This window comes from Teleopsis dalmanni, chromosome 1 (genome assembly GCF_002237135.1).
Source record: "Teleopsis dalmanni isolate 2A chromosome 1, ASM223713v2, whole genome shotgun sequence".
Lineage (NCBI taxonomy): Eukaryota > Metazoa > Arthropoda > Insecta > Diptera > Diopsidae > Teleopsis > Teleopsis dalmanni.
Genome location: NC_051846.1, coordinates 163,701,346 through 163,754,459, shown reverse-complemented (window position 1 = coordinate 163,754,459; position 53,114 = coordinate 163,701,346). Strand labels below are relative to the sequence as shown.

General features: G+C 28.8%; 6 protein-coding genes across 10 annotated transcripts; 3 read left to right on the top strand and 3 right to left on the bottom strand.

Annotated features, from left to right (window-relative positions):
- The first annotated feature begins 19,988 nt into the window (after positions 1-19,988).
- LOC119669807 lies at positions 19,989-22,178 on the top strand. Its single transcript, XM_038079834.1, has 3 exons — positions 19,989-20,073; positions 20,152-20,422; positions 20,480-22,178. The coding sequence occupies exons 1-3, from the start codon at positions 20,059-20,061 to the stop codon at positions 21,043-21,045; spliced, it is 852 nt and encodes a 283-aa protein (XP_037935762.1). The 5' UTR covers positions 19,989-20,058; the 3' UTR covers positions 21,046-22,178.
- Positions 22,179-22,613: 435 nt separating this feature from the next.
- On the bottom strand, positions 22,614-27,728 carry LOC119669806. 3 transcript variants are annotated; one of them, XM_038079833.1, is made up of 5 exons: positions 27,708-27,728; positions 26,348-26,513; positions 25,413-26,291; positions 24,955-25,337; positions 22,614-22,920 (listed from the first exon to the last, which is right to left on the bottom strand). In XM_038079833.1, exons 2-5 carry the CDS (start codon positions 26,502-26,504, stop codon positions 22,669-22,671), a joined length of 1,671 nt encoding a protein of 556 aa, XP_037935761.1. In that variant the 5' UTR covers positions 26,505-26,513; positions 27,708-27,728; the 3' UTR covers positions 22,614-22,668. The 3 variants fall into 3 exon arrangements, with proteins under 3 accessions (XP_037935761.1, XP_037935760.1, XP_037935759.1); XM_038079832.1 differs by lacking the exon at positions 27,708-27,728 and adding an exon at positions 26,811-26,944; XM_038079831.1 differs by lacking the exon at positions 27,708-27,728 and adding an exon at positions 26,719-26,755.
- On the top strand, positions 27,417-31,606 carry LOC119669808 (protein quiver). 2 transcript variants are annotated; one of them, XM_038079835.1, is made up of 4 exons: positions 27,417-27,565; positions 28,096-28,269; positions 31,022-31,135; positions 31,202-31,606. In XM_038079835.1, the coding sequence occupies exons 1-4, from the start codon at positions 27,499-27,501 to the stop codon at positions 31,303-31,305; spliced, it is 459 nt and encodes a 152-aa protein (XP_037935763.1). In that variant the 5' UTR covers positions 27,417-27,498; the 3' UTR covers positions 31,306-31,606. The 2 variants fall into 2 exon arrangements, with proteins under 2 accessions (XP_037935763.1, XP_037935764.1); XM_038079836.1 differs by lacking the exon at positions 27,417-27,565 and adding an exon at positions 27,718-27,810.
- Positions 31,607-31,743: 137 nt separating this feature from the next.
- On the bottom strand, positions 31,744-40,631 carry LOC119669804. 2 transcript variants are annotated; one of them, XM_038079828.1, is made up of 6 exons: positions 40,016-40,631; positions 39,839-39,874; positions 34,330-35,514; positions 34,070-34,253; positions 32,062-32,223; positions 31,744-31,957 (listed from the first exon to the last, which is right to left on the bottom strand). In XM_038079828.1, the coding sequence occupies exons 1-6, from the start codon at positions 40,124-40,126 to the stop codon at positions 31,803-31,805; spliced, it is 1,833 nt and encodes a 610-aa protein (XP_037935756.1). In that variant the 5' UTR covers positions 40,127-40,631; the 3' UTR covers positions 31,744-31,802. The 2 variants fall into 2 exon arrangements, with proteins under 2 accessions (XP_037935756.1, XP_037935757.1); XM_038079829.1 differs by lacking the exons at positions 39,839-39,874; positions 40,016-40,631 and adding an exon at positions 36,868-37,027.
- A 262-nt stretch (positions 40,632-40,893) lies between these two features.
- On the top strand, positions 40,894-45,466 carry LOC119669805 (ATP synthase subunit delta, mitochondrial). The gene is made up of 4 exons (XM_038079830.1): positions 40,894-41,017; positions 41,223-41,427; positions 44,954-45,165; positions 45,230-45,466. The coding sequence occupies exons 2-4, from the start codon at positions 41,229-41,231 to the stop codon at positions 45,290-45,292; spliced, it is 474 nt and encodes a 157-aa protein (XP_037935758.1). The 5' UTR covers positions 40,894-41,017; positions 41,223-41,228; the 3' UTR covers positions 45,293-45,466.
- A 2,343-nt stretch (positions 45,467-47,809) lies between these two features.
- LOC119666622 (glycine-rich cell wall structural protein-like) lies at positions 47,810-49,562 on the bottom strand. The gene is made up of 2 exons (XM_038075903.1): positions 49,557-49,562; positions 47,810-49,489 (listed from the first exon to the last, which is right to left on the bottom strand). Exons 1-2 carry the CDS (start codon positions 49,560-49,562, stop codon positions 47,879-47,881), a joined length of 1,617 nt encoding a protein of 538 aa, XP_037931831.1. The 3' UTR covers positions 47,810-47,878.
- Positions 49,563-53,114: the final 3,552 nt, after the last annotated feature.

The following is a 53,114-nucleotide window of genomic DNA, read 5'->3' as shown; positions in this document are numbered from 1 at the left end:
CTTCACACTGTTACACATAGCATTCACGCTTGTGTGTGTGCGCGCACTTTTTGTTAAGTTGTTGTTTTGCCGTTTATGCATACTTTTTGTTGTTGTATTGGTAATTCGTTTGTATGTGTGTTGTTGGTGTCAGTTAAGTAAAATGGCTTTATTATTTGCTTTTAATTTCTGTCTACAAATTTACTTGAAATGAGAAATCAGTTTTTTTTCTTTTTAATTAAAAACACATGTTGCTCTTAACTTCATTATATTTTTTTTATTTTTTATTTAATTTTTACGTTTCTCAATGTTAATGACATTTAGTATGAAGGGAAAATAATTCTTAAAAAAGAGCGTCTTTGTTGTTGTCATTTTTTACCATTGAAAATATTTGAGAGTGAGTTACCTAATGGAGTTTAATTTCTTATTATTCATATTCGTATTTATTATCATTATTTTTTCTTTTTACAACACTAGCCTCTGTTGTTTTAAGCATCAAGCATACATACAGTGCAATGGAGTTATTATGGCCATTAGAAAAATATGGTCTGTTGTTATTGTTGTGTAATAACGATTGTGTATGCGTATATGCGCAAGTACTTAAGTAAGTAAATATACAGTTGCTTAAAGTTAACTTTTTCTCAAAATTCAGTTAAGTTCTCAAATTAATTAAATTTTTTTTCAACTTTTCGCCAGTTTAATTTATTGTATTCATTTTCAAAGGCAGAAATTGTTATAGCTAATTAAAATGAGACGAGGAATGAGACATTTACGTAACATATACGTAAAAGGTAAAGATAGTTCCAGCTTTAAACAAGTTACGCTGAATTTTGTTCAAGATAAATTGACCATAGTTAATCTGATAATTTCATTTGTTGTATATATATATACGAGGGCGGTTTGATAAGTCAGTGAATTTTTGAATTTCCCGCAGTTACTCCGAATGCAACCGTGCTGCCGTCAGCTGTAATCTACCAGTGGTTAACTTTCTAATTTTGAGCAAGCTACGATGTTCAGTTGGTGTTTGATAGTCGTTCAAAGCAGACAACCTCGTGAATTTTTACGAAAATGGAAAAAAGTGAATTTCGTGTGCTAATGAAGCCAAAATCCTCGAATTGGGATACGAACTGCTACCCCATCCAGCATATTCTCCAGATTTAGCCCCCTGCGACTATTTTCTGTTTCCAAACCTAAAGAAATGGCTGGACGGTAAGAGATTTGAGTCGAATGAAAAAGTTTACCAAAAGAAAAGCGTATTTTGAGAGCTTTAAGAAAACCTATTATTTGGAGGGAATAAGAAAATTAGAAAAACGCTGGACTAAATGTATCAAACTAAAAGGTGATTATGTAGAAAAATAAAATGTTTATTTGCCGAAAAATATTTGTTTTATTCAAAAAGTCACTGACTTATCAAACCGCCCTCGTACTATGGCCTTTAGCATATTATTGCCATTTATATGCCATAAATGCTCGTTTAAAGTTAGTGAACATCACTGTGAAGAATTTCGTAAGTATTTGTAAGAGTGGTTAATGGTTAATCGAATTAATGTGATCTATCTTAATCGACCTCTATCTATGTGATTTAAATTTCTGTTGATATATTGACATATTCTATTGATACGTACATTTACTACGCCTAAAAATATGAAAAGGCCTATGTAATTTTTATTTATTAAATTGCTCGGAATAATTAGATAATTCAGAGACTTTCTGAACTTTTCCCGTAATAATGCAATACTGTTAATGAAAATTCAGCCAGTCATGACCCCCCTGAGGACGTGCCTGATGTACTGTTTCTCCAAAATTAATATACCTTCCTATTTATTTTCAATGAATAGACAAGTATTACCTTTTAGAATGAAGCTATGGCGTGGTTCTCTCATAGATTGTGAAGCATTTTTTTTGAAATATTTGAAACCTGTCCCTTTATTTTGTCGATTTCTATCTTTGGAACAAATACTGAATGCCTTATTTGTGATATACAGCTTTTATAAGGAGACAACAACTTATTTAGTGACCATACAAATCAACTGCCGATAATGGAGTCATATTTTTATATATCACAGACTATTTTTACAAGAGGAGCATCTAACCGAATCCTGTAGAGCTAAGGAAATGTTTATAACATACAATCCACACCGAAACACTAGAAAGTTAAAAACAATTAGTAATAATGTAATTATCAGAATCACTGTCGAAAAATATACAGTTCAAAAACTCTATTCGGCATATAGGGTTTATTATTAATAATGTTAATAAAACATCTGGGCAAATGGTAATGTTTGTAATGTCAAGGACCCATAAACATACTGCTGTAGATATCCGCACTGTGAATCAAAGTGTATATAAAAACTAAGAACAATCTGAATCTGGTTCTCTGACAAAACTTAAAAAATCGACGTTTGAATTAATTCGAATATGAAATATGTTATTCTCCGAGATATCAAGACAAAAGTTCAAAAATTAATGTTTGAAAATTTATGAAAATTTTTTTAATTTGTGAAAAGAGATAATTTACGTGATTTCATCGAACATTCTATAAATAAATATATCAGCATTTTAACATTATACATAATCTCCCAATTTTTCTTCTTCCCTTTCTTCCCTCTCAAAAGGACAGATATTTCAAATAATTCTTTAAATCTTCCTGTAGATAATAAGTCTATTTTTGAGGCTTATGAATAATACCTCTTTTTAATAGGAAAAGTGAACATATTGGAAAATATAGCTAAGATATATGTATTATTTTATTTATTTGCAGCAAGTTTACTAAAGTCAACTGATTGGTATCTCTTATAATGAAAAAAAAATATTAATCCTTTACAACCTAACTTTTAGTGGTTATTGCCAAAGACAGGGTGTAATTATGTCTCGAAGAAGAGCAGGTTATAAATTTGAGTTCAGCAGCTTCAAATTACCCTAACCCGTTGAAAAATCAAAAATGAGCTAACCACAATCGCTACTTATCAAACTATTGCTTAGTTTCCACATCAAATCATTGTTATATTTTTTAAAAATAATTTATTTTATTTTTAATTTTTAAAGAAAAAGAACTAGAAATTCCCTAATTTACACATCGTGCCAAACACTCCGTCATATTTAAATTAATCTTAAAAAGCTCCACAATTCTTGGTGCTTGTGAGTTGCTCGGTCAGTAACCGCAGTTTACGATGCATAACAATTTTAGGTCATTAGTCCAAGGTGCGTATCCACTAAATTTGTAACATTTTACCAACTTTATGATTTCATTAAGTTGACATTTTTGTTGGTCGTAATTTTTGCTTATCACAAAATAAGTTGACAATTATTACGTTTCGTTAAATTTTATGAGCTTTCGAAATATTCGAGTGTAGCATAAAAATAAAATTTTAAATAAACAAAATTTTTATAAATGTGTTTATGTATTTACATATTTGCATAATTAATAGCATTTTCGTTCGAAATTAATATTCAAATCCTACCTTCTTAGCGCTCAAGAGCGCCTGGCGTTACACTTTTGCTTAATTAACGATTCAAAGGCGACGCTTCGTGCATTTAAAGCAACTTAAACACTTTCCTTTGATTGGCGAGGTATCCTGAATATAAGGACACTTAACATATTTATGAATACACTAAAATATGGAGTAGGGAAAACTTTCTAAATGGTTCGCACCCTTCTAAAATCTACACAATAATTTGATATATTTTATTAATATACAAAATCTGCAAAACAAAAAAGTAAGTAGTCTCATTCCCCTGCTTTATTAGATACCTTTTTTAAAGATTTTATATCTTTTTAATATCGAATTTAGAATTCATTTTGATTACTTTCATATTATTTAAAAAAATTTGGCAGGACCCGAGTTCGAATGCTGGGACTTGCACTCTCAAAAATAATTATTTACGAATAATTGAATACAAGAATTACTTCTAAGACCACTGATGATGGGTATTTGGCAATACTCGAAAGAGCTGTATGGTCGGAAAAAAATTCAATTAATTAAAATAATATAAAAAATAAAATTTTTGTTGTTGTAGCTCACTACTGTTCGAAAAGACCTCTTTAAAAAAATTTAAATAAAATAAGAAAATTAAGATTTGGCTTTGTTGAACCTTCCTTCTTCCTTTATTCCAAATTACTTACTATTGGTTTGGGCAAAAAGTACTAACCGTTTTTTGGTTTGCTTGTCTTTAAAATGGAATAATTTAGCAATAATCATTGTAGCTAGAAATAATTTTTTTCTTTTATAGAATAGAATAATCATTAAGTCCCTCATAAATAGTCTCTTTCCACAACTTATGTTAGATACTTTTTTTAAGAGATTTAATTTCTTTTTAATATCGAATTTAGTATTCGTTTTCAATACATTCTTATTATGCAAGAAGAATTAAACAAAAGAAAAATTAAACTTTAAGTTTAACACAGATACTTTGAACACAAATTATTTATCCTTGTTTACTTGTCTTTAAAATGGAATGAATTGGAAATGATTCATTGCATCCCGAAACTCTTCTTTTCTTTTATAGAATAGAATAACTAGATTGATTATTGGAGAATATTTAATTGGAACTGTTATTTTTGTTTGGACACAGGAATTTAAAACAATTTTAGTATTTATAGTGGAAATACTCTAGCGCAATATCTGGGTTTAGTTTTGAATATCTAATTATGGTGACTGTATTCGCAGTGAGTTGAAGGTTGAAAAGTTTTGAAAGCAACACTTATTAACTAGTAGATAATTTAAAATTTATACGCAATGCTGACATTTCATCTTTTATCTGAACACACTCTTTTTTTTACAGGCCATTTAAAGCTGACATATGATGATTTTATCACAATGGAGAAAACTGAATCTTGCGCACTGAAACCTTTTTTTTTAAAAGGTTTATCAGTTACAAAAATTGTTACAAACATGGTGAGACATTCACCATTTCCTCCATTTCCAACTATGCATCGATGTGTTTTAGAGTTTAAACATGGACGTACAAACATTGAAGATGAACCACGTAGCGGGCGTCTAAAAAGTGTAACAGCACCAGAAATCATTGAGAAAGTGTACAACATTGTTCGTAGAGATCCAAGTTTGTCTAAGCACAAAATTGCTGATACCACAGCCATTACACGCGAACGAGTAATCTACTATATATTTTAAAAGAAGAATTACGTGTGAAGAAGGTATTCGGAAAGATAGTGTCTCATTTTTTAGCAATTCAACAAAAACTGAATCGAAAACAAATTTTTCAGCGTAACGTACAACGTTTTGAGGTGAAGAAAACAGATTTTCTTCGTCGTTTAATAACTGTGGGTGAGACCTGAATTTACCATCGTGATCCTAAACTGAAACAAGAATGTTTCAGTGGAATAAAGTTAATTGTTCAGCTCCAAAACTGGTGAACTCAGAAAGATCGGCAAAAAAGGTTACAGCATCAATTTTCTGAGATGCGAAAGAAATTTTATTGATTGATTATCATGCAAAAGGCAAAACAAATAATTCTAAATAGTATTGCAACCTTTTAGACCAGTTAGATAAAAGAATATTTACAAAAAAAGACCCGGCTTACAGAAAAAATAACTCATTTTCATCAGAACAATACAGGGATTCACACAAGTGTTTTGACGATGGCGAAATTGAACGAATTAAAGTGCGAATTACTTGAACACCCGCCGTAGTATCCAGATCTGGCTCTGATTTATACATCTTCAGAAATTCCTTCGTGGAAAGCCTTTTCCGTCGAATGCAGAAGTCGTGTAACAGTATTTTGCAAAACTTCTAGAAAATCATTAAAGAGATGGTTCAAAATTATTGAAGAATCGTTGGTATAAATGTATTAAAGTTGCGAGAAATTATTTTGAATAAAACTTTTAAATCAACCTTTACATAAAGACTGGCTCTAGAAGACCGTCGCAGTTACTGGAACACTTTCTGGAATAACTGTAATATTTCAATGATATTTTTCATGATAAGCAATGATCTATTGTGATTACAATAGTACCCAAAATCGTAAGTAAATACTTCAATGCTGGATAATTAGTAAAATCATTATAATCTAAAGATTTCAACACCTCATATAGATGCATCAATCGTTGAAATTCTTCCCAACTGCAATATATAATCGATGTTCAATGTAAACAAAGACATTTTATATTGACGTATTCATACACCGGGTTATTTCGGAGTGATATTCATTACCTGTCCCCGGTTACATGCCTGTACTAAACTATTATAAATTGTAATTTGCCAAATACTAATTTATACATTGTAGGAATACATTATTATCAGTAGAAAAAAAATACCAATATAAAATTTAGACAATACAAAATGATGTGACATGATCTGCTCAATATTAAAAATATTAAGAGAAAACAAATTTGTTTCCATAAACCTTTTCATATTTTTTAATTTTTAATCATTCTGCTGACATTTTAATATTAAACATTTCAGCGAAAATAAGATTAAGTCACCTTAACTCATTTGGCGTGTGTCCTCCATCAAACAAATGTTCTTAATGAGTTCCAATTGCTTTATAATATCAAAAAATATTAATGCAATTTTAGAACTTTTGTGAAATGTGACTTTGTGAGTTTTAAGTGACTTTGTTATAGATTGGTAGGTTATAAGGTAGAAGGAGTGGAACGCCCAATCCTTAATTACTACAAAAAAATTTTATAATCACGGTTTCTCATATGAAAAAAGGTATGGATTAACATAAGTATTCCAAAATGACACAGACGCTTGCATAAACATTAGTACTCGAGCAGTATATAAACATTAGACCGCTTCTCTTCATTGATTTCTCGCGTTCTTGAATTAGAAACTAATAAAGTACATTGTGCAATGAAAACATCCTGACTTCTTTCATTACTCAGGCACATTGAAGATTTTATTTACTTCAGATAAATACTAGTTTCTATCTCAGCAGCTATGCTCTATCTTTTTTAAACACCAACGCACGTCTGCTATACGGCGGTATCACCGTAAATATCGTAAATATAGGCGTATAGGCCTCCATTTTATTGCAAATATTTTATTTGATATCACATGTCATTTTGAAATAAATTAAAATCAAGTTGTAGAGAAATGTAACGAGAGTATGTCCTTGTTGATCCCAGAGATAGCTTCGAAAATGTGCATTAGCTTTCCTTGTATACCTTTTGTATTATTTCGGGTTATTCCTACTAATCTCACTATCTTCTTTGAAATGTATTTTTAAGAGAGAAAAATCAATCTTTATTATTTTTTCGATGATATCGAATACTTGTTGTATAAATTAATCGATAAATAAAGTATACGTTTTAAATTCATATAAATTCGAAGATTTTTTATGATATAATTTTCGGATTTACGCTCAAACCTTAATATCGATATCGCTTGTTCTATAAATTAATCGATAAATAAGGAGTAAATGTATATCTCAAATTCATACAGTTTGGAATGCTTTATTCAATAAAAGAAAGACTTTTTTTAATGAAAGAAAAATCAATCTTTGTTCAACCGATGACGATTATTATTGGGTAAGGTAATGGATATTAATATCACTTGTTGGATAAATTAATCGAAAAATGAGGAATAGATATATGTTTCAAATTCATATAATTTGAAATGCTTTATTCAATAAAAGAAAGACGACCGAAGGCGATTATTGTTGGATACGGTGATGCATATTGATATCACCTATAAGATAAATTAATCGATGAATATGTATGTATAAAATTCATATAATCGAGTATATTTTTTTTTAATGACAAAGATCAATCTTTGTTCGACCGATGAGGAAGCTTGTTAGATAAGGTAATCGATATATAAATACATTGCAATAATTTATTAATAAAAGAAAGACCAATCTCTGTCAAATTGATGCTATTAAAAGCTTGTAAGAAGTCGATAATTCAGAAGTGAATATTAAAATTGATATCATTTGGAATACTTTTTTATGGCAGAAAATTTAATCTTTATTCCATTCATATTATCGAAAAGTACTTTGAAATTGATAAATAATGTGTAAATATCTGTTTCGAATTCATAGTTTTCCAAAAATATCACAAAATGAAAAGCATTGGTCAATTACTGATCTGTTTGAACGAAAACTTCACTAGTAATCACCAAGGACATGTTCTGTAAATACCTCCGTACGCTGGAAGAATCCAACTACACTTAACCAAATTAAATATGATGGAACATCTGCTGTCACATTTCAAAAGTGATATATCATTAAAAGCATTCAAAAACGTTAAAATAAATTTCAATTTTCGACGCCAAAGAGACGTTCATGATTTCGTAACATTTCATTCATGATTTTATTTCATTCATAAAATTTTACGTGAATAGTTTTTTCCGTGTTTACATCACGTCATGTCAATTCATCTGAAAGTCAAGCCGCAAATCTTAAGTTATTATGAATTCTTCTCCCTTCGTCGTGATTTTCAGTGTCTCAAAGTTTCTTAATCACGCAATTCAGCGATCGTTTTGTCGGCACGTTTGGACTCTCGATCAGAAATGCCGTAAACATTATTTTCTTAGGATTAATCTTGTGCCTTTGTTTTAATTTTGTTATCTTTTTTGTTTTAATATTTTAATATTTATTTAATTTTTCTCTTTTCATGTTGACCCTCATTAGGGATTTGCTCAGATCATTTTAAATATTTATTAATTGGTCTGAGAAAGACTCGCGCGAATGTGCAATACAAATTATAAGGCGATTATGAAGATACAAATGGGGACCTTAATAGGAGGATGTGGTTTTATTGGCTAAAAACTTTGCATGATTTATTTAAATATACATTTATAAATCTGAAATGAGTTCAAATCAAAACAAAAAATGTATGATATATAATAAATATGAGCATGTTTTCACATTTACAATTATTGACAAGTCAAAACAACGCCCTGATTTTTTTTATCTTTTTATTTTTTATATATATTAAATTGATATTTTATATATTATTTATTTTTAAAAAATAATTTGTCGCATTTAACATAAATAATAGGATTTATGTTTTTTGTAGCTTTTCACGACTATTGAGCATAACATATTTTTACAGAACATAGTAGAGATTATTTCTTTCGGACAATAATATCGCCTTCGTAATGACATAAAAATGTGTCTCCTACGACAAAACTAGCTGTAAAATCTTGTATTGTTCTTTGTTTTAATCTCTTCGTATTTTTGTTAGTCATAATTTTGTTATATCTCTTAAAAAGAATGTTGTAAATTACTTAGTCCCTAGAATAAAGCCCAAAATTGTATCTATACGTGCTCTGTTAAACAATTTATTTATAAGAGCTTAATTTCTTATAGACAAAAACAAAATAACTTAATAAACAAACAAAAAAGAGACATGAAAGAGTTAGGAAAGGGACCAAATAGAAACAAGTGACAGCAAGTAAGAAACAAGTGAAAGACACGAACGAGATAAAAAAATGACAAAAGAGAGTCAACAGAAAGACAATAAAGAGACGAAAAAGAAACAAGAAAGAGGAAACATAGAGGCAAGAAAAAAGCAAGAAAAAGACAAAAGAATGACAACAGATAGACAAGAGAGAGTAACAAATGATTAAAAATAGAAACACAATAGATGGACAAGAGAGAGAGAGAAAGACAAGACATAAACAAGAGAGAGACAAAAGATATACAAAAGAGAGACACGAGATAGACAAAAGAGAGTCAAGATATATAAAAAACCGACAAGAGAATAACAAGTGAGACACAAAAGAGAAGGAAAAAAGATATAAGAGAGAGACAAAAGTAAGAGAAGAACAATATAAAAGAGAAACAAAAGACAAAAAAGAAAAACAAAAGCGAGACAAGAGCGAAACAAAAAAAAATTAAAGGAGAAACAAAAGAGCTAACAGAGATAGAAAAGAGAATGCAACAAAAAGACAAAGAAAATTCAAGGAAGACAAAAAAAAGAGTCATAAACAAAAGAGAAACGAGTGAGAGGCAAGTAACACAAATAAAAGACAAGAATAAAATAAAAGAGAAACAAAGAGGACACAAGAAAGACACAAGGGAGATACAGAAAGAGACACAACAAAGAGACAAGAGAGAGACACCACATGGGCAAGAAAGAGAGACGAGAGAAACAAGAGAGAAACACAAGATTTACAACAGGGAAACAAGATATAGACAAAAGATTGACAAAGATAAGAGAGCGACAAGAGAAAGACAAGAAACAAAAAGACAAAAGAGAGGAAAGAAAGATACAAGAGAGAAACAAGAAAGAAACGAAAGAAAAACAAAAGAGAAAGTAGAAAAAATGAAGAGAAACACAACAAAAAAGACAAGAGAAAAACAAGTAGAACTATTTATTAAAATGTAATGGGTACTAGTAATGTTGTTAACAAAAGGTTATATTATTAGTGTGATCTGACAAATACACTTAAGCCTATTAGGCTATTGTGTTATCATACAAAATTCAAAGGCTTTGATACTATTATTAATTTCGAATGAAACCGAAGATACTTTTCAATCTTTTTACTATACATTTTAAATTATTTTTTAAATATTATGCCGAATACGTTTTATGAAATTAACTATTAAATGCCATACAATCTGACACATTAAATACTTTGTTTTTCAATACTTCAATACTCAATTAAGATACAAAATACAACAATGTTGCCATAAACTGTCTACGACAATTGAAACATGCAATGGTAAATTTCAATTAAATTAATTGAAATATCTTGTTTTTAACACTGAACGAGTCGATAATAAATCTATTTTTTCATTTCATTTCAGTTCTAAACATTCACTTTATTTGAGGTACATTTTAACTCCTATTTCCTCCTTCTCCTTGTCTATAACAATGTACATTAAGCTATTGAGGTGACACTACATTTTTAATGCAAACATATTTTGTATGTCATGTTTCGCCAGGACTCAATTCTTTGATTTAAATTTGATTTAAATTCTACAAACGTTTTCTAATAAAAATTTAAACATAAAAACCTATGCGAGATTTATATTTCATAACAAAAATTTCTAGACTTCTGCTGCCAACAATCGCTAGAAATTAGATCTTGGGACCTGTAGGGTAAGTGGAGAAGTATAATTTAAACCCTAATTTATTTTATTTAATTATTATTTTTTTCAACTTAGCTTTCGTGGCATAGACTTCTATAGAAACTTACGAATACAAATGTTTCTAAACTTTAGGGACAGGATTTAACCATACTACCTTTGAACAAATACCTAATTTTCACACAAGGGTGTGTACATGGACTCATAGACTAAGTCATCACTTGAACCAACTAGCAATTCTCGCAAAAAACGGACAAAGCGCATTTCTGATTCTTTAAATTTCTATATTTTGCCAACAGCTCTCAGAGAAGCTTTTGACGGAGGAAAAACGAAGAAGGATTCGTTTTTCTTTTTTTAATAAACTTTTTTTTAAAATATTATCTTCATTGTCTACTTGGCATTACTACTCATGGAACTTATTTCATTGGCAAAAGTACAAAAAATCCCTATGTCCTTTCCAAAACTTTTTTGTATACAATTAGACGCGTAGATAGCGGAGATTAAGGAAGGAGTGAAGTCCCACACGTAAAAATCGAACAATGTTATTTGTAGATATCTAAATTCATTGTAGATGCATTATGTTTATTACGATAAAAAATTTTTAAATTACTCTAATTAACTAAATACACTCTCTAATGCACTCTCTTCTCCTCCAAGAATATTACTGACTACCAGCCTGAGAACGTTGACTTACGTTTCTTCAACTTTTTTTTTTATCAAAAACTTCAAACAAGGGATCGCAGATTCAGCTCAATAGGAACGTTAAAGTATATACTTTACTATAATAACTCATGCGCAACCAGTTTTCCCATGTCCATCATATCTGGTCGGGTATAAGCTTTCACAGAATGAAATTGATCCGGTGTTTTGAAAAAAGACCTCTTTGTGATGGCATTAATTACGAAACACGGACATAATTTCTTAGTTTATAACTCTTCCAAAATTACCAACATAGTCTAATACTACACATCATTAATAAATAAGAGATAAATAAGAATCTTTTAACGAATCTGTAATTCTGCAGTGTTGCAAAAACCACCTTACGAGCTTACAGAGCAACAATTACGACAATCAAAGGGTTAATTTATAATCATTTCTATCAACTAAAACTATCAGAAGAGTTATTCATGTATAAAGAATGATCTTAGTTTAAAGTATAGATTTAAAAACTTGTAAATTTACTGTTAGTCGATCTACTGAATAAAATGTAGTAAATCATAATAAAATTAAGCGAAATAAGTATACACATATGTGTATATTATGAATTAAACTATATAATTAAATTATTATCAATAAAATTTTTAATTTTTACCAGGCTAAGGTCGTTCATATTAAAACGATAATATAATATTTAAGATTATTAAAAAGAATTATTGCCAAGATCACTGATGATGGATATTTGGCAATACTCAAAACTGTATGGTCAGCCCAAAATTAAATTAATTAAAATAATATAAAATGAATTTTTGTTGTTGTAGTTCACCACTCTTCGAAAAAAACCTCCATATGATGTGTTAAATAAATGACCTAAACCCGTTGAAAATCTTATTGATAAAATTAAAATCGATAAGATTAAAATCGTATTAACAAATATTATATTATAACATTTAAATAAATTAATAAAATTTAAAATCCAAATCTTCGTTAACTATTTATTAACATTTAATTCATGGCAACGTAGAGTTTTTAACATTTAAACAATATATAAATAACATTGCCCCTGTTAATTTCATGTTAAAATGACATTTATCTTTTTACATTTAAACACACTGTAAAAAATTACGCATTTTAAATAACAGAAATAAATACGTTTAAATAACAAACGTATGTTAAAAGCTCAGCAACAATAAGTTAAATGTATTATTTTTCATTAATTTTCTTATAATTTGCTTTAAATGATTTATATATATATTAACCGCATTAACAATATTAATATTTTGTGCAACAAGCAATGCATTCATTTCATTGTTGCATTTTATTAACATTATGTTAAGAATAATAAATATTTAACATTCTGTTATAAATTATATGTGTTACACATTTACTTATTTTTGCATACTCGTACGAGTGCATACATACATGCAATTGCCTTAAAGATAGAACTCTAACAATTCGCTTTGGCAATTATTTTCAAAAAATAACAATAAATAATGTTCAAATAAATTTAAATAAAAAATATTATATGTTCAACAAAAAGTTATATATAAATTGTAAATTTATAATTTTTAATAGTTAGAAAAAATTTAATATAAATAGAGAATGAAAATCGTTTTTCAAAACTTACCTATCAAAAGCAATCGTCTGTTAACAACTTGAGCGGCTCCAGAGTAAACAAAAAAAAAAACTTTAAAATCGCATGTGCTTTGACATATTTTTTTTTCACTTATGAAATTGTATTACTTTGACAGCAACTATTAAATTATTATTTATTATATTAAATGATTATTAAATCAATTATTTTTATCACAATTCAAATAAGTTAAATATTTATAAACAAATAAAAAAAACTTTAAAAAACACAACACAGAATTTTTTAACGAAAATCTACGCGGCGATTGAATAAACACAATTTCAGTACTGTTTGTGACGACAAAGCTTTGGTTTTTTTTTAAGTTTTATGCTGAGTTTCAAAACAAGTAACGTTAATAACGGCTTTTACATAAAAAAAATTGAAAAATTAGTCATGAATAGGAGTTCAATAACGCAGGGTTGCATTTTTGGAAATCTAAAAATTAATTTATTTAAATCATTAAAAATGTAATTGGCAACTAGTAAAATTTTGATAATAATCATAATAATAATCATAATAATAATATATTAAAATATATATTCGTTTTCTATTTCTAAGGAATAAAATAAAAAAAAATATATATTAAGTTATTGATCATTATTTTCATTATTATGAAAATTGATCATTATTATTAAGTTATTGATCAAAAAATTATTTTCTTATTAATATTTTTTATGTGAACAATTTGAGCAGCTCCAAAGTAAACAAATTTAAGCTGACAGCCCAGGAAATTTCATTCAAATTTACATAATTAATTATAGATATATAGAATTATTATTATATACTATTATTATATATTATTATTATGTATTATTATTATATATTATAATTATATATTATTATTATATATTATTATATATTATTATTATATATTATTATATATTATTATTATATATTATAATTATATATTATTTTAATACATTGTTATTATATATTATAATTATATATTATTTTAATACATTGTTATTATATATTTTAATTATATATTATTTTAATACATTATTATTATACATTATTATTATATATTATTATTATATATTATTATTATATATTATTATTATATATTATTATTATATATTATTGTTGTATATTATTATTATATATTATAATCATATATTATTTTAATACATTATTATTACATATAATTATGTATTATTATCATATATTATTATCATATATATTATTATTATTTAATTATTATTCTTACATTAAAATTAATATATAGTTAATTATAAATATATTATTCGATAAAATCATTATTATATATTATTATTATATATTATTATTATATATTATTATTATATATTATTATATATTTTTATTATATAATTAATTATAAATTTATTCTACATATTATATATATTCTTCTTATAATTGTTTTTATTATTGTTACTATAAATTAGTTTTACAACATTAATAATAATTATTACAATTTATTATTATGTTCTCTGAAACTGATGTAATTAAATGAATTTTAATAAATATTGTGTACAAAAACTATCAATTAATAATATAATTGACTTTTCATCAGTTATACATATATGCATATTTTTCATGACAACAATGATATGAATTTCCAAAAGTGAGCAAATAAATATATCAAATAAATAGATTTTTAAACAAAAATATTCAGTAAACGTTGGGAATAAAGTTTTAAAAACGATTTCCATTAAAATTATTTATTAAATAATTAGTCAATTCTCTGACACACAGCAAACATTTTTTTGTCTATTTCGATTTTACCTGAAATTCTAAAATTCAATAATTATTCGGTTCTAAGATTTTTACAGATTTATGGCCAACCATCGATTAAGTAAACAGTCGCTTGCTACAAAAGCTGACAACTCTTACTGCAGTTCATTTATTTTCAAGACACTATCCAACTTCTATTGCTCAGTGATGTGTGTGCTATTGAAATTGATTTGCTGAACTACATTTTTAATATTCCTAACTATTATACTCTACATCTGTCAATTTATGTTAAAGACCGCAGTCGGTTCCAATGTCTTAAATATGTCATGCAACTAAGTAACAAGTTTACATGTTGCCTAATGGTATTAGCAGATGAGAATGCGCCACTAAAAACGTCTTTGTTCTATAGGACATGAATTTCAAAAACGAAACCTATAATTTATATGATGATAGGACTGCATTTGTGTAGCTTCTCAAATCCAATAACTCATACTCATTCAGTTTCAGTTCGACCATTCTATTGCCACTTCCATAATATATTCCATATTTTTTCCTTATCTTCCAGTTATAACAAATTCAAATTTAATATCTTATAAAGCACCATATTCTACGCATTAAATCTGGACCTTACTGCATACTGAAATCGATTGTCTGGGACAAACCAATATTGAATAACTAAGGCTAATATATAATCAATCAACACAGCTGCAACAGATCGTTTTACTATAGACTTTCTAATGAAGGTGATTTATGTGAGAAGAAATATAGCAAAAATAATAAATAAACGATAGCTATCAGATTTACAATTTGTGCAATCATCATCCATAGTTATATAGTCCATGTAGGTCCTAAGCTTGCTATACGACATTCCTCCATTCCACCTTCTCTATTTTTAGCTTTTATCTTTCAGTTAATGATCTTCATATCTCTCATATCTTACCTAACACTATCACTCCATGTCTTTCTCGGCCTTCGTTTTCTTCTCGTTGTTTGAATTTCACTCTCGAAGATTTGTGTCCTATCCACTTCATTATATATATAAATATATATATATACCTTACATATTTTATATATATATATATATAATTAGATTGAATAAATTTTAACTATTTATTTTATTTGTATAATTGTATACATATAATCTTCGGTTTCGTTAAAATATTTTCAAACCCTCAACCCTCTCGGGCTATGTGCCTGGGGTAGTTGGGATTACCAGTTGGTTTTTTTGATAGAATGATACGATTCATATATTTTTCTAACAATATTTTTATTGAAACAAATGAGTGAATGATTTGACATCCACGAGGACTCAAAGAGTGTCCTTATGCAATATTTACTTTACATATTAATTTAATCACGTTACAAATTTATTTCCAAATAAACAGAAAAAATCAGAATAAATAAAAATGAAGAGAGAATTACTGTGAAATCCATTCGCATGTAAATTGTAATTGAGTCAAAATGAAATGAAAAATTTTATATGCAAAATTTTGCAATGGGAAGAAGAAGCATTGGAAATGAAATGCAACCAAACGGAAAAGAAAATATGAAATCTCAGTTGAGCGCCGCACAAGCACAAATTCACACGTAGATTGGTTGGATGCGATGGTGAGCATCCGGAATGGGTAATTGCGCCGGCATTCGTTTGGTCTAAGTATTGGGTTGACAGAAAATAGCTTATAGTTCAACTCATTCATCCAATCTGATTTAAGTCAACCGTGCAGTAAATTATCAAATGAAAGAAGTGTTGAAGCATGGAGGTGTTGAGATGTTGAGATGTTGAGCTGTTGAGGTACCGAAGTGTTGGAATGTTGAAGTGTTGAAGCGTTGGAGTGTTAGAGTGTGCTACCATTTCCAACACCCAATTGTCATGCAGATACTAGTACGTCCTTATACTCGAACTCATCTATTCAGATTCGCATGTAAATTGTAAAATTTGTTTTTCGTTTGTTTGTTTAAATTCCTCGCATTATGATTTGCTTGATTCCTTTTCTAATTCTCACTGCTGATTTATATTCATGGGTTGGGACTTACAACGCAAAGGTTGAGTTATTTTTTCAGAATTTTTTCATTTTTTTTTTCTTTAATATTTTTTGTGCAAATTACATTGAAAATTTGATTTACATTCGAAACTAATTTGGTCGAAAATTACAATTTTTGAGTGCATGAAATTTGTAAATCACATTCTCAGCTATTTTAATTCAATGAAAGTTAGTAAACAAGATATATCATTTTTTATGCATAATATAAAAATAATTTGAATTTATATATGCAATAATAAAAATCTACATAAAGATAATCGAAGACTACAACCTTCTACAAAGAACATAGAAATTTCTATGTTTTTACTCTTTCATCAAAATATGATATATGAGTTTTACAAGTTCTTACAGAAATAAATTTGGTACAAATATAAGTATTTAAATATGGTATATAATGCACATAACAAGGATATTGCATTAGGAGTCGTCGTAAGCACGTCGGTCCTCAGGACTTCCTGGGAAAGTATTGGAAAGTATTAAAAAAGATGAACGACAGTCTACCTCGGGTGTGGACTTTAGATTCACTTTTACAATTGGAATTGTAAAACACGTGAGTCCTTTTTCATTGCTGTGTTAGTTATTTCCGTTGAAGTCAACATCCCATTTAAGTTGCATCACACATCTAATAAGAATACTGTGTGGGATCTTTCACATTTGACTAGACTGGAGTATTACTCTTTGTTACTTTGCAGTCCGAATTCACATGCAAGTTGTATTCAGGTCTATGTATAACTCTACAAGTGATCCATTTACTGGAACTCATAGTTGAGGATGATATATGGGTTGTACAGTTATTAAGAATATATTAGTTTAAAAATCTCATGAGAGATTAATAAAAACTCTTGAACAGTTAATTACTAAGAGTTTATTTTGTAAAAATGAGATACAAATTCTACATAGATTAAAGTTGCATCAGCAGACAACTTATTGATCGAAGCGAAGTTCAATATAAATTGCTAAAGTGTTATAATAGTTATATACTCGATCCTTATGCACGTGGAAATGAATTATGTTAGAAAAGTGGTTTGTGGGACTAAATTATAAATTATAATAATCCATTTATTTGAGTATATCGTATATAGAAAGCTAGCTAAATTTGATTACGTTGTAAAATTTAGAAAATCTAGAGTTGCACTTGTATTTAAAGGGGATATTAGTAATAGTTTAATGAATGAGAGTTATATTCAACGATAGAAATCACAGATCGCATAATGTCAGGATAGATAACTAACTATAAATCATGTAACTTAAATTTAAATTAAACATATAAGAATATTGAATTTAAAAGTAATATAATTGAAAATTACTTTCCATGGATAGTAACATACATAACATATAATTCAATAGCGCCATTATTTTGGGGAAAGATTACAAACTTGAACTCCAATAAGAAGATATTGAAATTGATAAAGAGAGAGAAACCGAAATTGATAAAGAGAGAGAGGAAAAAAAAAGAAAAAAGTTCGAAAGAAAAAAAGATCAAGAGAAAGAACCAAAGAAGAGATAGAAAAACCGCAAGGAAAAGAAATAGAAAAACCGAGATAAAGAGAAAAAAAATCGAAAGAGAGAGACCAAAAAAGAGATATAAAAAACGAAAGAGAGAGATTAAAAACAAAACACAGAGAAAAAGACCGAAAGAGTAAGAGAAAGGTCGAAAGAAGCAGAGAGAAACCGAAATTGATAAAGAGAGAAATACCGATTAAAAAAGAGAGAAAAGATTTTAAGGGAGAGAAATACCGAGAGGGATATAAAGAGAGAGAGTAAAAGAAGACCGAAAGAAAAATGTCTGAAAGAAAAAAAACCGAAAAAAGAGAGAAAAACCGATAGAAAGAGAAAGAAAAAAAACCGAAAAAAGAGAGAAAAACCGATAGAAAGAGAAAGAAATAGAAACACCAAGAGAGAGACCAAGAGAGAAAGAGAAAAAAGACCGAGAGAGAAAGAAAGACCGAGAAAGAGTTATAAAGAACGAAATAGTGAGAGAAAGACCGAAAGAGAGAGGAAAAGACCAAGAGACAAAAAGACTAAGAGAGGGACAAAGACCAAAAGAAAGACTAAGAGAGAAAAAAAGACTAAAAGAGAAATTTTATTATTATTATTTTTAAATTATATTATTATTTTTTTATTATATTAAAATTTTAATATTATATTATTATTTTTATATTTTGTAATATTGTCAATGAGAATCTAATACACTGTTCTTTTTACTATATATAAAAATCATATTAATATTGGTAATGCTGATAATGCAACTTAAATTTTTATATGTTATATTTTATATATAATTTATATATTATTTATTATTTATGTATATTTTTATTAGTCTTTTACACTAACACTTTCAATTAGAATCAATTTGTTTTTTTTTAATAAAAATTATGCTATTGTTTTATGGTAGATCAAGTTTGTATAATATATTATTATATTATTATATTATTATTTTTATAATATATTATTATTTTTATATTACATTATTATTATACTAGTTTTAACTATTTTATCAGACTTCCACATTAATATTTTCAGTGAGAATCTAGTATTGTTATTTAAATTATAATAATGTAAATGTTTTTGACAGCTTAAATTTTTATAATATGCTATATATATTGTATCATTACATATTAATATTATATTATTGCTTTTATATTATATCATTAATTTTGTATTACATTATTATTTTTACATTATATTATTATTATATGATTACTATTTTAATCTTATATTATTATTATTATATTATATTATTAATAATAAAAATAAAAAATAATGTATTATAAAATTTATTTTATTCACTTTTTGTACTTAAATCAACCACTGTGCGTCTGGTCGTAGTATTTTTATCACAAGTTACCAGATGGTATTTGTTTTTGTTATTGCCTGCATTCAGCTGTATGAAGGCGAATGTTGGTAAATTAACAATATCGTGTTTTTTAAATGTGGTAATGTTGTAATTTATACCAGCTGTTTACATAATTTATTTACTATTTTATAAATTTATTTATATGAATTAGAATTTGTTATAATAAAAGAAATTATCGAAGGAATCGTGCAAGTGCGATGTCGAGCGAGAAAGTAAACATGAATTTATTAATTTATTAGTATTTATTATGAAGAGGAAATATTATTTATATATACCACTTTCATTTTCAGATTAAACGAACTCGAGTACGGAAGGAACCATATAAAAGGTGGACGGATTATGAGCACAAACTGCTCATTGAATTCTTAAATGAAAATAAACCGATAGAGAAGCCAACAGCACAAATTTACTACACAAGATTTGCCAAAAAAAATCAAATCGAAGTTGATTGGGGGAATATACGCTGTAAGGTACGGAATCTACGAGATGTATATAAGAAGGCTCTAAACTTACCAAATCCAACGGAAGATGGACTTTGGCAAGACGAAAACACAATTCAAGGTAAAAATTTATACTTATTTTTAATTAAAATGTATTATCAAGTGTTTCTTTTTGCAGGTCAAAGACTTAAAATATGTCCCTTGTTTAACGATTTAAGAGTAGTGTTTGGAAACTTAACAACTAGTCAGCAAAGGCCTGTTAATACAACACTAATAGAAAGAGACGATGACACTATAATATCGATACAAAACTATCAATCAAATGAAGACATCTCTATAAATGTAAAATTAGAAGACGACTATCTGGAAAGCATTTCTCCATCGCCGTCACACAATGCTAGCAAGCGAATATACTCCTACACGCCATTGTCGGAAACATTAGATATGCAAGCAAATATGAATGAGCTTAGGGACAACAATATGTTAGATTTAGAGGTACGTAGGAGGAAACATAGTCTTACGGAACAACAGTTTGCTCTTGAGCATGAAAGATTTTTGCTGGAAAAGGAAATTAAACAAAGGGAAATATATTTAAAAGAGAAGGAGCTGGAGAGTAAGGAAAAAATTCAAATACTAGAGTTAGAAATGAAAGAGAGAATAGCATTAAAAGAGATTGAGTCTAAAGAAAAGTTAGCTTTAGAGGAATTGAATATGCGTTATGGAAATTTAGAAACTATAAATTGATTATTATGAATAGTATATTAATATCAGAAACAATAATTTTATTTTCTGTATAAGTCGTCATGTTGAACTATGACAAGCTGATATTGTTATGATCCATGCATGGTCCTGATAAACAGAATCGTATGCATGTATAATTACAATATAATTACAATGCAATACATTAAATGATATGAAAAGGGTTGTGCTAATTTATATTTAAGTTAGGTTAGGTTATGCCGGTGACCCCAAAGGATCCACTCAGGCCTATAGGCCCATTTTATTATCGCATAATTAGATAATTTGTATTTAAAGGAACAGAAATATAGGAAGAAATCTTGCTAAATATAGAAAGAAATATGAAATATGAAATCTAATAGGCAGTAGGTGAACTAAATTTGACAGCAACATTTTAAACTTCAAAAGTTTTTCTTCCCCTTTTTTAATTTTTTTTTCTTACACCAATTTGGAAATCTAATCTGGTGCAAGCTTCTAATCAAACCAAGTTCAATTCCTGATAAAATTCAAAAATGTATACGAACTATTAGACTAGCAAATATTTCCAAAGACAACTGATAATGAATATTCGACATTCAACTGATAATGAATATATTAGCAGCTATATGATCAGCCGAAAAATGTACTTATTTAAAAACAAATTTTTGTTAAACATACATATTACGTTAATAAATTTTTCTAGTTAATATTATTCCCCACTATGTGATCCATAATTAAATTATTAGATTTTAAAAGAGTGTGTTAGTACTCCACAGACAAATTATTAAAAATAATATTGAAATTAATTTCAAAATAGAAACTATACATACTACTAACAGATTAATGGTTGATGGTAGAGACATTAATGAGCAGAATTTCTAAAAACTCTCGGAAATATTCTTAAGTTCATACCACTTAAACTTATATCATGTGTTATGGTGTTGCTAATACTAATCTTTATGCTATATTAAACACTTAAAAATTTACAAAAAGATATCTATATACTTTGAAATAAAAATTTCATTATTATTTCTACATTCTCCCATAATCTAAGTAGTAGACTAAATAGTAGCACTCTCTCCAACTAGTAGACCCTAACAAATACTATTCGTTATATATTATTTAAGGTAATACTTAAGATTTATTTATTTATGCATTAGTAATTGTACAAACTATGTTAATTAATTTAAAATATTAATAAAAATAAATGTTTAACAATAGCTTCTGTAAGTACTCTTTACATATGCAGAGATATTGATTTGTTTATTAATCATACTAGAGTATACAAAATATATACATTTTTTCTTTATTTTGATTACAAAAATAGAGTTTTTTGCATTTCTTAACAAATCTCACATTTTTGTTATTCATTATTATTTTAAAACAATGTTTCAATTATAAGTTGTGTCTATAAAATTAGCACAATAACAAACGATATAAAAGAATATCGAACGTTCCCGTATTAACATTTCAGCATTTCAAAGTATTGAAATAAAGGGATTACATTTCACCTGCATACTTGCAGGTAAAAAAATATTTAAAAAAATATTAAATGATTGAAAAAAAATAAAATATTAAAAAATTTTGAATTTCAGCGAATTAAAATTAAAATAAGGAATTTGAAAATGTTATTGAAATAATAAAAATTAATTATTTAAATTGTTGAGCATCTTTAATTGTGTAAACGGACATTTCACCTTCTTGAACCTCCAGACCGACTAAAGTAGAATCATTTTGATGTGGAACTTCCTTCTTTGCATCTTTTGGAAATGCATCCAACAAACCAGGTGGAATTTTAGTTTTACCCTCATGCCGAACAACAGCTGGTAACGTAGCGGAATCTAAGAATTTATGGATCTTTGGTCCACCGGGTATTTTGACTGGTTGTCGCTCATCAAAAAACTGAGAGAATTTAAACGTTTATTTAAATTTGTGGTACTAAGTATGACATAGTATATATTTTAATTAAATTATTTTTAAATAAAGATCTTGAGTGTTTAAATTTTTATTTAAATTTGTGGTACTAAGTATGAAATATATTTTTTTTTATTAATTAATTTTTAAAAAACAAATTTTAAAACAATGGCGTTACATTATTTTTAGTTAAAATATTGACAAAATAAATTATTAGTTTTTATTAAAGCAATGGAAGATATCAAAATAATAAGCATATTAAAAGTAAATTCTGTTTAAAAAAAAATAAATAAATGTGATATTAACAGAAAATAAACCACGATTACTAAGCAGTAAAATAATTCTAGGCAGTATCAGATTAAGGTAAATAAATATCAAAGATAATACATTTTTCTACGCCAGCTTACAAATTAATAACAAATCCAAAATAAAGAAAAGTTCACATTTCCATATCCAACAATATAAATATCAAGCAAATCGCAAGGAGCTGAACACGTTTCAGTATATAACTATAGTAAACACCTGCTCTACACATAATCACACTACTGCGAAATTTAATATATAACAGGATAATAAAGGTCCAATCTGTTTCACATATTCTCCCACACATTCACATCTGTTTCATTCACTATTCTCCCATAATCCCCTACACTATTCTTCCAATACACACACCCCATCACAAGTAAAGCATTTGTCTTATAGCATAATAATATTCTGTAGGTCTATTCACGCTACTACAGATTATATCAAAAGCATATAATTATCATTCTACCATAACAGATCCTTGTCAACGTTAGTCTGCATTGGAATTTTACTTTTTTTTCAAAATACTCATGTTAGCCATTTTGAATTTAGTTGAAATCGAAAAAAAGATTGTGAATGCCCATATAGTATTCGGAACACTTTTCTTGTATTTTAGGTATGGTAAATTGTCGAAAGAGCAAATTAAAGACTACAATAATAACGCATGTGTCTTTTTATTATTGTTGTTGTGCTAACCCACGGAGATCTATTGAGCATATAACATAAAACTAATTACAAATATATACGTATAAATCGATGTGCATAAATGATGATAGTAAGGGAGGAGCGAATTGTTTAGGAGTAAGAATGTATTGGAGGTGGGCGGAATTTAGATTAAATTCAACCTGTGTCAAAACGGAGAAACCTAGCCACTTCAATGGGACGGAGCTAAAGATGGAATATATGTCTAGTAGTTGGTACAGATCCTTGAGACGGAACAATAATATCGAAATTCTACTCGTTTGGTATGCTATCATCTACCTAAATCGTTCAAATATTTTATATGTTGAACACCTATCAAGACTTGGTACAAATCTTAAGTTCTAAAATATAAAGATTTAAAGGCTCATTAAATATTAGAAACTATTTTGAGAGAACCCCTATTAAAATTATGTGTTAGCTTGAAGAAGTAGCCTTGTTAGGTACAAGACCACTTAAGCTCAAATGATGGCTCATTGTAGTACCATAGGATTAACGTTTGTATATACGCCGACTAGAGTTCAGCGTACAAGCAACGCGGAAAGGCACGACTCCCCCATTGAGTAGATATGAATCAACCTAACAATTCTATAAAGTGGGCGAAGTTCCTAGTTTTGCAGGATGACAGCTTTGAAAGGAGACGGATGAAGGACAAAGATTTGAAATCTGATTTACAAGTATAAAATGTTTAAATAAAAAATCTCGTCATCTTTTATAAAAATATGGAAAGAGGAAATAATGTTTTATATACTGTGTGATATTTGATATATAATATGTAATATTTGATATTATAAATAATATTTGATATTATAAGTAATATATATAAGTAATACATATACAATATTACTAACCCTATATGAAGGGTTAGTAATATTGTATTTCATATATTAAGAAAGCTACAGTAGCCTAATGCCTCGCCTCTACGCAACAAGCAAAGTCATTTTAATATAAACTGTTATTTTTTACGTTTCATATACCACAAAACTTATTGCTAATATTTTTGAATATCTAAAAACTTACATTTTTACATTCGGAAGATATATATGCCTTTTTCGGTAATTTTGTTGGTACATTTGGTATTAGATCTCTCTCATCGTAGGTCGACATTTTACCAACATTATGTGACATGAAATCCAATTTCTTGAAAACAGGCGAATCATTGATGTTTGATGTTGTGCTAATAGGCTTAAATCTGGTCATGAGTGGTGTGGTTGAAGTTTTGTGAATGTACGCTCTAATTGGACTGACAACATTATTGAATTCATTGTTAGTTTTCTTTACTGGTGTTTTTATATTTTGAAATAAATCAAGTTTAGGCATATTCATGTTGAAAGCATAACGATTCTCCTTATTCTCACCGCGTTCATATAAACGTTTAGTTGTTCCTAAAGGTTCTTCAAATACTAGAAAATTGAATATTAAGAAACAAAAAAATAGTATAAAGAAATAAATAAAAAATAAAGAAAAATCAAACAAACCTTTTCCTGGAGTTTTTTCTTCATGGACTAAATCAATTGTTTCAGTAACTTTTGCTGCTTCTGCTTCTGCTTCTTTCATTTTAATTGCATTGTTAGCAATTTTAGCATTTGTTTGAGCCATGTACTTATTAATTAGATAATCAACCTCTTCCATTGTGTCGTCAAAATTCAATGACTGTTTACTAACATCAATTTCATTTTTAGATTGTCGACTGGACTCAGTTTCTTGTTTGATAGCATTCAAAGACATAGTAGATTTAATCATTTCTTCTATTTCATCCTGATCATATGTATTGTCCTCATCCGAAACTAAATCAATTATGGAATCATCACATTCCAAATCAATGTGGGTAATATTTTTGTCATCCACATCAAAGCACAATTTTGAAATATCTGCATTTTTACTGCCCGATGTTATTTTTAACATATTTTCATTTTTATTATCTGGTGATAAACATATCAAATCACTATTGTTTGAATGAGTATCTCCAACATCTGCTCCGACAAAAGCTTGTTTTGCTTTATCTGGCAAGTCATACTTAAAAAGATTGCAATAATCGTATGCTGTACTATAGGAACTAGTGGTTATTTCACTGCTGGAATCTTTTTTAGCTGTGTGATAACTTATGCGTGACACTTCGGACTCATTATTCTCTTCCATGATAGTGGACGGACGCATTAAACCGACCATTTTGACTGGTGATATTTCTGGTTCTACTAAATCTAAAAAGGTATTTTCCCACAAACGTGTTGGAGGCTCAATATCATCTAGTTGTGTCATATCACCGCAAGATATATTCTTAAATTCTTTTGTTTGATCAATATGCATTTTCTGCAAATTCGAAACCAAGTTACGTTCATCAGGTTTATTCATACCATCTAAATTGATAAAGGATTATACAAAATATTGAAATATATTTTATATATTACTTTACCTTGCACTTCCCCGTCTTTTAGATCACCATATAAATATTTGTGCAGTGTGCTATCTGGATCAGATGCTGTTTTGTCGCACATCTTTTCCAGAGTCTCGAAACTATCATTGAAACTCTCATCGTATTGATCATCACTGGCAAAACATTTGCGAAACATTTTTGTTTACTAAAAGAATATTAAGTTTAAAAGTATTTGTATTTGAATAATAAAAAATATTAACAAGCTTTGACGATTTTTATTTGTATTATTTGACACTTTAAATCAAAAAATATTTTGAAAATGTGTAACTTGACGCAACTTTGTTTGGACAAAACCTGTTGCTAACACAAATGCATAGTGGCGTCTTGCCAATATTATAAATTATACATACCAATTTCAGTGTATTTTTTAGTAAAATACTTTAAAATATTATTAGAAAAATGTTCTGTGATGTATACAATATTTATTAAATATATTTAATACCGTTTGCAAAGAAACTGTGTTTTCTACGTAGCACCAATTTGAATGCAATGGCAGCCGCTGCCGATTACGGAGTAACAACAACAATAATAAATGTCAATTTGCGTGCTGTCATAAATCTTGCAGTATTGCCAATTCAAATAAACGCGTATCAAAAAAAATTTATTTTAATATTGTATTATTTCAAAAAATTAAGAAACTAAAACGTGAAAGAGCACTACAGACTACATTATTATTATAATTATAATAATAATTATTACAAATTATTATTCTACAAACGCCATATACAATATTAATAATTTATATGAACGACTAAAGTATAACTTTTCTATTTGCAGAAAAAATTTTAAATGATGTTTAAGTATATATTTCTATATTTATTTAAGATTTATTAATTAATATTCAACAAATCAGTTTTAATATAATTTTTTGAACAACGTAAAGCGCCATCTATAAGTCAACTAAAAGTGCTTAAAATTTTCACAGCAGTGTGGCGCTGTTGCTTTTTCTGTGAGAGCGTAATCACGAAGAGAGCATACATTTACGGTAAATAAAGTATTTGCTGCTGTCCACATATTTGTTATTGCATTATTCGAGAAATGAATTCGTTCTGCACAAAATAAGTTATAGTTTTTTATTTTGTTTATAAGGTTTTTTGTTAAAAATAGTAAATATTATATATTAAATAAATATGAAAAAAATATTTTTACTTGTTGCTGTGATAATAACACTGTTGGGTTGTGTCAATATTTCGCAGGGTAAATTTAAAAACTGTATCTGCCTTAAGTCTTTTGTTTTGTGACAATATGGATACTTTCTTTCAACATTAATTGATTAAAACATAATACGTGAGAGTTTATTGTCATTAAAAAACTTAATATTTTTTATGTTTGCATTTACCTTTAAATAACGTACTTTGGTCCAACTTTTAATTTCTAAATCAGCAATTAAATATCAATTAAAGAATATAAAATGCCAGTTATGGAGAATGTGCAATTTCAAGGTCTTTCTTTAATGACTCAAGCCTCTAAAATGTTATTTAATGTAAAATTTATTTAAATATTAACCTTTAAAAATTTTACCATTAAAAAATTAATTTGTTTATTTGTTAAATACAAGCATAGAGTGACTGTGATTAGCTAATAGTCAATGAAAAAAAAAAAGAAGAGAAAGATAAAAAATTTTTCTTAAGATCCACTTTTTTCTTAATTTTAATATATCATAAATCATCGATAATTACAAACCTAATGAATAAAATATTTAAAAATTTCATATCTTTCATTTTAAGGTTTACTGCGGCGTTGCTATCAATGTCGATCGCGAGGTGAGTTGGGAAGTTGCAAGGATCCATTTTCATTTAATGCAACCGACGTAGAGAATGAGCCGGGACTATCAGCAATACCCTGTGCATCAGGTTGGTGTGGGAAAGTAATTGAAGGCGGTGGTACCTATGCAGTGGACGGTAAGTCTATCTTTTTAATAATAAAAAGAAGTACAAATATTATAATTTTAAAATTTTTACAAATAAATTATACTCAACTGGACTTAATAAATAAATAAAATATATAAAATAATAGAATTGGAATTAAAAAATCTTTAGCACTTTTTCTTAAAGTGCGTATTCAATACCAACAAAATTATCACAATCCTTTCTCTTCAGATGTAGAATCTTATAGTTAGTTTATTTTTCAGAACACATCCAAAAGACACCGGCGAATGTTCTCAAAAGTTATTATGAAGACCCTTATTGCTACTGTGAGCTTATTAATTATATTGTAATTAAATTCTTAAGTAACACATCATCTATGTTTCCGTCTTGTTTTCCACATGCATAATCAAAAGATATGAACGTATATTCTCAAAACCCAGTTTATATATAAGATTTGTATTCAGTTAAAATCAAGTCGAAAAGTAAAAACAAACACTTCTTGTTTGGTTTTACTTTTTCAACCACAACCCTTTTATAACTCAAAACGCCATTATTTTTATAAACAGTTATTATAGGCGGCTTTTCTATTCTATTATACCTAAAGGCAATTTCGCCAACTGTAAATAGACGTTGTCTTACGTAACTGTATGCTTTCACCCTTTGTTTTCACAACACAGTAAAAATTACATATATTAGTTTGCACTAGATGGCGTGTGTAGTTTATTATAGAACAATCAATGTAAAACATTTACTACTTTGAACCTCAATATCTGAAGAAGCAAGCTAAATCTGCATATTTATTTATTTATTATTAAGAGTAGATGTGGCGAAGCGACCATCTTCCCTTCTTAGAGATTTACTCTAAACCCTAGGGACTTTCTAACCTCTACAACCTAATAACAGAGTTTTATTACTTCTATCATAAGGATATACATACCCATATATTCTGTGTGTGCATTAGCGCAGGGCATTCTAAAAGCACATGTGTACCTAACTCCTTATTCTCTTCGCAGAATCTACAGTTTGATCTGTATATATGACCATACTCGCAAGGTGGTATTTTAGTTTACAACGTCTTGTTAAGATTCTTAGGTATGATGTTCTAAGTTTTTCCAAGTTTGATACTTTCATACAAATCTGGTATCTCCTATTGTCATAGGTACCAATAAATGGTTTGAATTAACTGGTAGATTATCACAGTATTTGTGTTTGTTCTGCTTTATTTCGGCATATAGTATTTATTATTTTTTTCTTAATTTGTTTTAATTTTGAAATCAATACAATTAAAAGCGTATATATTATGTTGAAGCTGTTTTGAGCTAGTGCACTTAAGCACTTATACTCTTTTTTAACTCGAGGTTTCTTCAAAACCCCTCCCTACACCTTGAATATATTATTGTTTATCACTTCATCAGACTAAGCAATAATTGACCTCAGATCTGCATACCTCTCCGAGGAGCCTGTAACCATTCTGAGATTCGATAACGCGGTGTTAGTATTCGATATACTGTAACGTTGATCTTGTCTAGTGCAAAAGATATTAAGCACTTTTTTTCTTCCTTATATATAGAATACTGGTAACCAATGGAGTACTGGAACCTGTCGCTAATTAAACAGTATAACAGTCTGCTATTCCAATACAGGTCAAAATGTCAGTTGTTAAAGAAATCTAAAAATTAGACAGAACATTCGAACATTAGGGACATTCGACACAGTAATCTTCTCGAAGACCAAATCAAAGACGGACCTAAATGTAATTAATAGTCTTATCCGTCGCTAGACAAAATCGATATTTTCTTTTTGATAGCGCTATCCTGTTAAGATGATAACCTTACGACCTATCAGATAATCTGTCAATAACTTCAGTTCTGTTCTTTATCCGGCGGTTATCAGGATTTTCGCTTCAGTACCTCAGCTACATTGCCAACAACCTTAGTTCTATAAAACCTATGAGGGGCGCCCGACTATAGTTGTAAAGACGAACCAACTTGGGGTTACTAGAATGACACTCCAGGTAACCGAATTTTTTGGGTTATAAACCATTTTTCTATCAGTGACCTCAACTTATTCCACAATCAGGTTGACATAATTTATAGGGTTGGGCTTTGCTGGGCTTACCTTATCTAGCTTTGTTTTATAAACAATATTTATAATAATTATTGTTAATTCACAATGAGTAAAAATATCCTTCTAAAATATCCTTTTATCCTTCTAATCTTGTGTTTAACTATTTTATTCACAGGTTTTTTAGATATTCCAAATATGTTCATAAGCCAAACTGTTCGGTCATCTTATGTAACCAGCCATAAGCTGGTCATAGTCTACTGCCATTTAGTGACAGTCATAACCACACATCCGGTCAGATAACGCATAGCCACAGTTTTATGACCACAAACGCGGTATTAGATTTTTAGTTTTAAAACAACTACGTTACAAAAAATGCTTGATGTTTCTGTCTGTCTTCCTGCATAACTTAAATGCATAAAAGTCTCTACCACAAAAATCTACATAGACATTTAATTCGTAACTGTTATCTCTAGAGATTAATAGGTCTATGAGTGGTTAACAGACAGCCATCTTAACTTAACCTAACCTTACCTTAAGAGTCATTACTTAGTAGATTGCCATTGCGTGTGTAATGTCTTAATCTTATTAGGCCTGGGCATTTGCAAGGGATTTGTTTTAGTTGTCATATAACTAGCTCCTACTCATGGCTATTGTCTGTGGCTGCACAATAAAAATAATTAATTGACTCATAATTAATTCTATTTTTATTTCATTTAAGATTACGACCAAGCTATACAACGAATGTGTGTACAACGTGGACCAAACGATAACCAAGATCGTTGCGCGAATACAATTTACAATTATAAAAAAGTCTATATGTGCTTTTGTCAAGGTAAAAATTAAAAAAAAAAACAATTAATTTTATTTCATCATGATTTATTTTAATTATTATTTTTAGGTGATCTTTGTAATTCCAGTAACAATTTACAGAATACGAAAAATATTATAAATATAAGCATCGTATTGGTTGTAATTCAGACAATATTTAATTTTAATTTTTAATTTTTCTTAGATTCATTATTTACAAAGCGTTAGATACTGTGTGTGTTCAACTAAATAATTATTATAAAAATTATAATATCTCACAGTCAATTTTTTTATATATAATTTCTATAGTAAATTTATGTTTTTATGTAGCAAATCATGAAATGTACTGTTAATAGGCTTAATTATTACTAACTACTAATTATAAATTAAAGTGGCAATCAATAAACGTATGTATGTAATTAACGTAAAAGCATTGAAGAAAATTAAATAATTCAAGAAAAAATACGTACGTACATACTTAAAGTATATAATTCAAAAGCAATTCAAAATGCAAAGAAATATATAAACATATCAATATCTCTTAAAAACCGATTATTATAGTATATATATTAAATAAATAAATTAATTATTTAATATAATTAATATATGTTTTAAAAAAAATTTTTTTTGTTGTTTTTTTTGTAAATATTATACATAGTTTTTTAGTTTCTTTTTCATGCTGAATTTTCCTTTCAAATTTTGTGGGTTCTAACAACATTAACGATATTAAACAATTCACGCATTTGTGACTTAAATTCGGTTGACACCTTTTCTAGACTATAACGACGGTTAAGCTCCTGTTCGGCTTTTAATTGAAACTTCTGCCTTAAATTAACAAACTCAACCCCTATTTTCAAAGAAGTTTTAAATTGTTTAAAGTTTGCAACTCATGTGCTTTATATTCAAAAACGCTTATTTAAATAAATTAATAGATTGATAATTACTTATTACCTTTTTCGAGTTCTTCACTCATAGCACGTTTGCATCGAGGGCAACGTTTGATATTATCTATTTCGTAACTATCTTTATCAGGTAAAATTTTTTCAATATCGTCTTCGTGATGGCAGGAATCATGATAATATAATTGACATTCGGCACATTGATCTAGACAACCTAAAATATTTATAAAAATAAGTAATTAGTATTATCTTACTTGCAAATAATGTATATTATTATCTAACGCCATTATTAAATGGCGTTTAAATAAATAATATGGAATGAAAATAATTATAATACTAAATATATGATTCTATATATATTATATATATTTCTATGTATATTATATATATTTCTATAGGTATTATATATTATTATGTTGAGGTTAGTTGAGTCAGTGCACTTGAGTACTTGTACACTCTATTAACTGCGAGGTTTCTTCATAACCCTTCTCTATGCCTTGACTGGATTAGTGTTTATCACTTCATCATATAAAGCAATAATTGACCTCAGATATATATGCGTCTATCTAAGTCAGCTTTATTATTACCTATTATAAGAGAATAATATTACGGATACTAATATACGGCTTAGTTCTACTGAACAATAGGGTCTTGTCAAATCCCTTAAATAATTAATTGAATTAAGCTCGTTAAACTCAACATAAACCACTTTTGACATATTAGAGAAGAATAGAATAATTCTATTAGGGAAGAATTCTAGAAATTCTTTTAATGCCACTGAACGACGGGTCTTTCAAAAACAGGTTAGAATTCATAAGCTCGATAATGACAGAATATTATCGAGCTTATTAAGCCTCTGCTTAATATTTTTAGGAAAGAAACATGCCTTCTATATGCAGCAACAACTGCTCCAGCCCAGTTGAGATCTATGTATAGCTAAATAGTTACTTGATGCATATGAATTTCAGTTCTTAACTACACCCTAACTATAGCTCTACTCCCTGTTTTCATGTCCCATACACACATTTGTGCCCTATTGATCTTTAGTTCCGACCAATTCAAATGGCCTACCCACTCTACCCGGGCTACTTTCAATTCAATTCTATCCACATACGCAGTCTACGCTTAACAACACTCTGTCTTTCTACCCTAATAAATCCTAACCCATGTGTTTGTAATTCTTTTTTGTAGATCCTCAAAGTATACAACAAAGTATACTACTTCTCCACGCATTTAATCATCTTGTATATTCTTTCATGTTATCTGTTTACAGGTCCTAGCGGGTTTACCACAACAACAAGTGGTAAAATTCTTGTTAAAAGTGTCGTTCAAGAGCGCTCATCTATATCCAATTTTTGCTCCCATTTCTCAATATTACTATTTTAGCACACTTCATCCTAACTGATGGTTTCGATTTGTAATCATTCCTACACTACAGTATACTATATACTTATTATTAACCATTATTAATCTATAGTATACTACACTATAAATTTACAAAAACTCCGACATCAAGCTGAACATCTATCCTGATTAATAGACAGAACAGAAGCGGTTCGAGGAAGATATGCATCGCTGATATGGCATATAGTATTTATTATTATTTTTTTTCTTAATTTTGTCTATCTTGTCTATCTGAATAAAACGTGTGTGGATGATGGACATGATGGAGCAACGTGCGTTATAAAACTAACTTAAAGAGCAATGTCTCTAAAATGCTCTTCGAATAGAGTGAATATTGTATAAACCAATTTTTATCGCAAAATCTTAAATGAGATATAGGTATATATTTTTTTTAAATAATATATTTATTGCAACTTCAGTTATTTAATTTAAATATTTTTACAGAATTATTGTGAATAATAGAGACGAATTACAAATTTTATGTGGTTCAGTTTAATTTTTAAATAATTAAGGGCAAACTGAAGTGCTTCTGTAAATATTCTAATTATCTAATAATTATTATTTGTATGTTTGTTTTTATTTAAACATTCGAAACAAAATTGGTCTGACCAAAATTACAAATTTATAATTATTTCATTAATTAAAGAATCATTTACCTCCTCCTTTAAGACACTCATTGCAGGCACGTTTATCATTTGGCGAACTCGAATTGGAACGGGAACTATTTATATCATCTTGTTTATCTGCACTGCGACGCTTAGTGCGTTTTTTTGGCTGAGGCGATAGCCATGAAGGTTGGCGTTTCTTTTTCTCCTCAACAGATGATGCAGAATTATTAACCTATACAAATATATAATTTAATTTTAATTTAAAAAAATGTGATTGTGAAAATTATATTGGAATATTAACGCCTAACCTCAAAACGTCCGTAAAGGAAATCGGAACGTTCATTATTGTGAACACAACGGCGTTTACGTTTGGAACGACGCTGTTGCATTTGGGCCCTGTATTCAAATGTAAACAAACCAAAAATTTTTAAAAATGATTCCTGTCCGACGTCTTCAGGCATTGTTTCTGTTTGTTTTGGCTCATCGAACAATGAAGATTTCGGTGGAGTTCGCTCACGTTCTAAATTGGAATCATCGGATGATGTTTGTATATCAGTGGCTTTAGTAGACGCAGTTGCAGCGCCACGTGTAGATTTTCTAGACTCACTTTTTTTTGTGTTTGTGGCAGAATGTACTGTTGTGGACGAATTAGTATTAGAAGCACTTGTGGATTTTTTAGTTCCTTGTTTCACCGCGACTGGTGCAGGTGCAGGTGCTGGTGCTGCTGGTGGTGGTGGTGCTGCTGCTGCTAGTGCCGCCGCCGATGTACTTGGCGCATCTTTTGGTGTGCGTTGTAATGCAGCTAAATTTTCTGTACGTGCTTTTTTAAGTGCTTGGCGTAAATTCATGCGACTCATGCGTATATTCGTCACTGGTACTTTGGCCACGATATTGTCTTTCGAATTATTTTCACTGCTTCCATTTGACAATGATTCGACGCTTGATTTTTCATCACTGATAGAAGACAAAGGCGATGTATTGCGAGAATATTTCTCTTGTTTAGGTAATGAATCAGTCGATTGTTCATTACCATTGTTCACCACACGTTGACCCAAAGGTTTAAGCAAAGATAATTGTTTACCATTTTGTTCTTGATTAGGATACTCGACAGTTAAATCAACTTCAGCAACTGTGCTGTCATTTTTTATTTGTTGTGCTTGCAATGAAGCTTCTTCATCAGAATCAAGTACTTCAAAGCACTCGTTATCTTGTCGCACCTCAAAATACTTGTTAATTAGTTCTTCTTCACTGTTACGTAGCGCTACATATTTCGGGAATACAAGTATTGATTGATCTTCAACTAATGAATTCACCTCTCGCGAAATCATATCGTATGCTGATGGATAGTTAGGCGGAACACCAGCATTGGACATTGTCTTCACAAAATTATCCACTAGACGTCTTAAGCGTATTACCAAACAGGCTTGTTCTGCATTTATTGCGTAGATCTCTGCTTCGACTTCTTCTAGGATGCGCTTCTTTTGTATTGGATTCTAAAAAAAAAAAACAAAAATATTAATTATTTTCTAATTATTATTTATTTTTTTTTTTTTGAATTTGTTTTTATATTTTATTTAAGCACCTATGTTCTACTGGGAAAATAAAACAATACGTAAAATATAATATATATTGAAATCTGAACTAATTAATAAAATAAATGCAAAACTTTAAAAAGTCTTAGACCTTTTTATAAAAGTTAATTGATTGGTATTATTTGATTGATAAAATTAATAAAATTAACTGAACTCTGAGAATACGATATAATGCATGTATACACACAATAATCATATACAAAAAGTTGATTATCTCTATAGACAAAGTATTATATAGTTTTATATAGTTTATATAGTTCATTTCATAGTAATAAAATACCTGAACTGGAAATCAAAATATGTCAAATAATAACTGAAACAGTCTAAAAATAAAAAGTGATGGCAACTCCAAAATATATTAATATGTATCACACCAAAATAATACAAGGTTACCCTTATTTGGTGCACAAAGCTATGGTAGATTTCTGTATGTATAGTATAAAGTATAAGTACAAGTATAAATTTTAAATCTCTTTAAAATCTTTACAGGTATATAGTATATAACTTACGCGCCATTTAGACAGAAAAGTAAGATCTGCCTTCACCACAATTAAACAAGCCACCTACAAGCAGTAAAACCTACTATTATAGCCAACTACCCTATCTCTCGATAGAATAATAATAATTGTACAAATTTCTATTAAATATATTAAGATAAACGTTGAAGTTCCGTTTCAAATTCTATTAAACAAGATAATTAATACAACCCAGCATACAGGTCCAGATTTTGAAATTACGGGTGTAAATGAACCTCTATAAATGCGATATATTAATTTATATATATATAAAAATTGAAAAATCATATTTATTCAAAAACAGAGGCATGTTTATCAGAAGTAGTGGAAAACATACATTAAATACTTTAAAGTCCTATAAGTGCTACTTAACAGCACCAAAAACGTGACAAATAAAACTAAATAAATGATGTCAAAGACAAATCGAAACTCAAATGTACGAAGTTTCAAATATTTATAAAATATATATGTGCATAAATATCTACTATTCCTTTTAATACTGATTGGATATACCAGTTGGTGTTAGATGATATGTATAGCTTTTGTTAGTGTAATTAGTGTAAAAAATTAACTACTAAGCCACGATATCTTGAGTTGGGCATATAACGTAATGTTTACAATAGGCACCAAATGGCTACACTCCCAAAATTCTCGACAAAATTTACCTTTTTATAGAAAAAAGTACCCAAAAAAAATCATAAGACCAAAAATTCTTAATATTTATATTAACTTATCTTACTAATATTTTAATCCTATTTGTTCTTTGGTTTGAGTTTCTTCAACAAAAACAACGCAAGTTCTTTAGTCCGTATAAATAATTTTAAGCATTTTTGTTGGAGAAAGTAGTAAATTCTTGATTTAACCGACATCTACACGAAAACGATGTATAACAGAAATAGAAATTTCTAATACAAATAAAACTTTTTGTCAAAAAACTTACATGACACATGAAAAATAAACTTAAATGTCAATAATTGAAAAATTTTGTGAATCCCATAAAAATAACTTTGAATGCATAAGAGAATATTTACATATATAAAAAGTTATTGAAAATTTCCTAAGAAATAAAGTCTGAAAATTTCCTAAGAAATAAAGTCTGAATGTATCAAATGAGAGGATATTTACATATTTCTATGTATAAAAAATTATTGAAAATTTCCCAAAAATTAACTTGAAATTAATTAGGTATCCTTTAATTGTATTAGGTATCCTATACTTATGTTTATAAGATTATAATACAATTTATAAGATTGTATTGAAAATTTCCCAAAAAATGAAATTTGACTGTATTAGGTATCAAATTAGAGGATATTTGCATATCTTTATGTATAAAAAATTATTGAAAATTTCCCAAAAAATTAACTTCGAATTGAAGTGTTAAATTGTATTATATATTGTATATATATTTATGTATAAAATTATTAGCTGAAGACTTTTTGTGTTGACTTTTCTTAAACACTTTGTATTAAGCTAAATATTGACAATGAGGTCGCAAGAGAGAACTATTACGATTTTTTTTTTCGTTTTTTGGAACGAGAAATATCCTTCAGTACTTATGGTACTTTTGTTTGGAAATGACTTGTGTATATCTTATATCCAGACAAACAAACAACACTACACCAATTCGCCTTGTTATATATTAATGATTAACTAATTTTAAGAAATAATGATTTGTACCATTTCTTCCATATGATTCGTCCATATATATATCTAAAAACAAATACTTATGGTACTTTTGTTTGGAAATTACTTGACCTTATATCCAAACAGACAAACTACACCAATTCGCCTTGTTATACATTAATTAACATTGATTAACTTTGATTAACATTGATTAACTAATTTTAAGAAATAATAATTTGTATCATTTCGTCCATATATGTATATATCTAAAAACAAATACTTATGGTACTTTGTTTAGAAATGACTTGTATATACCTAATATCCAGACAGACAAACAACACTACACCAATTCGCCTTGTTATACATTACTGATAAACTAATTTTAAGAAATAATGATTTGTACCATTTCTTCCATATGATTCGTCCATATATATATCTAAAAACAAATACTTATGGTAGTTTTGTTTGGAAATATATTTTGTATTGGAAATAAATATCAGGTATATACCTGATATCTAGACAAACAAACAATACTACACCAATTCGCCTTGTTATACATTACTGATTAACTAATTTTAAGAATTAATTATTTGTACCATTTCACAGGGTTTCAAGAAAATAACCACTCAGCACTTTCAAATTGACTTTCATACATGTATACATGGATATAATAAAATATATTTACGTTATAGATAATACTAACTAGATAATACTAACACCTTACATATAATAAAATATATTTAAAATATATTAAATATAAAATATAAAATATATCTGTGCATTGATGTTAAAATTAAACTTCATATAATAATTATGTGTGTATATATATAAATACTTATATATGTATATATAAATGAAACATAATTTAAACTTATGACATATATGTTATGCCACAGCTTCAACACACTTTTTTTAAGAACTCAGTTAATTTTAGATACTAAAGCGCTAATTTTTTAATCCATTATCAACGACTTATATCACTTCAAATCATTTTTATCATTTCTTACTAAAATTACTATTTAATTGTTAATTCTATAAAAATAATTTTTTAAAAAAAAAAATTTGTCGGAGTTAATATTATACGTCATACATAACATGTAATAACCTTTGACTTGTCAGATATTCATTGTGTCAATTACTTCACATGCTCAGAGAATACAATTAAAATTCAACAGATACTAATAGAAAATAATACAATTGATGTCCAAATATTCCAAATTTGCTAATATCATCTTTTTTATTTAGGTAAATGTGGTTTAATCAGCCAACTTAACCTCACAAGCAAAAGTAGATATGAGTAAGAATGATTTATGAAAGCTAGACACAATGGGCAACAGGGACAAAGAACTTCAGTAAATAATATTAAGACAAAAATTAAGACACAAAACATTTGCATGTTTTAAATTTTAAATAAAAACATAATTTAATAATAGCTATTCATATATCAAATCAATTTTTACAATAAATTATAAAAAAGTCATTACTTGACTGGAGCACAAAGCATTTATGTGCACATGCACGCACATACACACAAACAAATACAAAAGTCACAAGATTCGAGCACCAGGCACAAAAATTCCATAAAAAATTAATAAAATATATTTATTAAATCATGAGTCAGGTGTTAATGTAAAACTAAAAAGTAAGAATGGCTTATCAATATGATTTATGAAAATTTTCAATGATTTTGGTAAATTAAGTGAAAGTGTTTTTGGTAATTTTGAGCATTTATTTGCCAATGAGATTTTTGGGTAGGTGACGTGACATTGAAATTTTTTGCTGAACCAGGGCAGAGACAATGTAATGACCACTGAATGATGCAATTATATTAAATAAATTACATTAATTTATTATATAAATTGTAAGCTATTAAGTCTTAGAACAAATTATATATTTGTGGAAGTTGCACACTGATGTAAGGAAGAAACACCACAAAAGCAATTATCGTAAAATTGTTTTAGGTACAAATGCCATTACTATTCCCTAATTCAATTTCTATTTTGTTTAAATTCCCATTTCTAAGCAAATGAATTATTAAAATATTACAAAATTATATTGTTTAGTGAAAAAACTAGTTTTTTACTTACGGCATCTGGCTGCTTCTCAAAAACATCAATAACCATCTGAAACAAATTAAAATAATATTTTGTTAGTTTGAAAGTATAAAATTTAAGATTAAATGGAATTTATTCCACAAAATTCTTAGGTGAAAACAAAGCATACATATGTATATTAAAATGTATGTATGGACATGTTGAACTTACTTGTAGAACTCTCAAATGTGATTTTAATGCACGCTGGGAATAGACCAAGTCATTCTTTATATCCAATGGAAAATTGAAATATTTTTCCAAATAATGTTCAAATCTCTGCATCTTGTAATATCCAATTCAATTTCCTTGTGCGTTATCAATTTTCCAACTCCAACAATGATTTTTAACACACTTATATTTAAATTTATTACGGCAAACGTAGTTAATAGAAAACTTCAACTTATATTTTAATTCTTTAAATTTTATATTAAATATCCGTATTACTTAATTAGTTTAAAATTGGCATGCCGATACTACATGAAAAACCGTACCAACTAAATGAACTTGACGCAGTACTTCTGACTACTTTTGACAGTTGATAGAGCGAATTCTGTCGGCGTTGGAGGGAAAAATGCCCGTTAAAAATTTCAAACAAATTTCACACTTTACAGTTTTATTTAATACAATTTTTTTTATAACACACAACTGTCATGTATTAGTTATTCACAGCAAATTTATATCAATAATGTTTATATGGAATTAAATATTTTTAATATTTATTGTTCAAAAGCAGCATTTCACCAAAAACGTTCGTAACGCCACATCGCGTTAAATATTTAAACTTTTTTGTACGTATTTTAAACGGCACTTATTATTATTTTAAACAAATTAGAAGACTTTAATTTTTTAAATTAATATTATATTTAAATTTCACTTAATAATAGGACGAACTGTTCCATGCGGAAGTCAAAAAGGATCTGGTTCATTCAAATAAATTTACGTCTAATTTAAATAGACTTCTGCTATGGAGTATTTAATACTGGCAGCATTAACTAATACATATGTTCACACACACATGCAAATAACATTTATGTCAAACTGACATTTTAACTCATAAATTAATTTCTGCCTGCCACTAACATTTCGGTTTTTTGGTGGACATCGAGATCTAGTGCGGGTTGTGCTCAAATCAATTATATTTTCTTTGAATTTTGAGCGTTATTTTAATAACAGGTAAAATTATAAGAATTAGTAAAATTTTCATGGAGAAATTGTAGCGCGTCGTACATAGTTTAACTCGTTACCTAAGTACCTGCACATATAGTCTAACCTACAAAGTTATATAATTTTGTTGTAAAAATTGAAAATATTGAGTAAAATTAGATGTTATTTTTTATGTAAAACAAAGTACCCAATTATTATTTTTTTGTTTTTGTAGTACAAGATGTCATTTGTGAAGAATGCGCGTATCTTAGCTACCCGCGGTGTTCGTATGGTTCAAACTCGTGGTTATTCCGATGAAATGAAACTTACATTCGCTGCAGCAAACAAAACATTTTATGCTGATGCTGAAGTACGTCAAATAGATGTCCCCTCTTTCAGTGGTAGCTTTGGTATTCTTGCTAAGCACGTACCAACCCTAGGTAAATATCTATTTGTATAAAGACTAAATTACAATTACTAAAATTATATTTTAAAACAATATAACACAATGACAAAGTAAATACTGCTCAAAAAATGAATAAAATAAGCGATAATTGAGATTTTAAGGATTGGTTAACATTGCATTAAATATAATAATTGTAGTTGAATCTAAGCAAACATCACTTAATGTCAGAAATACTCAAACGTCCATATATATATATATCTAAAAACAAATATATATTGTATTCATATTATAATTCATTTAATATACACATACCCAAAATAGATATCCTGAGTTAGTACTCAAAGTTGCTGCTGTTGTAACTTAAACAAGCGAGCTATTCTGTCCCTGATGAAAAGGATGCACAACACTTTGTCCTTGATATTTACATAAGATTATATATATCCGTTACTGGAACTCAAATTGGTAGAGCTAATTATTCACAATATATGACATATTTTTGGTATACGTGACATGAATAATGTTTAACATATATAATAAGTATTAAGTATTTATCATTAAAGACTAATTTTTTTTAATTTTGGTCGATATTTGATGTATATTCTTAATTTAATAATATAATTATAATTTTACTTTATTTTATTTAAATCCAATCTTTAACTTTTGATTAGTTTTTGATCCAACAACTATGAATTTTACTACTTTATTTGTTTAACGTTTGCTTATTTTTGCTATTGACTTATTATTTTTTTCTGAACTTTTACACGTTTAGATTTTTTTTTGTTTAAAAAACTACACTTTTAATTACAAACGAACTTAGAACGAATATTCGTCAAAATATGTTCTAATATTTTCCATGAATGATATTGGTTCTCAATATTATATCTTAATGATAAAATATGTTATTCTTTGTATAAATTATCACATTGTAGTTAAATAAGTCTTAATCTAATTGTCTATAACCCAATAAATTGATTATTAGACTAGGCTAAAAAAGACATTAGAAAAATTAGAATCTACTTGGATCGATTGTTTTATTGTACAACTATCATATTCCAAAATATATTTAAGAATAATTTCAAAATCAATATCAATTTTTTATCTAAAATCAAGTAAAATATTTTACTTATATACATATATATATATTGTTCTTCCAATAATCTTTTAGATTCATCTAGAACCAGGATCTCAAGGTACTGTCTATTAGTTTAAACGACTAGCAAAGAGATCCGATAAACGTATATCTAAGTATGTTTTAAGAAACTTTGATTAAATTCTGTTCAACAATTTAATAATGCTTCAAAAATAAAAATATTGATAAAGGCTAAAAGAATAAATTAATATTAAAATAATAAAATACTTTACTATAAATATCTACATTCGATTAAAATACGTCTAATAGTTAATATTTCTTTAATATTATTACTATAATATTAATACCATTTTAATACTTTTACTATATTTAATATTACATCAATAGTACTCCATACCTATTATAGCTGGAAGACTGTACTCCTTTCTAAATTGATTTTCTTATAAATTATCTTCCCTACCAACATAAAATGTTTACATTTAAAAAAAAATTAATTTATTGCATTTAAAAATGTTCGAAAATTCGAATACCACGAATAATATTTTTAAATTGCCTAATTTTCGCAAAATAAACAACAATTTAACATATGTTTATCTAAGCTGAAAAACAAAATTTTAAACAAAGGGGACAAAAGAAGAGGGCACTTCACGTCCTTGAAGTTTATCATGATTAAAATCCATTTAAAACTGAAAACAAGTTCAATTCATATGTAACAGGTCGAATTCAGGTAGTTCCTTTTGGTGATATGTATATAGAAATGAACCTTTGCCTTTAAAAATTTATATATACATTTTATATATGTAAAATATATTAAAAATAACTTATATAAAAAATTAAGTCATTTTTTGTAGGATATTTGTGTTAGAAAAATTTTGCTGAAATACAAAGCCTTTATGAAATGCATATATAAAAAGACCTCAGCGATTTAAATCAAAATTAAAGACTTTTTAATTGAAAAACAATTTTAAAAATTGAAATACAGCTCACTTTTTTAATTAAATCACCTCAGCGATTTAAATCAAAATTTAAGACGTTTTAATTGAAAAACAATTTTAAAAATTGAAATACAGCTCACTTTTTTAATTAAATCATTCCATCAAGCTGTAGTAGTTCATAGGAAATGTTACAACTGCAGACCCACAAAACACCCAATATCCTAGTCCATGTCATAGTTCGTTCTTGACTTTGCGATAGTTTATGAGCTTCATATTTCATCTGTTAGAATGGTTTTATATATCATAATGGTATATGATCCATTTTTCATCACATATTATAATATATTTTAACAGTAATTCTTAGATGAAAATTCAGTCCAAGAAGGACCTAAAAATCAAATTTCTTTTTATAGTGTATTGTGTTTGATTTCTGGTTCCTTAACAGTGTTATTCTGAAAATTTCATTCACGTTTTTAGTGATATATGGACATATCCGTATTTTTTACATCTAACATTTTAAAATTAAAACGAACCATTATCTGACATTATATTGCGATATACCTCATCTATATGTCTTGTAAAGGGTTTATCGTATTCCTTAGCGCCAATTTCAATGAATTGTTTACCAACAATTTAATAGTAGAACTTCACAGCCTCAGAATGTTTTGCCAACAGAAAAATTAAAAATTATGAAGTCCTCACCTGTTATTAATATTATTAAGATGTCCAACCTTGGCAAAAAGCGGAGCCCTTATAATTCTTAAAGAAAAATTTGTTAAAATCAACAAGAATACATATATCATAAAACAACCGTCTCTAAAATAAACCATTAGAAGGGGAGCTCTAATCAGATAATAGGTCATATATTCAATATAATAAAGAATTGCTATGTTTTGTCTAGAAGAACCTCTCTAGTAATAAAACGTTTTATGCAGTATTATTTTTCTCTGCTAATAAGATTCATTCTGCTGTCCAGTCTAGGTATATTAGCTATAAAATATAATTCCTTTGTTATTATAATTATATTCTTCTGCGATATTATGTCTGATGTCTTATTTTTAATGGCTTTTTGGTTTTTATCTGTTTGTGTTACAGTCAATAATATTCACCGTTGTGGTTATTTCGTATATTGTTTATATATACCATGAAGAAAGCAATAAATATAGAAATATATACCTTTATTTATAGATATAACTTCAATTATAATATCCCTATTTTATCTTGAAGTTTTAAGATGTTGGTTTTAAATTGTTTTAAGTTATCATTAATATCATAATTTGGTTCTACAACTTATTATTAGTTTTAACCTACATGTATGCATATTGATCAATTACTTCTACAATAGTTTTAGGTTGTCAAAATTTGGAATCGTTTCTTTTAACACAAGAAAAAAGCTATTATGTCGTAACTAATCTTAATTCATAGGAACTTGAATTCAAATATTTCATAAAATTCATATGATTAAATTGTTTAAAAAAACACTGCAATTATGCTTTAATATTTCAATATATCTATTATTTTGTTTTATCTTACAGCTACCTTAAAACCTGGTGTTGTCCAAGTCATCGAGAAAGACGGAAAAGCCGAAAAGTTCTTCGTTTCAAGTGGTTCCATTACTGTTAATGAGGACTCCTCAGTGCAAGTTTTAGCTGAAGAAGCACACAATATCGGAGATATTGATATCGCAGAAGCAAGACAATTGTTATCAAAATACCAATCACAATTGAACTCCGCCAGTACTGATGAGGTATATAAATATTGTCATACTATCATACATTTATACTAAAAGCAGTATTATATTATTTTTATAGGCTAAAGCCGAAGCTGCCATTGCTGTTGAGTGTGCTGAAGCTCTTGTTAAAGCTGCCGAATAAACCAATTAAATATTTAATTTCAAATTCCGGTGTTATTAATTAAATTTGTATTTCGAATATGAAAATATGAAAAATACAAAAAAATTATTTACTTGTATTTGGTTTACAACTACCGAATTCAAAAACAATTACAAAGAAAATAAACAATTTGAAAAATTAATTTAAGATACAAAACTGTGTATGTTTTTTATTCGAAACCATTTTCCATATTATGTCACATCACATATACATCTACTTGTACATGTGTCGGACGCCAAAATGTCTCCGATTATCTGAGGCTGTTTATCAAGTTGAACACATAGGTTGCAACAGTTGTAATATGTAAATGCAGTGCGGCATTTTTCTTGATGTCATAATTTCAAGTTACGTTTTATAATAAAATTTATATCTTTTACTTACGAATTGAACATAGACATAGACTAAGGTCAAGTTTAAGCTACTCAATGTTGGATGTAAAAACATGTTACTAATTTGATTTGAATTCGATCAAAACTTGTTCTGCTACACGAGAGAAAGCTTTGAAGTGCCTATAGTTTTTAAAGAAATATCTTTTGTTTTAGTTGTATTGAAATGTAAAAATATTTTTATTACACAAACACTAAATTTTAAAGATATCAAATTTAGTTTGGACTTAAAATTAATTATTTTGTAAAAATTTAATAAAGTAAGTTATCCATAAAAAGGTTGACAATATTAAAAAATAAAACATTTAAAGTAACTACAAGCTAACACAGTTTAATAGAATTCTTAATAGATTAATTATAGCAATAATTCTTCAAAATACTAATATGACTTTAAAAAATATTTATTATATTTTAGTTTCAACGCATTGGTAAATGCCAATAATATATAATTGCATATATAACGTTTATTGAATAAATGAGTTATATTTGGCAGGACCCGAGTTCGATTCCTGGTACTTGCAGTCTCAAAAATAATTATATACGAATAATTAAATATAAGAATTATTTCCAAGACCACTGATGAAGGGTATTTGGCAATACTCGAAACAGCTGTATGGTCAGCCAAAAATTCAATTAATTAAAATAATTTAAAAAAATAAATTTTTGTTGTTGTTTCACTTCTGTTCGAAAACCTCTTTATATAAATGAGTTATTTAATTATCAATTGTTGGCAATAACCATCTCATTACTTAGAGAATAGTACAATAATATTGTACTTAGAGAATTTATGAAGTAGTTATCTTAAGAGTTGTAGGTGAACCTTATCCGCATATAAGATATTTTGAGAAAAGTTGCTCAAAATAGCCTAGTGTTATAAAATGCGTTTTCAAATCAGTGCACCCAAGAAATCTGATTCACGCAAATCTAAATATACAAGTTTAAAGCTATTAGTCCTTTTAATTGAGATGCTTATATCTGCTTCGGTTAAATGAAATCTAAATGAATGTTTTAGACCTGTTCGCTGATAATTGCAACATATTAAAAAAGATGAGTATATGCTTTACTTTTAGTTTCAGAAAGTATGCAGTCTTCAGACTCCGTTGACACTAACTTTAAAAAAATATTCTAATTCGGGAAAACATGTCTAGTAGGTAGCCAATAATTACTTTGAGTTTAGATGTTTTCACATCAACATTTTCATTGTTATTTAGACGTTTCTCTTTGGATTATCCGAGGAATCTGATATAGATCTAACACTTCTTAATTACATTTAAATTCTCTATATCTAAGTACTGCTACCGATTTTAGGTGTTAAAGGCATTCACTTTACTTTATTTTTATAAGCTAAAAAGATTTTCTTCCGGTCAAAAAATACATAAGGGACAGAACAATGAAGCTATATGCAGGCTGTCCTACTTAGCACTGTCTAATCTCAGAGTAATCACTAACCACACAGCGCGGTACGCAGATCTTAGATCCATCATTGAATAATAACGAAGTTTATGAGGAATACTCAAATTAGTCAGTGAGATGGGTAGGACTCTGCAGAAACTCCCTAGCCATCATAGATTAAAAGTGTCCAGATGCACTAACTCGGAAAAGGCTCAACATAAGACATAAGACTGCTACGGGATTTTTGCAGCGTCATACAATCTTAGATTTAGTGAACAAAAATATAGAGATTTCACATTTCTTAATCTGTTATATAAAAACTAGTGGGTTTGATTATTTGGTTAAACAACACCAATATTAAACTGTTCAGCATATTATATACTTTTTTCAAATTATTGAAAATGAGAGGTATCAGGAATACATGTTATGAACAAACAGTTTACAAAAGTTTCAATAAAGAAAACAATTATTTACAAAAAAAGTACCTAATACTGTTAACTTAACATATTAGAAGAGAATTATCAGCTCCTTAGTAAATATTTTGTGATAGACGTGATATGCTATATAATGTTTTATTATAAAAAAGCAAGTTTTAATTTAAAAAATTTTATAGAAACTAAGTTTCATTTTTATTGTGTAAAAAAGTAAAATAGAGTTCATTTCGCATGAAATAGAAATAGATATTAATGACTTAGAAATAACATGTATGCAGGTTGTGGGTTTGTACATTTTTACTAGTTTATCAGTTTAACTAGTTTAGGCAGTCTCATTATTTAATAGAGGATATTGTTTACCACTGTTGTGATGGACCATATGTTTGAGCAGGCAAATGAGCTGCTGGTGCTGGTTCTGGTGGTAAATACTGAGATGATGGTCCAGCAATTTGTGGTGAAAGTTCAGCATGATATACAGGTGCTGGTGCAGGGGCAGGGGCAGGTGCAGGTGCTGGAATTGAAGCATATGCGGGAGCAGCAACTGCAGAAGATGATGCGGATGAAGTTGTGTGTTCATGTATAACACGAATAACCTTAGCTGGAGCGCTTACTTGTGGTGCTGGCAAACCAACAGCAGCGTGGCCACCGTGACCACCATGACTTACATGACCACCATGACTTCCGTGACTATGACCTTGACTTACATGCCCAGATGAAGCTCCATGTTCATGTATGACTTTAATAACTTGAGGAGCAGGGGCAACATGACCGATGGAACCATGGCTACTGCCATGAGCAGAAGCAGAAGCACCAGCTGAAGCTTGGTGATGTACAACATTGATGACTTGTGGTGCAGCAACAGCAGCACCACCATGTGCAGCTCCACCATGAGCAGAACCACTTGCAGCATGTTCATGAATGACATTTATAACTTGTGGAGCTCCGCCACCAATACCGCCACCAATACCGCCGCCAATACCGCCGCCAATACCGCCGTCAAAACCGCCGCCAATACCTCCACCAATATCACCATGACCACCTTCTTCTTGATGTACTACTTTAATAACATTAACAGCACCGCCGCCAATGCCACCACCATGACCACCACCAACACCACCGCCAATACCACCTCCAATACCGCCATGACCACCTTCATGTTGATGTACTACTTTAATAACATTAACAGCACCGCCGCCAACTCCTCCGCCAATTCCACCACCAATTCCACCGCCAATGCCACCACCGTGACCACCGCCAATACCGCCTCCGATTCCACCATGTCCACCTTCTTGTTGATGTATAACTTTAATAACATTGACGGCACCGCCACCAGCACCACCTCCAATATCACCATGACCTCCTCCAATACCACCGCCAATACCACCTCCAATGCCGCCTCCAATACCACCATGACCACCTTCTTCTTGGTGTATTACTTTAATAACATTAACACCACCGCCACCACCGCCGCCATGACCACCTCCAACACCACCGCCAATACCACCGCCAATACCACCGCCAATACCACCACCATGTCCACCACCATGTCCACCACCGTGGCCGCCTCCAACGCTAGATACGTGAACTTTGTAAATTTGTGCGCCACCACCACCACCACCGCCACCACCTCCTAGACCGCCATGACCTCCGCCAATTCCTCCGCCAATTCCTCCGCCAATTCCTCCCCCAATTCCTCCCCCAATACCTCCATCTCCTTGTTGATGAATTACTTTGACAACTTGAACTGGACCTCCGCCATGTCCGCCACCGTGACCGCCACCATGGCCACCACCGTAACCGCCACCATGTCCGCCTCCATAACCACCACCGTGACCACCACCGTGGCCACCACCTCCACCACCGCCAATTAATCCACCACCAAGTCCTCCAGAACGTCCACCACCTCCCACTAAACCAAGAAATCCTGCATTTGTTACAGCCAACAAGGCACTCAAGCATACGAACAACTGAAAATAAATTAATTCAATTAATTACTATAACCAATCCATAAGTCCACCATCCATGATTGCTTACCTTCATTTTTCACCTCTACTGCTTAGGGTCGAAGTTGAAGGGAAAATGTCCAAAAGTCAAATGATATCAACTCAATTTTGGACACAAGCTTTTATACGGAATTCATTTAATTGAAATGCAACAAATTCGATAAGCCAATAAATGCAAAACTCTATCAATCCGAAACTCGTTTGCGTTGCATACTTTTCACGCATTCTTTGCGTTATCAAAGGCGTTCGCATGAAAACTTAAAACTTTGTTTATTGCATTTTCAGCATTTGCATATATTTAAACTGCATTAGCTAAAATATTGTGTTATTATTGTAGTTGCTGATCTTATAAGTTAGTTACATCAAATATACAAAGATATTTGAGTTTAACACATGTACATCACATATTTCTTCACACCCAGTTTCCTAATAAAGCTTGTAACCTACGCGCGTATTTCAAAAATGCGTTATAAATATGTTAATTAGTTCGGCTCATTGTGTGGTTTTTTATTTCATTTAAATATCATATTTTACGCATATCTTACAGACAAAGCTTGAGATCATTTTTTATTAGTTAGGAGCATAGGTATACAGTTTGTTGATTTACGTTTTTCGGGTTAGCTTAATTAGGATGCTCAAACACTTAAGATTCTATATAGTCAAAACTTTATTCTTAACAGAAAGTTAATTAGTAAAAATCTGTTATCTATAGAAACAGCATTTTTTTATTTTCAGTATTCAAAATCCTCTTTTTCTCTTCAAGACACCTCCTGTATAGTTTATTTATCTTAAACTTTCTGCAAGCTTTGAAAAACTATTTTAGGGGACTAAAAGGAGTAAATTATTCTAAAACACCTTTATGAACTATTTATCACCCATTCGAATAGATTGCATTCTAAGAATTCTCTGCAAATACTTATGCTAAATTAGTTTATTATATAACTTTATAACTACCTTTTTCTTCTTCTTTGCTTGATAACATACGAGCACTTTTACTCAAAAACGTCTGCGATCACTTGGGTGATCCACTGAAACAAGTATTCCATTGTAATATAACAGCGGTACTCGTATTTACTCTGTCTTGCAAACTCCATTACAAGGTGCACGAAATGCATAAATTGGGGGAGCTTGTATTGGACAGCAACAAAATATACGCACAAAGTATTTTTTTCCAATTGCTTGCAATCTTGCTATAACTAAACCCATGTTTTGACATCCGATAATTGTCAATACATTAATTTTAAAAAAATATTAAAATTTTAGTTAAATAAAATAAATAAATAAAAATATATAAAAAGTCCCATAAGTCCCGGGTTGACGTCAATCTTTCGGAAGCATGGTTTTTAATTTGATTTTGATTTTTTTGTGCTTAATTTGATTTTTAATATGTTTTTCTATTGTTTCTGTTAACTATAACAATGAGTGATTCTTTAATTTTCCGAATTTCTTTTGATCGCTTTTATATAGTTATTTTGTCAATCCTCTATTATTAAACTAATCATTTACTATATAAGTCTTTAGTCAATTTTTTTCATATAGTTATTTTGTCAAGCTCCTATTATTAAACTAATTATTTTCTATAAAAGTACATTTTTAAATCCATTAAATCCAAAATATTTTTATAGATTTTCAAAATAATCTAACACAATCTAATATTATTATTTTCAATAATATTAGTGATGCTTTCTTAGCAGTTTTGACTATTGCCAAAATAATAGAAACACTAGAAATAATAAAAACACTCGACTCTTCTTTAAAGTTGGAAGATATAGTAATTAAATTCTGTATCAATCAATTTCAACATCTGCTTGCAACAATGATTATTAAATCTGCATACTGAGTTATAACACTTCCTATCTATTGTAAGTCATTATTATCTATTGTATTATAATTGTACCTGAAAAATGTACAGTAATATACGAGCATATGCAATATTTTGCCCAGGATTTCTTTCGAAGCAAAATTGTTTTTTTACTACAGTTATTAATAATTACGATATTCAATTTCATAAACAATATGGGCCTTAATAACTGCAAGTATAATACTATCCTTGCATGCACTAAACATTCCTTTGTTAAATTCTGCAAATTTAAGTCAGGTACATAACGTAAGACTATAGCGTCCATAGTATACAAATTAAAAAATTAAAAGATATTTTGACATCTGTTCTCTTGGTTAGTCAGAATTTATTCACAGATTTGTAATCTTTGTTTGATGAAACGCGAGTAAGTTTCTAACCCTCTTTCACTCAACAGTGTCTGTGACTAATTAGAAGATGCACTGTAACAAGAGTTCCATTGAATTCTAATAATAAGATATCAGGTGGATCTACACAAGTATAGTTTGAGTATATCTTCCTGGCGGAATATTTATTGCATTTGATTTACAAAACTGTAATTCTAAATTCTAGTGTGCGAATTTACAGAAACGAACTATATACTAATATATTCTTTTACATATAGTTATGTTATGTTAAGCCTTTTCCGAGTTAGTGCATCTGGGCACTTTTACCCGCCCATCTCACTGACTAATTTGCGTATTCCTCATAATCTTCGTTATTAATCAATGATTGATCTAAGATATGCGTACCGCCCCTTGCGGTTAGTGATTACTCTGAGATTAGATAGTGCTAAGTAGGGCAGCCTGTCGGTTTTCGCATATAGCTTCAGAGTTCTGTCCCTTATGTATTTTTGACCGGATCTATTCTAAGATCTCTTAGCATGACATTCGTGCGGATGTACCATGGTACTTTAAAGAGCCTTCGGACAGCCTGATTTTGAGCAACTTATAGCTTTTGGGTAGTAGAGTCGGCAATTTTGCTATATGCGACACACCCATAAAGTAGTGCTAGTCTAATTATCTGGCTGCACTCTTTAAACAAAAATATGTACAAAATATTCACATCTATAGTTAAAAATTAATAGATAAAAAACTGTACTGGTGTAGGAACTTTACAACTAACGAATATGATAATAAAACACAATTGCATGTATTTGTGATCTCCGAAACCCTATCTGTGTGAAATGGGTATCAAATTATAAAATTCTTTCATTTCTCGTAATCCAAAATTACTAATGGCACCCATGTAGCCGTGGTATGCTAATATCTTGCAAATTAAGAGTAAATAGTTTAACTTGTTCACTATCAAAGTATTTTGTTATATTTTACTTTTACTTAGTTCACAAAGTCGAAAGGTATCAGCATCTGATCCTTAGTTGATCCTAATAATATTACTGCTTTTAAGCTACATTAATGTAATTTAGTCAAGAGAAAATACTGGTATTTCGTTGAAGAATTTGAAATCTAATTATCGCCTGAATGAGGAAGTTCTTGATTTTATATACCACACACACGTAGGCAATAGATTTTCTTATAGTACATATTGAAAATCATTTTAACATTAACTTTTCCTTATACATAGCTCTAGTTTTGCCATCAATTTTTTACAGATCGAGTTATCTTCCACAAGAATACGTGGGAAGTTGGATTTTACTTGCACATATTAGTTAGTATGCCAACGTCGTTGGTAGTCTTTCTATGAAATATATACAATAGGTTATGTACTTCTAATCTGTGTATAAGTCAGTGG

What these genes read in the sequence shown, in the direction of transcription:
- LOC119669808 (XM_038079835.1), top strand. Translation starts at nt 27,499, where the DNA reads ATGAAAAAAATATTTTTACTTGTTGCTGTGATAATAACACTGTTGGGT. An exon ending in TTGTGTCAATATTTCGCAGG is followed by an intron (nt 27,566 to 28,095) that starts GTAAATTTAAAA and finishes TTTCATTTTAAG; the next exon opens with GTTTACTGCGGCGTTGCTAT. An exon ending in CTATATGTGCTTTTGTCAAG is followed by an intron (nt 31,136 to 31,201) that starts GTAAAAATTAAA and finishes TATTATTTTTAG; the next exon opens with GTGATCTTTGTAATTCCAGT.
- LOC119669807 (XM_038079834.1), top strand. An exon ending in AGACGAAAACACAATTCAAG is followed by an intron (nt 20,423 to 20,479) that starts GTAAAAATTTAT and finishes TTCTTTTTGCAG; the next exon opens with GTCAAAGACTTAAAATATGT.
- LOC119669806 (XM_038079833.1), bottom strand. Translation starts at nt 26,504, where the DNA reads ATGTTTCGCAAATGTTTTGCCAGTGATGATCAATACGATGAGAGTTTC. An exon ending in AAAAGACGGGGAAGTGCAAG is followed by an intron (nt 26,292 to 26,347) that starts GTAAAGTAATAT and finishes TTATCAATTTAG; the next exon opens with ATGGTATGAATAAACCTGAT. An exon ending in TATCTTCCGAATGTAAAAAT is followed by an intron (nt 22,921 to 24,954) that starts GTAAGTTTTTAG and finishes AAATTCTCTCAG; the next exon opens with TTTTTTGATGAGCGACAACC.
- LOC119669804 (XM_038079828.1), bottom strand. Translation starts at nt 40,126, where the DNA reads ATGCAGAGATTTGAACATTATTTGGAAAAATATTTCAATTTTCCATTG. An exon ending in CACATTTGAGAGTTCTACAA is followed by an intron (nt 39,875 to 40,015) that starts GTAAGTTCAACA and finishes AATTTGTTTCAG; the next exon opens with ATGGTTATTGATGTTTTTGA. An exon ending in TTGAGAAGCAGCCAGATGCC is followed by an intron (nt 35,515 to 39,838) that starts GTAAGTAAAAAA and finishes TTTTTTTTTTAG; the next exon opens with AATCCAATACAAAAGAAGCG.
- LOC119669805 (XM_038079830.1), top strand. Translation starts at nt 41,229, where the DNA reads ATGTCATTTGTGAAGAATGCGCGTATCTTAGCTACCCGCGGTGTTCGT. An exon ending in TAAGCACGTACCAACCCTAG is followed by an intron (nt 41,428 to 44,953) that starts GTAAATATCTAT and finishes TTTATCTTACAG; the next exon opens with CTACCTTAAAACCTGGTGTT. An exon ending in ACTCCGCCAGTACTGATGAG is followed by an intron (nt 45,166 to 45,229) that starts GTATATAAATAT and finishes TTATTTTTATAG; the next exon opens with GCTAAAGCCGAAGCTGCCAT.